Source organism: Choloepus didactylus, chromosome 13, assembly GCF_015220235.1.
Source record: "Choloepus didactylus isolate mChoDid1 chromosome 13, mChoDid1.pri, whole genome shotgun sequence".
In the NCBI taxonomy this organism is placed as follows: Eukaryota; Metazoa; Chordata; class Mammalia; order Pilosa; family Megalonychidae; genus Choloepus; species Choloepus didactylus.
In genome coordinates this window covers 72,092,256-72,164,344 of record NC_051319.1, presented here as the reverse complement: position 1 = coordinate 72,164,344, position 72,089 = coordinate 72,092,256, and the positions used below count along the sequence as shown (strand labels likewise).

General features: G+C 37.9%; 1 pseudogene; it reads right to left on the bottom strand.

Moving 5' to 3' along the window:
* Positions 1–37,828: 37,828 nt before the first annotated feature.
* Positions 37,829–56,021, bottom strand: LOC119507751 (annotated as a pseudogene).
* Between the last annotated feature and the right edge of the window lie 16,068 nt (positions 56,022–72,089).

The following is a 72,089-nucleotide window of genomic DNA, read 5'->3' as shown; positions in this document are numbered from 1 at the left end:
GAGAAAGTTCCGTGACCACTAGAGAAGAACGTGTATCCTGGTGATTTGGGATGTGATGTTCTATATATGTCTGTAAAATCAAATTCATTCATCAGATTGTTTATGTTTTCAATTTCCTTATTGATCTTCTGTCTTGTTGATCTATCTATAGGAGAGAGTGATGTGTTGAAGTCTCCCACAATTATTGTGGAAACATCCATTGCATCCTTTAGTTTTGCCAGTGTTTGTCTCATGTATTTTGTGGCACCATGATTGGGTGCATAAACATTTATGATCGTTATTTCTTCTTGTTGAATTGCCCCTTTTATTAGTATGTGGTGGCCTTCTTTGTCTCTCCCACCATCCTTGCATTTAAAGCCTACTTTATCTGAGTTTAATATTGCTACTCCTGCTTTCTTTTGGCTGTAGCTTGCATGAAATATTTTTTCCATCCTTTCAGTTTCAATTTATTTGTGTCCTGTGTCTAAGATGAGTCTCTTATATGCAACATATTGATGGTTTGTATTTTTTGATCCATTCTGCCAATGTATATCTTTTAATTGGGGAATTTAATCCATTTACATTCAATGTTATCACTGTGAAGGCATTTCTTGAATCAGCCATCCTATCCTTTGGTTTATGTTTGTCAGATATATTTTTCCCCTCTCTCTCTTAATGTCCTTTATTGAACCAATATTGAATCTCTTTAGTACTGAGACTTTCTCCATCTCTCTCTCCTTTCTTTGTTTCTCTGTCTGTATGGCTCTCTTTAGTATCTGAAGTAGGGCAGGATTTTATTAGCAAAATCTTTCAGCATTTGTTTGTGAAAAATTTAAGGTCTCCCTCAAATTTGAAGGAGAGCTTTGCTGGATAAAGTATTCTTGGTTGGAAATTTTTCTCTCTCAGAATTTTAAATATGTCACGCCACTGCCTTCTTGCCTCCCTGGTGGCCACTGAGTAGTCACTACTTAGTCATATGTTGTTTCTTTTGTATATGGTGAATTGCTTTTCTCTTGCTGCTTTCAGAACTTGCTCCTTCTCTTCAGTATTTAAGAGTCTGATCAGAATATGTCTTGGAGTGGGTTTATTTGGATTTATTCTATTTGGAGTTCACTGGGCATTTATGTTTGTGTATTTATAATATGTGGAAGGTTTGGGATTTTTTTCCCCAACAATTTCTTTGAATACACTTTCTAGACCTTTACCCTTCTCTTCCCCTTCTGGGACACCCAGAGTCTTATATTTGGATGTTTTATTTTATCTATCATATCCCTGAGGTCCATTTTGATTTTTTTGATTTTTTCCCCATTCTTTCTTTTGTTCTTTCATTTTTTGTTCTGTGTTCCTCAAGGTCGCTGATTCATTGTTCAGCTTCCACTATTCTTGTACTGTGAGTATCCAGAATCTTTTTAATTTGGTCAACAGTTTCTTTTATTTCCATAAGATTATCTTTTTTTTTAATTTACTCTTGCCATTTCTTCTTTATGCTCTTCTAGGGTCTTCTTCCTGTCCTTTTCATCCTGTGCCATTCTCTCATTGTTTGTCTTTAGTTCTTTGATTAATTGCTCCAAGTACTGTGTCTCTGATCTTTTGATTTGGGTGTTTGGGTTTTGGTTATCCATATCGTCTGGTTTTTTCAAATGCTTTAAAATTTTCTGTTGTTTTTGGGATCCTGGCATTTGCTTTAATTGATAGGGTTTTTTTTTTTTTAGCATATGAAGGATTATTCAGACACCAATCTCTAATTTGTCAGCTCTACAGCTTGGTGGCATACACTTTCTCTAACTAACCAGCAGATAGCATCCGCATCTCCTATTCCCCTCAAGTTAGTTCTCACCAACATTGTCTTTGTGGTGTGTGGGGGTCTGGTTCTTGTGGGGTCCAATTGGTGAACCAAATTTGGGTGTGTAGTTGGTGCTGTCCGCCCTGAATGAGGGTCATGTGTCTGAGCAGTTAGGGAGGGAGGGCAGCTTTAATAATCAAACCTCCCAGGTGTTCCTGGAGATTTAAGGCTGTTACAAGAGTCTAAATCTTCATTTCAGTCTCACCACAGACTGTCTCTGCCACTGACCCACAAGTCCTTGGTATTGGTGTATCATCCCTGGGATTTCCAAGTGGGTCCCTCTTCCCAGCCATGCCCTTCTAGGGCCTCTGCTGAGGGAAGGTTGTGCTATGTCACAAGTGCGTGCCATCCTTCTAGGGAAGTTCTGGGCCACCAGGCCGTGTAGGTGCATTCCCAGCCTGCTGTAAGAGTGGCTGTATGGGGCATGCCAATTTCCCCCTTTTCTCACAGCTCTGCCTCCCCAGCTCTGGGACAATTAGCTGTGGGTGTGCAAAAGGCTATTGTTCATGCCCGACACTGTGGCATGTGCACATGCTGCTGGAAACACTCCCCTTCACACTGGGTTTCTTGGCATGGCTCTGGGTGTGGCCCTGGTGCCATGCAGGAGCATTCCTGGGCTGCCGGGAAGATGGCTGCAAGGGACATGGTTTTTTTTCCCCTTTTGGCTCACCTCTGCCTTCCTTGCTCTGAGACAGTTAGCAGCGGGTGCAGAAAAGGCTATCTTCCATGCCAGACATTGAGGCTTTCGCACAGCCTGTTCCTGCCGCAGTTCACTGTGTGGTTCTCGCTGCCATATCTGCAGCTGCTTTCGTTTTTTTTTTTAAAAAGAATTAGTCCACCTCCAAATGCCAACCCTCAGTTTCCCCACACTGCAGTGTGGCTGCCATATATTTAGCAGCTTACTCAGTCAATTCAGAATGCAGACTCCTGGTTTCACCAAGTGCACATTCCCTGTGGATTTAGCAGACCTTGTCCAGCTGGTGCCTCACTGGAACTGGTGTTCTGGGTCACTTTCTGGCTTTTATCTAGTATTTTTCACCAAGGTGTTTTTTGTCCTGTCTCTCCTAGCCTCCATCTTAGTTTCTCCCCCAATGTCTTCTTTATATCCTTCCTCTCTTTTGCCATTTCTTCCCTCAATTCATTGATTTCATTTTTTAATTGATTTAGGAGATTTGTTTGATTAATATTAGTTTTTTTCAATTCGGTGTGTCTCAGTTGAAGTGTAAGTTTGTTCCTTTGACTGGACCATATCTTTATTTTTCCTAGTGTTATTGGTAATTTTTTGTTGTCCATGCATCTGGTCTCCTGGATTACCCCAATCAGATTTTCCCAGACCAGACAGGCCAAGGTCTCAGGAGGCAGCTGTTTTCAGTATCAGGTTTACCTGAGAGTGAGACCCAGCAGATTGTCAGACTTTTCTGTGAATTCTCTATACTCTGTGCTTTTCCTATCATGCCTAGCAGGTGGTGCTTGTCATGCAGATCCTCACCAGCATAAAGCAGTTAGTGTATTTAATTCTCAGTAGACCCTGACCCAACCAAGGACCGAGGGTGTCAGAAGCCAAGCTTAGGCTGTTTCTGGTTTTTTTTTTTTTTTTTTTTTTTTCCTCCAGGCCCTGGAGAGTTGAGTTCTCTGAGTGAGGGCCACCATTTGAGCTGTGGCCCACCACCCCCCCTTTTCTTAGGGAAGATACATCCTCTAGGGAGTTGTCTCCTACACTTGAGTTTTTCCTTTCACTCTTTGACTATCTTAACTCCACCCTTGCCTGGGTCAGTGCTGACAATTGAAACTGCCTGAAGCTTTCTCTAATGAGCTACTTAAAATGAGAGATTAAAAAAAAAAAAAAAAAGCAAGATGTCCCCTTTTCAGAGCCAGTTCCCTGCCTTCCAGATCATCAGGCAAGAACGGCATTGGTACCCTGTTCTTTGTGCCCCTTTTCTTGGGACACAATCCTTTTCCAGTATTCTGAGTTCAGTGGACTCCAAAAGTCTCTGTTTTAATTTATTTATGTTTTTTTTTTTTCTATCTGCCCTGCTTCGTCTTTGTCAGGATAAACCTCCATGTTCCTTTCCTGCCTGCTCTGGGTTTATCTGTGCTCATAGCATGTATTCAGTCATCCACACTTGTTAAAGCCACAATTGGAGCTTGGTTGAGTTACATTCCCTTGCTCCCAGTAGGGACTGCTTTTTTTCACACAGGGACATTTTGCAACTCAGCTTGCTGTGCCAGTGGGGTAGGGGTGCCAGTTCCATAGTTTGAGGGGCTTTACTTGCAGTTCTATGCTGTGATCTCAGCCATTCTATCTGTTCCAGGCTGGTGTACAATGTTGTCTGGTCATGGATGTCCCCCCATTAGTTGTTCCAGACTATTTTCTAGTTGTTCCTGGCTATTTATTAGTTGCTCTAGGGGACTAACTAAATTCCACACCTCCCTATGCAGCCATCTTGCCCTGCCTCTCTGCTTTTTCACTGGAGAGTTTAATACATTTACACTTAGAGTAACTACTGATAAGGTGTCTTTCTTGTACCATTTTCCTATTTTGTCTTTGTCAGTCTTATAGATTCTTTGTCCCTCAATTCTTTTGTTAATGCATCCTTTCAAATATAGTGGATTTTTTTTTTTCACAATGTACCATTTTGAGTGCCTTCTCATTTCTTTCTGAATATATTTTTCATATTTTTTTGTGGTCACATGGGGTTAATATTTACCATCCTAAATCTTAACAATCATATTTGATTTGATATCAACTTCACTTCAATAGCATACACATACACTCTTTCTATACTCTTCAATCCCCCTACCTTTTTGAATTTATTACAAATTATATGTATGTACATTGTGTGTCAAATACCACAGATTCATTGTTAATTTTTATGCATTTGCGTTTTAGCACTTGTAAGAAGTAAGAAATGGAGTTATATACCAAAAAAATATACCACAATAGTCATTTATCATTACCCATATTACTTTTATCAGAGGTTTTTATTTTTTATACCACTTTGATCCATTGTCTAGAATTCTTTTCTTTCAATCTGAAGAAATTCATTTAGCTTTGCTTTTAGGACAGATCTAGTAGTGATTAATTCCCTCAGCATTTGTTTATTTGGAAATGTCTTAATCTCTCCCTCAGTTTTGAAAGAAGTTCTTGCCAGATATAAAATTCTTGGCTGACAATTTTTTTTTTCCAGCAGTTTAAATATTTTGTATTACTGCCTCCTTAACTTCATGGTTTCTGATGAGAAATCTGAACTTAATCTTATTCAGATTCCCTGAAACACAGCTCATTGCTTTTGTCTTGCAGCTTTCAGAACTCTCTCCTTGTCCTTGGCATGAACAACTTGATTACTGTATGTCTGAGTGTTGTTCTCTTTGAGTTTATCCTGTTTTGGGTTTTTTGGGCTTCTTGATTATGTGCATATTCATGTGTTTTGTTAAATTTGGGAAGTTTTCTGCCATTATTTCTTTGAATATTCCTTCTTCACCTTTTTTTCTTCTCCTTCTGAGACTCTCATAAAGTGGATATTGGTGTGCTTGATGGTGCTGCAAAGCTCTCTGAAGCTCTGTTCACTCTTTTTAATTCTTGTATCTTTCTACTCCTTTGACAGAATCATTTGAATTGTCTTGAGTTCACTGATTCTTTCTTCTGCCAGCTCCATTCTGCTTTGAAACCCTCTAGAAAGTTTTTCTTTCCATTTATTTTGATCTTCCACTCCAATATTTCTGTTTGGTTTCTGTTGAGAATCTCAAAGAGATTACCATATTGTTCATTCATTGTTTTCTTCAGATCCTTTGGTTTTTTTTTTTTTTTCCTGTGTTTTCTTCTATCTCCTTGAGCATATTGAGGATCATTTTTTAAAGGCCTTTATCTAGTAAATCCAAACTCTTGTCCTCTTTGTTGATGGTTTCTGGATTTTTATCTTGTCCCTTTGAATGGGCCATTGTTTCCTATTTCTTCATTTGTCTTATAATCTTTTGTTACACACTGTATATTTTAATATTTTAAAGTGTTAACTCTGGGATTTAGTCCTTGAGCTGTCTGTTCCTTAAGCTAGTAATATGATAGATTTTCTTGCATGCTAGGAGCTAACCACAACAAACAAAGCATAGTGAAAACACCTTGCACAGTCTTTGCAAATTGGTTCTGTTTTGGCTGGCAGTCTCTTTCAGCCAGAAGATCAGCCTGAGCCAAATGTGGAGAGAAGGGTCCTTTCTGAGCCTGTATGGAGCTGTGGAGCCTGCTTATATTCCTGGGCATGTGCTTGTTAGTGGCCTTAGGATTTCCCTCATTTACAGTTTACAGGAGTACAAGTGTCCCTCTTCCCTATTTGAAATAACTTTCACCCCCTCCTGGATGCTCTCTTGTATGACCTAATGCAGGTAGTCCTTTGCCCCAGGCTACTTTGGCCCAATTGTTTCTGACACTGCTTTAGCTGTCTGCAAGCTGCTTCTTTACCTTCAGGACATATTCTGGGAGGGCAAGCCCAAGACAAGTTTCCTTGTTCAGGCTTTCAGACTTCCACACAATAGATTGGCACTGACACACATGCACCCCAGTATGGGCAGAGGGGTTACTCTGCTTCCTCTGGAACAGGGTCAGGGAGTTCAGGCTGGCTCCACCCCATGTAGCAGAAGGGGTTACAGTGGAGCCAGTAGCAGTGAAGGAGTTTCTCCTATGGCTTCTGAAGCTGCATTTTCCTGACTGGGTGGTTACCCAGTTACTGTAGGCTTTTAACTGTTTTCCATAGTTTTGAGGACATATACTGCCTTTAAGATTCCTCTGCCATTTTTACCTGAGGGGGCTGGAACAACCACCACCCTCCGAACCAGCCCCCAGTGATCTGAAGTAGCTGATCAAAAACAGTGATCAGTAAACAGACCACACTCCTAGAGTTTGGTGGATTAGGTATTTATATCCCACCCTGGCAACAACAAGCTATAATAGGAGCCCAGGCTGCAGTCCCTCCTGTTGAGATTGGGGGAGGGGGAACTGTGGCCACTGCAGGGAGAGTGAAATTCACTAGTATTTACCCCACTTTACCAGCCTCTTCTTCAAGCTCTTACTTGGATAATGTTCTGCTAGACTCTGCCATTTCAAAATAGTCGAGTCAGACAGTGCCTGCCAGTTCAATAGTTGTTTTGGTGGAGGGACTGCTTCCTGGAGCTTTCTACTCTGCCATCTTCCCACAATGCCCCCTGATTCTAATCTTAACTAATAGATGTTTCTGGAAGTTTTGGGGCTAAGTGAATGCAATTTAAATTCTTGATAGTTACAGACAAATTTCCCTCATAGAAGTCTCAGTTCCTGCTTTACCAACAGGTATGTACAAATGCCTTTTCCCCACAATATATTATCAGATAAAATATTATCCATTAAATATTTTCCTGCCTACTAGGCTATTAATGCATTCTCCTTTATAGTTTGCTTTTTTCTTTTGTTCTTATCTTGCCCTTTATTTCTCTTCTTATTTTTCTCTCTAGGTTCCCTGATTTTATCTCTGCCTTTTTTGTGACTTCTCTTGCACCTCTTCCAAGTCTCCCTTAATCCAACCCTTTTCTTCATCTTCTCTTTTCTCAAAGGGCAGATCAGATTAATCAGAATATTATTTTTCCTCTCATGAAGACACTTTATCTCAGATATGCTTGGATTATTCCCAGGAGTCTTACAATCTGAAAAGAGTGCAGCTACTTAATAATTGTGTTCTTGCTGAGCTATGAACCACCACTATTGCAGCATATATGTATATATCCTCTGTGTTTCCACAAATTATTTAAATTGCTTTTGGAAAGTACACACAAAAAGATACAATATTAGTTGTCTAGAGCTTGTCATCACTAATTTGGGCATGACAGGACTTGGTGAGACTTAGAAAATCATGCTACATTTTAAAGGGAACATTACATATATCTATTTTCTCTGTTGATCATTGTGAGCATTTCATTGTCTGGTATACAGAAGGAGATTTTTGAGTCTTTCTTTTCCTCTGCTCTTCCTAATAGCAAGTCTCCATGTGACATTGTTGGCTTCTACCTTTCCCAATAATCTGAAACTGTTATGCCCACGGCTTTATTTTAAGGGACAGACCATATACATTTTCTTACCCATTGTTCACTTTCATTTGTCCATATAACCCTTGGTCACAGTGGGTTTCTCCTCTGAGGCAGCTGTCATGTACTTTCTCTGGTCTTTGAGGTGAGTTGGTTCAAGAGCTTGCTAAAAATGGATCATGTAAGGATGACCCAATTTTTAAAAGTCTGAATGGCATGCACACACACATTGCACATCCATACACACATAGAAATGTGGTCAAATGGATGGGTAAAGGCAGGAACAGAGGTGACTGGTGAGAGGGCACTGGCCATGGCAGGGGAAGTAGATACAACCACAGGGGAAGCAGCCATGCTATAAGCTGCCTCCAGGTATACCCAGGTGGGAGGCTGAGTAGTGGAACTGGATAGAGCATCAGACTTTCTGGAACACTGAAAACATTTCAGTCCTCCAAGAGTCCAGCTATGTACCTTTTGTATGCTTTCTCTGTGTTTCATCTTCTTTCATTACAATTAAACCTCACCTCATGAGGTACATTGGCATGTCTTTCTCATTGTAATCTGAGAGAGATTATGCTTTTCATGGAACATATTTCTGGTGTCTTTATTGGTACTGACTCTAGTGGTCCATCAGCAAATGGTTTCATACTTCTTGGATCATGAGCAATAATATGGCATCCCTCAAATCCGTGGTACTCCTAAAGGGTCTAAAGGAGATGAGCAAGCAAAAATTAGGACAATAAGCTGCATGAAGGCTGGGAGTTACTCTTTATTGTATCACTGGTCTTAATTCATGCAATTACTCCAGCAGTTCTCCTTTCTCTCTCCTACATAGTTTTTAATTTTCTCTTTATGGCTCATTTTCATCAGATAATAAACATTTTATTCCTCCCATATGAAGAAAACTCTTTCCTGGACCCCGCTTTCTCTGTTAATGACCTCCGCATTTCTCTGTTTCTCTTGGCAAGTTGAAAGGACTGTCAATTTTATTGTTTTTTCCAATTCTTCTGTTCTCCCTTAAACTCATTCCAGGCCCCACCACTCCACTGAAACTGCTCTTGATAAGGTCATCAATAACTTCCTCTTTGCTAACTCCAAATGGTTAGTTTTCAATCTTCATCTTTTTTGACTTATCAGCACATGGCATTGTTGATCACAGCCTCCTCTGTGATACATGTTGTTCACCTGGCTTCTGCAAATTTTCTGCTTTCTCCTCTTCTTCCCAATATTTTATTTTTGGTAAAGTTGAGTTCTTGGTTCTTTTTTCTCCCAGAGAGGATGGAGTTGTTGCATTGCAAGGATGCCACAAACAATTCAGGCCCCACTAGATAATTTTTTAATCCAAACAGTACATAATACATTAGAAAGTGAGTCTTCCCATCCCAAACCTTCAGTCCTGCTCTCCTTAATCTTAACCTAGTATCTTGGGTGTTCTGTCAGAAATTAACCATGAATTGAAGGATACATAAACATAGATATCTTTTTTAACAAAATGTCCTTTAATGAATGTGTAATAGGACTAATAGTATCCATTCCTTTGTATGGGTCTATCATAACTTATGTAACCAGTGGACTTCTAGGTTGTTTCCATTTTTATTACTGCAATGTTGTCATGATTGGACTTATATAGACAGTTTATACATGTGTGTGAACATATCTGTAGGAACATTTCTATGGGTAAAATTGCTGGCTTAAACAGAATATATATTTACAGTTGATAGTAACAAATCAACTCCTAAGATGTCTGTACCAAGTTACACTCCAACCATATATGGGTGACTATTTTTTCTTACGTCTATGAAAAGTATATCCTTTTAAATCTTTGCCAATCATATAGTTTAACAAAGATAGCTTATTTTAACTTGCTTGCCTTTAATAATGAATGATACATTTGTATGTGTATGTGTGTGTTTGTGTGTATGTAAGGATTCATTTATGTCCTTTCCTCATGATAAAATTGGGTTATTGGTGTATTCCTTATTTTGGATTTGTAAGGCACACATTATTTATTGTGGACATTTATCTTTTGACTGTCATATAGATTTCAGATTTCTCAGCATGTCATTTGTCATTTCACTTTGATTACTTAAAATTTTTTTTGACCATTGTACCAGTTTGAATGTATTATGTCCCCCCAAACCCCATTATCTTTGATGTAATCTTGTGTGGGCAGACCTATCAGTGCTAATTAGATTGTAATTCTTTGAGTGTTTCCATGGAGATGCGACCCACCCAACTGTGGGTGATGACTCTGATTGGATAATTTCCATGGAGGTGTTGGCCTACCCATTCAAGGTGGGTCTGAATTAAATTACTGGAGCACTATATAAGATCAGAGAGAGGTAGCAAACTGCTACAGCCAAGAGGGACACTCTGAAGAACACCCAGAAGCTGAGAGAGGAACTACAGTTTGAAGATGGCTGTTGAAAGTGGACTCTTGCTCTGGAGAAGCTGAGAGAGAACAGGTATCGCAAGCACAACTAGGAGTGGCATTTTTGAGGAACTGCAGCCTAGAGAGGAACATCCTGGGAGAAAGCCATTTTGAGACCAGAACTTTGGAGCAGACGCCAGCCACGTGCCTTCCCAGCTAACAGAGGTTTTCTGGACACCATTGGCCATCATCCAGTGAAGGTACCCGATTGCTGATGTGCTACGTTGGACACTTTATGGCCTTAAGACTGTAACTGTGTAACCAAATAAACCCCCTTTTATAAAAGCCAATCCATCTCTGTTGTTTTGCATTCCAGCAGCATTAGCAAACTAGAACAACCATTAAAAACTTTAATTTTTTGCATAGTAAAATTTATCATTCTTTTCCTTTTGGTTTTTGTGCTTTGCTTAGAAAAAGTCTTCCCCAATGTAAAAATAAATTTTAATGGTTTTCCATATTTTCTTCTGGTACTTTTAAATCTCATTTTTAAGTATTTGATTCATCTGGAATTTGAGTGGCAAGGGTCCAGCTTTACTTCAGTATTTTTTTGGTACATGGCTACCTGGACAACCACTTAAAAAAACAAATCCATTTCCTCCATTAGTTTAAAATGCTGTCTTGGTATCATATACTAAATTGCTTTCTATACTTGAATCTATTAATTTGTAGAGCATACTTCCAATTTTGTAAAGTAAACTTGCATGGAAAAGAAAAGACCAAGAGAAAAATACATCAACATGCTTATATTGACTAAATTAAGTAGAGCTTAAATAGTGAGCCTAATTGAGCTGGCCTATGTGGTTCTCCAAAAGTTTTAAACTTTAATTTCTGAGGAAGATTCTGAAACCAGTAAAAAATTAATATCAGATGATGCCTCAATCCTTGGGACTCCTGGCTGAAAGTAAAACAGAAATGCTTCAAATTTGCTGATGTTAGTTTTGTAAATTCTCTACGTGCTGTCACTTCTAACAGGTCAGTGTGTGATGCTGATTCAGCTCACTACAATCCCGGGCAACATTCAAGTCAGCTGGAAGGCAGTCACTTTCCCTAGTTAAATCTTGTGTTGTTTGAAATGTTAGTGTTTTACTCAAATATTCACACTAACCTCCAAGGCAAATTATAACCTACCAAATATTACAGACCCCACACGTTCCTATAATTGTAAAAATTAATGGTTTCATATATAGAGGGAGAACCCCCACCGTGGCCAAGCAATGCAAATTGGTTCTTTCTTCCCGCCTGTTCTAACACCGAGTCCTTGGGGAGGCGGCAGCGATTAGTGCTGGTGAGCATTGGTAATGCTGATCCCTCTGACAGCCTCCAATTTAAAGAAGTAACTGGGTACTTTTATTCAGTTTTCTGGGTACCATTAAAGGTTCATAGCTCTTTAAATAGCTAAATGACACCATTCTTAGGAATACAGTTGAGAGTGAACCTCCCTACTTCCCAATCTGAAGAACCAAACCGCAAAGGAAACCATAACAGAAGTGAGATCTTATGGCAGATTTTACACAGAGGCTTCCTTACAGAATTGAGGTTAGGCAATATTCTTGTTGATTTTTACTGGGCTGCTAGGGTTTTCAGGGTAACTCAAATTTTCCATCCAGTTAGTAATCTCTGTTTCCACTAGCAGATATACCAGGACCAAAAGCAAATCACAAGCCAATGTTGTCTCCCTGTTAGCTTCTTGGCTAGGATACAGGATGATTAGCTGGATTACTTTTTTTTTTAAACAATAACAATATGATTTTAGCTCATAAAGACACATATGTAAGAAAAAAGACAAACACCTAAGTGCAAAGAGTGATTATAATAATATTAGCATCATAGGATTACAAGTTTTTCCTTTTTTTAATTTAGATTTTGAATTCCATTTTTAAACTTTTAATTCTAGTAACATATATACAATTCAGAACTTCCCATTTAACTTCCAAGTGTACAATTCAGTACTATTAATTACATTCACAATATTGTGCTACAATCACCAATATCCATTATCCCAACTTTTTATCACCTCATACAGAAACTCTGCACTCAATAAACAATAATTTCTTCTTCCTCCCCATCCCTGGCTCCTAGTAACCTGTAATCTACTATCTGTCTCTATGAAATTTGCTTCTTCTAGGTATTTCATATAAGTGAGCTCATACAATATGTATCCTTTTGTGTCTGGCTTATTTTACTCAACATGTTGTCTTCAAGGTTCATATGTTGTAGAATATATCAGACCTTCATTCCCTTTTATGGCTGAATAATATTCCATTGTATAGATATACTATGATTTTTTTTATCCATTCATCTGTTGATGGACACTTGGCTTGCTTCCACCTTTGGCTATTGTGAATAATGCTGCTATAAACCATGGTGTACAAATATCTGTTCAAGTTCCTGCTTTCAGTTCTTTTAGATATATACCAAGGAGTGGAATTTCTGGGTCATATGGTAACTCTATGTTTAACTTTCTGAGGAACCACCAAACTGATTTCACAGTGTCCACACCACTTTACAGTGCCACTAGCAATGTATAAGGGTAATTGGATCCCTTTTCACACACAAAACAACCCCGACTCTGGGAAGGTGGCTTTGTCTGGCAGATCCCGGTTGCTTTTTGTGCCAGGTTTCATGGAGCTGGACGCTAGTTTCACACCAATAGTTTTCAGTTGGAAACCTGGTATTTCCTTGTGATTTTGTTAAGGGCAGTATCTTCACTTGCCTTCTTATTGTAAATATCATGAGGAGTGTACATAACTTTTTGCCTCATCAAATGCATTAGGTTCTCCTGTAGGGCCAGCATTTTCAAGTGATAATCTGTCAGTAACTACTGGAGGTATTTGGTGAATCTCTTTGTAATGACCGAGTTGCTATCTTTCAAATTCTCTGCATGTTGGATGGAGAAGTGTCATGTTTTATATAAATATTTCCAAATGTCTTACCCCAAATTCTTATCTTTCATGGTTTTGGAGAAAAGTAATTAGATGGAGCAGAAGATGCTGTGTATTAAACTGCTGCAAAGTGTGGTGGCTTAAAACAAAGTGTGGTGATCTCATGGTTCTGAATATTGATTATGCTCATCTAGGAAATTCTCACTTGCAGTCTTTTATGCAGTTGCAGTCAGAAGGCAACTGGGGCTGAAGTTATCTGAAGGCTCAACTGGGTTGGATATTCAAGATGGCTTCCTCACTTACCTATCCAGCACCTGGGCTGGGCTGGCTAGAAAAGCTAGGCACTGACCATGCAAACCTCTGCCTGGCAAAAATTACAAAATCAGTACACAGTTTAATCCATCTTTAGGAAATTCCTTCTTGACTATTTGTGATTTCTACTACTCTGCCCCAGTTTTGTGCTCTTAATGCCAAAACCTACCCTATAAGGTCTGGGATGCCTTTTAAACAGGATGAGAGAAGCATTCTATAAATGCAGTGCACAATGTCTTTTCTGGTTTAGGTTAGCATGCACAAATTTTTACAAATACTGCAACCTCATTAAGCCTCTAGTACAATGTTTTTTTAGTGATTAGAAGTTTGTATTTCTGTTTAATAAAGAAGTAACAAAATTTTCTCAAGGGCTTCCAGATGGTCCTACCCATTTAAATTTAAATTTCCAAAATAAAAATTGTATACTAATTTTTCCTTTGGTGTATGTTGGAAATTAGACTGTAGCTGTGATGGACTTAATTTCTTCATATTCAGTTTTTTCCCTAATTGGTCTCAATTTTTGCTTGCAAGAAACCATATGTGTATAAATTACTTGTTTTCTCTACATCTTGAGATCTAGGTTATTTGTATTCTTTGAGATTCATTTAATTTGCTTTTGAAGTATTACTGAAAAGCACCCTCAGGTTCTTGTTGTAGTTTTTTCTTTATGGCATAAAGAGAACTGCTACCTGGAGGAGTTTAAAAATTAGACCAAAATATGCTATATTATAATGCAGTATAAGCTTAGTGTTACGACTGGCTTTGAATCATCTGGCAGGAAGGATTTTTATATGAATTAAGCTGTATGTTTTACTTTTGTGTTGATCACGTCACCTTTGCTGCCATTTGGATTGATATGATATCCAGCATTTCTAATTTCAACACCTGGAAGTTTAAAGCACTTAACTAGAAAGAAAAATGATGCTGCATCTGCTTCTACAAGTTTTGTCAGGTGGGGGAGCACATGTAATAAGAAATGTTTACCTAAGAAAGAAAGAAAACTTCCAAGGACTTATTCCTAAACTAGGCTCTAATAATGACTTTCTTTACTAGTTCATACGTGAGATTTGTCCCAGATTTGAGCACATGGGTTACAAAATTAAAAATTTTAAATAATTAGTCAGTGAATTAAATACTTGAAAGTTTCCAAGGAAACAGAAATCTATAATCATGTCTAATGAATTCCCAAGATATGACAAATGATTTTTTTTTTTTTTTTTTTTTTGCATGTGGTTGTGTTAGGATAGCAAATCTTCAAATAAAGTTGTGGAAATTTGAAGTTAATTAATTTTCTTTTAAAATAAGTGACTTTTAAAAAAGTAATTTAGCAGGGTTTTTTGTTCTTAAAGGCCTATGTTGTATCAAAGACTTGCTAGCTGTTCTATTCTGGGACTAAAATTTCCTTTGTCACTATATCAGTCCAAATATGATTTAATAGGTAAAGTGGTAATATTATAAAGACTATCTCTAAAAGATAAGGCAGTAGTAGAGCAATGGTTTTGAACATAGAATCTGGACAGAGGAATCTGGATCTGGAAGGAATTTGAGTCCTTCACTTAGTAAATATTTGGGCTTTAGCCAGTTACTTAATCTCTCTAGGCTTCAGTTGTCTCATCTGCAATGTGTGGATTATGAGTTCTTATGCACATTAAATGAGATATGCATGAGTACCAGATATCTTCACTTGCCCCTCCAGATCCAATGTCTACCCTTCTCTCTGCTGTCCTCCCCAGGAGGCTCCCCTGCATGAACTGACTAGAGGCTCCCTTGCCCTGTTTGTTTTGGTTAATAGGGAGCCAGACAGGGAATCAAAGGTAAGGTGGGGAGTGAGGTTGGGGATTTATTCTGAGGATCTTGCCCTACAGCATTGCCTGGGGCTATCTCTGATTTTCCTGGAAGATTTCTGTAAGACACTTTCCTCGTAAGTTCTGGGAAACTGCTTCCTCCCCTCTTCCCTTCTAGCCTAAGGATAGGTAACAGCTTTGCTGTCACTGGCCGCAGGGTACAGCACTATCCCTACACCCTGCCATGTCTTTGCAAATAGTGCCTTTATTAATCTTTCCTGGGATGATCCCAATTTGACTGTGAAATCTGTTTTCTTCTGGGGTCCTGATTGATGTTGTATGTGCTTCACATAGTGCCTTGCACATAGTAAATGCTCAACAAGATATTTATCATTAAAAAGACTCAAAGGGATATAAATCAATCTTATAAAATATGCACAGTCAGTATGTTGAACAGCACAATGCTTGGATCATGATCAAAATATGGCTTTATTCTTATTCAGCACTGTGCACTTAAGCTTCATTTAGTGGCGATATCTTCCTCTGTTCCTGGAGGAAAATTCCAGCAGTCCCAGGATTTCTCTGTTCCCTCTTAAGTGATAATCATACAGTCACTTTAGGACACAGACACATTCAGAATTCACAAGTGAGAATGTTCTGGCCATGTAATAATAAAGAGCTGAACTTGCTTAACTCTTCTCCTGTTTCCAGGTTGTACCTACTTCCAGCCAGTGCCTGCTGCAGGGATGGGGTTAGGTCCTTCTACCTCTGGGCTCATCCTATTTCACCTCCTCCCTCTCTCATTAACTGCTGTTTTGGAACTGCCAGAGTGTAAAGGTGGGAGGGAGGAGAGGTGTGGGGGAGAGAACTGCTCAGCTGGCGTCTTTACCCTCTCTGGATATATTGGATGGTTAGAGCTGGTGCCATGGGTAGGCATGGAGCTGGATGAAGCTGACTTTACTCTTGTGGCTTCTTCTTGAACTCTTCAGAGGTTTCCTGCTGGGCCTTGATCCAGGTAGATTGCATCTTGGACATTCACCACACACCACCAGCCTCTTCCTGCTAGCGTCTTCTCACCTCTCCAGATAGCCCTATTAACCAGGATGCAAGGTGACCTTGCACCCAAATCCTCTCCTCCTGACACACACCTGATGCATGTGGAGCACAGAAGCATCCATTGGTTCAGTCGTAACTCAGCAGCCTACTCTTGGCTTCTCTATGCAAGTGGTTAGTCAGTTTCTAGATCTCCAGGCAGTAAGCAGACTCAGTCCCCAGCCCACCTGAGCTTTCTCAGGCCACGTCAGGCACTCACCTTGGGTTTCCAATTGCAAGGGGCCCATTTCAAGGCTCTCCACACACTAGGCTTGCGAATAGAAGGCAGCACACCCCAACCTGTACTCAAAGTATTGGGGATGAGGAGAGGAGATTAACACCCCAGTACCTGCTCTCACCAAAGAAACCTTGTCACCAAATCCTCAAACCCTACAGCTTCTCTGGTCTGTTTTATATCCTTATCTGGACTGGCAGATCCAAGAGTCAGACACAGGTTCTGGTAGGGCTCTTCCTTGGTAAAATCTGCACAAGGTGGGTATGTGGTATATGATATCTATCATAACTCATTGTAGACTCACATGTTTTAAGACATCAGACAAAGTTGCTTACTGTTTTTTTTTTTTTTTTTTTTTTTTTTAAGAACAAAACATTGATAATTGGATAGAAGAAGAGAGTTTTCTGACAGGTAGCTTGATGGTATTTATAGTATCCTTCCTCTGCCTATGTTTAGGCCTTTTTACTATGGGTTCTGAACAAGGATAGAGAGCTAGAACAAGGGTAGGGGTGGGGAGAGAAAATGTGGCAAGCATCTCTAGTGAACAGTATTAACATTTAGTGCCAGACGTTGTGAGGGAGTCAAACACGGGGAGGCATCCCACACTTCAGAACTTATAATGCAAAGGGAAGGATGAGACACTTATGAAGCAGAAAGGAATCAACATCACGAACAGTAAGATAAAGTGCCATAGGAACTCAGAGGAAAGAAAACATTCATTTAGTCTGGAGAATATGGGGTCAAAGCACACTGTTGGGGGAGTCTAAGTCATAGAAGATAAAATGAAGCAGATGACAAGTTCTTGATGCAAAACCTGACTCTTTTTGTAGGATCAGTATTTATTATAGCTGATAAAAGAGCCTCCCCTCAAACTTCTTCAAGCTATGAAGTACTATCTCTAGATTTTTTTCTTTCCAAGGCTTAACAGGGATAGGGTAAAGGACCTGCTTTTCCTAATAGCTTAATATGGCAAGCATCGGTGATACATTTTGGACTGGTAAAAAATTGTGCTTAGGACCACAGTCTTGATGATTTCCAAGTCTGTTCGTCATTCTTGGATGTCATAGTGGCAGCAGGGTTGTTGTGGGGAATGAGGGGCTAAGACACAGGGACAGCAGCTTACAACTTTTGCCATTCTTTGAAGGTGCTGCTCAAATATTTCAGGGAAGTTAATGCTTTTACAGAGAAATTGAAGGCTGCTTCTGTTAAAAATTAAAGTGAAGAGGTCTGACTCATCTCTGTCCTATAAGGAAAGGGCACTTTTTTGCCCAAAAATTTATTATGGAAATTTTCAAACATATACAAAGTAGAGAGAATAAAATAATGAATCCTCATATAGCCCTCACCCTGAGAAGGGAACTCCCTAACATTTGAAATAACTACCATTTATCCTGCCTTTTTAATCTGCAAAATACATATTATAAATGACAAACTTAATGACACAGGAAGAGCGATTTACTATTTAGTATTCTGGCATAGATATCCATTTTAATTTCAAAGGTTAATTTATGATACAATTACTTGTACAAAATTTCTTTCGATATTCAATTTGAAGGCCTGAGGTCTTTGATAAATCTGATATCACATGGCTAATTTCATTCTTCTCATTAGGTATATAAAAGTTTCAAAGCATATGGAATTAAATATATCATTTTCAATTTTTACAGTACTTTGTTGAATTGTTATTATATCGCAGGCTTGATTTCATCCAAGGACAAACATTTTATTAGCAATCTAATATCTTAGCCCTTCTCAAATATCCAGCAGTTACCCAGATTCCTTCATTCCTTTTTCTTCTTCCCTCTGGGCTTTTCACTTCACAGAAGCTCGTTCATCAAGGAGGAACTTTGTCAAGATGAGGAATTTAATTCAAAACAATTTATTTTGTCACTTTATCATCCCTGGGCAAATACTTGAAAGGACTAGAAGTTAAATCTCCAAAACTCAGTAATTTATGATGGTTTTATTTCTTGTCTAATATGGGAATTTGGAGTTGTCCATGGGAATTTATCTCTGTTAGCCCAGATGACCCCATCATTCTTTGTTAGGAGGCAACACCAGGAGCCTGGAGGACAAAAGGTGTTGGGATTTCCAGGGTGCAGTCCATTTACTGCAGGATCTAGTGGACAGACGGAGAATGAGAATGGAGGAATAACTCCCCCTTTCCACCTCTCCCAGGTAAGGAACTGGAGGTTCAAGTAGGGAAGTCAAGGCTGAAGGTTGGTAATATAACCTTGGCTAGCAAGATAGACAAGACCACGATAGTGGACTCAGGCTGCACTGGAAGCCACTCTGCATAAGCAGATTACTTCCAGATGTCATGGGTTGGTGAGCAGAGGCTACCCTGTGTAGGATTTTTCAGAAGGTGGGCAGGGCTGAGGCTGATTTTATGTTTCCTAGCAAACAGGGTCTGAGTAGGCAGATGCATTCAAGTTCTCTAATTTTAGGCATCTCAGTGTGATGGGACATATTTTGGACATATTTTGGGCAGCTCCAGAAACCCTCTATCAGGTTCTCTGATCAGGTAGAAAACATCTATATATGAAATAGCTGTAAATAAAATGTACAGTTCACTTAACCATAGTGCAGCAAGCTAAATCCTTGATCTTTGGAAAATTCTACTGGTGTCTGAAAAGCAGTCAATTGGTAGGGTCATCATTCAATTCCAGAGATCTTTAGTAATAAGATTTTATTTGGATGGTGCTACCTGTAGAGTAATGCCATTCAAATCCTCATTTCAATATATAAACAACTGCAGGAGAAGCAAGAGCTGACAGCAACAATTTATATGTTCTTAGGAGTGCCAAGTGTTTTTTCTTTTTTAATTTTTCTTCCTTTTAGAGCTAGAGAGTGAGAGAAAAAAATCCCTTTTAACAAGGATAGCTTCATGATATATGGTCATGGTCATTTGGGAGACCAAAGAAATCCTTGTTTTCAGAAGAGGTCTAGTCTCAGGACCCAGAGCCACATGTGATCACTGTGTGATTCTCACAGATCAGCCAAATTCCCCTTAAGCAGAGATAAAACATGGCCAGAAGTTGGGAGCCATACTGGAGAAGTCATCTGTCTTTTGGTTGTTGGGTATGAATAATTCTACTATTGCAAAATTGGTTGAGAGGAGTCCATTATTTTTCAAGCACTTCATTTTTCATGGGTTTTCATAAGGGTACAATGTAGAAATTCATACGTAAGCTCTTGCTTCCTCTACTGGAGAGAGGAAGAATCATGACTGACTGTTGAAATGGCTGGATCCTGCCAGACATCATCTCTTTCAGAGGAGATATCAGGTATGGGGATAAGTGAGACTCTCTTTCTCCTTTCCCGGGTTCAATTTTTTTTAATACATAATATTTTTAAGGCCTGATGGAAATGACAAAGTCCTCTCTTTCCTGAAGCAGTTTTATAGTGAAAGGCATTCCCCCCTCCCCTCACCCTGCAATATTTTATAAGTATGGGCTTGGGAGAGAGAAAGAGAAACATGTAGGGCAGGCATAGAAAGAAAAGCACATGAATCATTGTCCAGAATGTGTCACCTATTATTATTTTCAAATTCAAGCCCTGTCCTTGGAGACATTCTCTTGTTTCACTGAGATTCCTAGAAATGTGTGGAAAAGAAGGGTTGTGGAGTTTAAAAATGGAGCCTCTTATTTCACTTTTCATGTCCTGTTGCAGAGCACACTCAGCTTTTCTGGAACCTCAGGGTAGTATATGAGCAGATATCCTGAGTCTAAGACATGCCCCCACTGCCATTGTGGGGAATGATTCCTATGCACTCGGATGACACAGAAAGTACAGGCTCATTGCATCACACCAATCACCAAAATAAACCCCACAGCCCATTGCCTGGATCTCCTATTCTAGAATCATTCAAGGCTGGAGCAGGAAAAGACCTTTTATATGCCCAGAGAAGGGAATTGATCTGTTCAGAGGTCCATGGTTAGTTATCATGTGTTCTGGTTTGCTAATGCTGACATTTTGCAAAACACCAGCAATGGATTGGCTTTTATAAAGCGGATTTATTTGGCTACAAAGTTACAGTCTTAAGGCTATAAAGTGTCCAAGGTAAGGCGTCAACAATAGGGCACCTTCACTGGAGAAAGGCCATTGGCATTTGGAAAACCTCTGTTAGCTGGGAAGGCACGTGGCTGGCGTCTGCTTGCTCCCAGGTTGCCTTTCAAAATGGCATGCTCCAAAATGTCAGCACTGTCTTCCAACAACCATCTTCAAAATGTCTCTCTAAGCTGCAGTAGCACTGAGTTCCCTCTGTTTGAGCTCCTATAGGGCTCAGCTAAACTAATCAAGGCTCACGCTGAATGGGCGGGGCCACACCTCCATGGAAATAATCTAATCAGAGTTATCACCCAGTTGGGTGGGTCACATCTCCATGGAAACAACCTAATCCAAAGATTCCAACCTAATCAACACTATTACATCTGCCCCCACAAGATTGCATTAAAACACACAGCATTTTGGGGGACATAATACATCCAAACCAGCACATCATGGTAGCTGAGAATGGTTGGAACTACTGCCCAGATCTCCTGACCCTTCCTTAGTGCTAATTTCCTCACTCTGTATCCATAAGTCTTTCTAGTTGTCACAGTTTTATTTGCTCTTTTTACCTCAGACCCTGGTTTTCCTACATCAAGGAACTGATTCCTGCCTTTGCAGAAACCCTACCCTGATCTGCAATCCTATTAAAGCTTCCTCGCAGTCTCCTGACCTTGTGCTACACACAAGGACTTCCTTAAAGAGCTCTGGATTCCAGATCAATTTCTAGCCATGTGTTATTTGAAACTCCTCATCAATGTGCTTGATTCCCAAGTAATTGCTTTATTTGGCCTTTATCCACCTGGGGAAGGGCAAGGAAGGGCCACTTATCCTTCTCTGTATGCTACTAGGAATATTCTGTTCAAGTGTTTTCTTCCCAGGAGTGGGGAGTCTTGGAGGGAAATCCACTCCTTTCTCTATCTCCTTACCCATTTTTCATCAGGAAGGAGGAGTGAGGGAGCTAATTGGCCAGCCGGTTTTACTAGTGAGTCAGATCCATATGCCTCGTGATTGGGAAACTGGTTCCACCTTGTCTTTCTTTGACCTCTGGCATGGTTTGACCTCTCTTTACTTCTGATCTCCATACATACTTCAATTCAACTCTCAAGTGCTGTGTTCTCCAATCCTGCACGGCAGGATGCTGTCCTTGCAGCTGACTGAATAATGGACTTGCGTGCTCTACAGTCCTGCTCTCCCCACAGCCTGGGCCTGGATTTAGAAAGGGTCAGAGGCGTCACTGTGTCCTGAGACTTATACCTTATTCTTCTTCAGAGTTGACCTGCATTTTGAGGGTTATTAGGTGCTGGTATGGCCATTCATAAAGCTGATACTGTGGTTCATTTTTCTGCCCTTTTTCTGGATGACTTCTCTATTGGTTAGTACTTCTGTGGGGAAGAGTAAGCTTTAGTCCCCCAAAGGGCAAACATCTGCAAGGTTGATGTCCTCGTACCTAGTTTATCCGGGTCATTGGAGGATGACCTGCTTGTCTCCTGTACTCTTTTTTGTTTTCTGTTTTTAACTCTGCTTTCTCTATTCAACTGACATTATGTTTAATTAAAATACCTTTTGGAAACAGTTGATTTAACAAGAGTAAGGTACTAATATTTATTTAATACTTTTACATATCCATCACCACACTAGCCATTGTGTTTGTATTATCTAATTTACTACCCATAACAGCCTCGTTTTGGGGATATTAATGTACCCATTCTACAGAAAAGAAAACTTAGGCAGAAAGAGGGAGAAGCTCACAAAAGGTCACTGAGTGTCATTCAAGGTCATTCCCATTCATTTGGTACTTACTATGTGCCAGACACGAACCTACGTGCTTTAGGGACAGTATTTTATTTAATATTTGCCATGGTCTTGTCAGGGGGATCTTATTATAGCCTTAGAGAAATCAAACAATTTGCTAAAGAGCATAGAGGGATGGAGTTAGAATTTGAAATCACATCTCTCTGAATGCTCTAAAATACAAAGTTCTTTCTAACATTTCATGCTGTTTTCCCTTTATAACTACTCATTTTTCAAGTAGGGTTTTTTTTTTTTTAAAAAATCTTCATTTTATTGAGATATATTCACATACCACGCAGTCATACAAAACAAATCGTACATTCAGTTGTTCACAGTACCATTACATAGTTGTACATTCATCACCTAAATGAATCCCTGACACCTTCATTAGCACCCACACAAAAATAACAAGAATAATAATTAAAGTGAAAAAGAGCAATTAAAGTGAAAAAGAACACTGGGTACCTTTGTCTGTTTGTTTGTTTCCTTCCCCTATTTTTCTATCAAGTAGGGTTTTGACCCATCAGGGGGATGATTTTTATTGCTTCAGGCTGCTTGGTATTGACAGAAGCAATTAGAGTTCAGTTTTTCTCTCTGCCTTCCCATCAACTCCTGTCTCATTTCTGGGAAGGGTGAGAGAGAATTTAGAATATTTATTGGTATGCAATGTAATTTTTTTTTTAAGTTCTAAGCATTTTTTAAAAATTCTATTTTATTGAGATATATTCACATACCATACAATCATCCAAAGTGTACAATCAGTTGTAAGAGACTGAGGTGTTTGGGTTATCATGAAGATGATATTTGGTCCCTGAAGAGGGTTCCCAAGATGGCCAAGTGAAATGTGAGAAACATAACTTGAACTTCAGTATTTCCACAGTGAAATGCAAAATAGATTTGTCTTGTAAAAAGTAAAAATGAAGGTAAGAGCAGCATAGCTAGATTAGGGGCAATTTACTTTGCTTATTGGTTGGGAATAAAAGCAAACCTTTTCTGTAAGGAGCCAGAAAGTAAGTATTTTAGGTTTTGCGGGCTATACAGTCTCTGTTGCAATACTCAATTTTGCTATCAAATTGTGGAGTGGTGATAGCAGGGTTGGTTCTTACATCTCCTAACAAGCCCTTTAAGGATGTGTCTGGGATGTGTCTGTTGGTGGCTTGTGGTTGCTATTGGGGCCTTAGTGACAATTCTGAAACAATAAAGTATCACTCAACTTCATGTTGTCATCACATGATTTTACAATTCCTAAGAAGTCTAAAGCTTAATCATATATTTAGAAATGACTAAATTAAAAAAAATTGAGCCAATTCTTAAGAGTTAGATAAAATGGATGGCATCTTTGTGCATGACATTAATACAATAGATTATAAATCCTTCCAGAACAGAAACTACTTTCTGGAAGTGAGGAAAGTGAGGTTCATTAGCTTTGCTCTAATTCACATTCACAGGAAACCTCCACAAGCCTTACAGGTGTTTCCTACTTCCCACAAGTAGAACCAGGCTTGCCATACTTCCTATGAACCAGAAACCAAAAACCAAAATTAAAACAAAGCCCTCCATAACAGAGCCTCTATTGAAAAACAGTAGTAGAGTTAACCATAGGATTTTCTAAAAGAAGCTTTCACAACTCCTGTGATATCTTAGCTATATTGTGGGTACTATGTCAGTCATTGATTCCCTGGCCATATTCTGTCTTTAAGGATGTGCTTCACCAACAGCCTCTGTGAGCGCCCCCCACCCCCACTTCATTCCACATAACTCCATCCAGTTGCCTTCCCCAGTGACAGCTGTTCAGACCAAGGGTGGACATCTGACCTAAGCTTGGTCAGCCAGATGTTTTCCAAGGAACTTGAAAATTGGAAATGGAGAGATTGTCAGATATTGATGGGTGTAAAATCTGAGCCTGGGAATCTATTTTCTGCTATGAATAAGGTGAAGCAGGTCAGATTGTAGGGTTAACACAGTTTTTTAAGTTCAGTTTTATTGAGATATATTCACATATCATACAATCATCCATGGTGTACAATCAACTGTTCACAGTACCATCATATAGTTGTGTATTCGTCACCCCAATCTATTTTATGAACATTTTCTTTATACCAGAAAAAGTGAAAATAAGAATAAGAAATGAAAGTAAAAAAGAACACCCAAATCACCCCCCCCCCCCCCATTTTTTGTTTAGTTTTTGTCCCTGTTCTTCTACTCATCCATCCATACACTGGATAAAGAGAGTGTGATCCACAAGGCTTTCAAATCACACTGTCACCCCTTGTAAACTACATTGCTATACAATCGTCTTCAAGAGTCAAGGCTACTGGGTTGGAGTTTGATAGTTTCAGGTTTTACTTCTATCTATTCCAATGCATTAAAACCTAAGAGGTGTTATCTATATAGTGCATAAGAATGCCTACCAGAGTGACCTCTTGACTCCATTTGGAATCTCTCAGCCACTGAAACTTTATTTCATTTCGCATCCCCCTTTTGGTCAAGAGGATGTTCTCAATCCCATGATGTTTGGTCTAGATTCATCCTTGGGAGTCATATCCTGCATTGCCAGGGAGATTTACAACCCTGGAAGTCAGGTCCCATGTTGTGGGGAGGGCAGTGAGTTCACCCACTGAGTTGGCTTAGCTAGAGGGAGAGGGCCACATCTGAGAGCAACAAAGAGGTACTAGGGGAGAGGAAGACCTAAGATGGCGGCTAGGTGAGACAGAGCAAAAATCACCTCCATGGAAAACACTAGATAAAAAACCAGAAAGTGACCCAGAACACCACTTCCAGAGTAGCACCAGCCGGACAAGGTCTGCTAAAGCCACAGGGAATGTGCGTTTGGTGAAACCAGGAGTCTGCATTCTGAAATGAGTGAGTGAGTCAGCTGAGTCTCTTGGCCATGCTGCAGTGTGGGGAAATGGTGGGTTGGCATTTTAAAGAAAAAAAAAGAAGCCCAGAACAGCTGCAGATAAGACAGGAGTGTTCTGGACTAACGCCTCAGTGTCTGGGGTGGAGGATACCCCTTCCCACACTCACTGCTGATTGTCTCAGGTCCAGGGGAGCAAAGGGGAGCCAAAAGGAGAGAAACAAACAAACAAACAAAAAAAAACGCACGACTTGCAGCTGTCTCCCCAGCGGGCAGGGCTACTCCTGCCCGGGGCTGAACACACAGCACAGAGCCGAGCCAAGAAACCCAGCCTGACAGGGAGTCTTTCCCACAGCACCGCTCACACGACACAATATCGGTGATGGACAGTGGCCTTGAATACACCCACGGCTGATTGTCCTGGAGCTGGAGAGCAGAGCTGTGCGGAAAGGGGGAAGTTAACGTGTCCCATTCAACCATCTTTGAAGTGGGCTGGGAATGCCCCTACACAGCCCGGGGGCCCAGTGCTTCCCTGGAGGCCGGCGCTCACTTGTGACATGGCACGGCCCTCCCCCCCTCAGCAGAGGTCCTGGAAAAGCACAGCAGGGAGGGAGAAACCACTCGGAAATCCCAGGGAACCTACGCCAATACCAAGGACTTTTGGGTCAGTGGCAGAGAACAGCCTTAAATCTCCGGGAACACCTGGGAGGTGTTTGATTATTAAACCTGCCCTTCCTCCCTAACCGCTCAGGCACACGCCCCTCATTGAGGGCAGACAGCACCGACAACACACCCAAATTAAGTGCACCAATTGGACCCCACAAGAATCAGATCCCCACACACCACAAAGTTGGGGAGAACTGACTTGAGGGGAATAAGTGACTCACAGACACCAGCTGCTGGTTAGTTAGAGAAAGGGTATGTCACCAAGCTGCAATTCTAACAAATTAAAGATCAAATAAAGCAAATGCCAAGAGGCCAAAAACAACAGAAAATCTTAAAGCATATGATAAAACCAGATGACATGGAGAACCCGAACCCAAACACTCAAATCCAGAGATCAGAAGACACACAGTACTTGGCCCAATTAATCAAAGAACTACAGACAGGCAATGAGAGCATGGCACGGAATATAAAGGACTTGAAGAAGGGCATGGCACAGAAAATAAAAGACATAAAGAAGACCCTAGAAGGGCATAAAGAAGATATTGCAAGAGTAAATAAAAAAATAGAAGATCTTATGGAAATTAAAGAAACTGTAGGCCAAATTAAAAAGACTCTGGATACTCATAATACAAGATTAGAGGAGGTTGAACAACAACTCAGCCTCCTCAAGGAGCACAGAGCAGAAAATGAAAGAACAAAAGAAAGAATGGGGAAAAAATGGAAAAAATCGAAATGGATCTCAGGGATATGATAGATAAAATAAAACATCCAAATTTAAGAATCATTGGTGTCCCAGAAGGGGAAGAGAAGGGTAAAGGTCTAGAAAGAGTATTCAAAGAAATCGTTGGGGAAAACTTCCCAAACCTTCTACACAATATAAATACACAAAGCATAAATGCCCAGCGAACTCCAAATAGAATAAATCCAAATAAACCCACTCTGAGACATATTCTGATCAGATTGTCAAATACTGAAGACAAAGAGCAAGTTCTGAAGGCAGCAAGAGAAAAGCAATTCACCACATACAAAGGAAACAACATAAGACTAAGTAGTGACTACTCAGCAGCCACCATGGAGGTGAGAAGGCAGTGGCATGACATATTTAAAATTCTGAGGGAGAAAAATTTCCAATCAAGAATACTTTATCCAGCAAAACTCTCCTTCAAATTTGAGGGAGAACTTAAATTTTTCACAGACAAACAAATGCTGAGAGATTTTGCTAATAAAAGACCTGCCCTACTTCAGATACTAAAGGGAGCCCTACCGACAGAGAAACAAAGAAATGGAGAGAGAGATACGGAGAATTCCAACAGACATATCTAGAATATTACATTCCAGGTCACTGGGACACACATTCTTCACTAGTGATGGCAGATCTTTCTCCAGAATGGACTGTATGCGGGGACATAAAAACAAGCCTCAATAAAATAAAAAATAAAAAAATGAATTTGTTCAAAGCACATTCTCTGACCACAATGGAATACAAATAGAAGTCAATAACCATCAGAGACTTGGAGAATTCACAAACACCTGAAGGATAAAAATGAGGGGGAGATGAAAACATTCCCGGATAATCAAAGCTGAGGGACTTCATCACCAGTAGAACAGCCCTAAGCAGGCTGAAAAGAAGGGACACTAAACAATTGACTGAAACCACATGAAGAAATAAAGATTTCCAGTAAAGTTCACATAGTACATATAAATACTAATACTACTGTATTGTTGATTTATAACTCCACTATTTACTTCCTACAGGATCTAAAATACATAAACTGTAATGATAAATCGGTGGTTTTGGACTCAATGTAAAATATGTAATTTTTGACAAGAACTACATAAAGGTGGGGGAATGGAGGAATATAGGAACACAGTTTACGTGTCCTATTGAAGTTAAGTTGGTATCAGAGAAAAACAAGATTGTTATAGATTTAAGATGTTAAATTTAAGCCCCATGGTAAACACAAAGAAAGTATCGGAGAATATGACCAAAGAGATGAAAAGTAGAGTAGGGGTTCCAAGAAGTGGGGGAAGGGGCACTAGGGAGTTAAGAAATGAGTGTAGGGTTTCTGTTTGGGGTGAAGGGAAATTTCTAGTAATGGATGGTAGGAAGGTGATAGCATTGCAACATTCTAAATGTGATAAATCCTACTAATGGAATGCTAGGAAGGGGTGGAATAGTAAGATTTAGGCTATATATATCTTTCCACGATTGAAAAAAAAATAAGACAGTCTAAATAGATGACAATTAAATGCCAAGGATGATCCTGGATGGGATCTGAGAATGGAGGACAGGAGGCTCAAAGGGACACAGATGGGACACAAGAAAAAAAAAAAAAGAAATGTGGAGTGTAGGCTTTGTATCAGTGTTGAATTTCTTGAGCTTCTTAGCTGCGCTTGATGAGATTGCACAGGATAATGTTCTTGTCCATGGGAAAGGTATATGTGAATTATATTGTTTGTTCAAAGATATGTGCAGTTTGCTTTCATATGTTCAGAGGACAGAGCAATAGATAATGGGTATTAGGGAGGGAGGGAGGGAGAGAGGGAGGGAAAGAAAGAGATAGTGGTGTGACAGGATCTTAAAGGTGATGGATCGGGGTATCGGGGGAGGGGATTCGAGGTATGATGGAGTTCTATATATGGGGTTTGTAGTGTTTTTGCAACTGTTCCTGTCAGAGTGAACTTATTTCAAAATAAAATTTATTATTAAAAAAAAAAAAAAGAGGTACTGGGGAGACTCTTAGGCACAATTATAAGCAGGTTTAGCCTCTCCTTTGCAGTAACGAGCTTCATAAGGGCAAGTCCTGACATAGAGGGCTCAGCATACCAAACTGCCAGTCCTCAATGTTTGTGAGAACATCAGCAATGATCCAGGTGAGGAAGCCCAACACTTCTGCATTTTCCCCCAGCTCCTTGGGGGGCCCTGCAACATAATTTATTTTTAAAAAAGCTCCCCCTCCTTAGTAAAATTCTTGTGTAGAAGTAGAATATTTCTAATGAAACACAGAAAATTTTTCAGTGATTGCCTTTGTTGAGGGCAACTAGAGATTTGGGTTTAAGGGTGGGAGTTAGACTTAATTTTCACTCTATTTTATTTTGTGGCTTTTGAATTTCATGCTATATAGATGTATTATATATTTAATAAATTAGTATCTTCTTTTGTGTGGGAAACTAAAAACTATGGATAAGCAAAAAGAAGAAAATATAAATCGCTCAAGATCCAACTATCCAGATATCTCCAGTGTTACCATTTTGTAACAAGTTCTTTAAAACTGAAGTCACTTTCTTAAAAGTTTTAAAACCCACTGACCTAGTTGATCAGAATCCATTTATAGGAAAAAGATATGACAATTGAAAGGAAAATAACACTGGCAACTTTAGCCTCAGGATAAAGGAAATCAATGAGTGTCCCATTTCCTTATTTTTCATTAAGGAAAATGAATAAAAGCAGATTGAATTGTTTGGATTGATTATATAAATGGATTTTCTAAAATTAGTTTAGAAAAGGTTTTTGAATTTATTGTGATTATTCCCTCTATAATACATATCTATAAAATATATCTCTATCATCTCTCTCCCTATTGTTTATTTAAATAGAATGCATAACAAAAAATAAGTTAACACTTTGTATTTTCATATTTAGTTGATATAGAATTGAAATATCAACACTAGTATTAAAAATCTGACAAAAATATTTTATTTAGGAGACCTAATTATTTAATGTTCTCTAAATTCCATGAGAGAAGGGTCTGATTGTACCCTGATTGTATGTCAGACTGTGCACTTGGTTCAAGGTTAAAATGGGAATGAGACACAGTTCCACCTCAGTGGAACCTTAACAAATGCATGTTTGCTGACTTCAAAGGAATAGTGGGCCTGTAAAACTATAAGAAATTTAATATACCTTCTTTTAAAAAAAATGACTTTAAAATGTAGCCACAGAAGGTAAGATTGTGGCTTTGGGACCCAGGTAAACATTAAAAAATAATTGTTGAATGTGTAAAATATGGCAAATATTGTGGTAGGTGATAGGATATAACTTTGGAGGTTAGAATAAAAACCAGAAAAAATTAAAAAATGGAAATTTAAGAGTATGATAGGCAAAATTTAAATATTGGGTATATTAAAACTTATAAAAGGAAACAACAAAATGTTCTCAATCAACCTGGAATTGTCATTTGCAGTGTTATTACAAAGGAATGAAAAAGATGCTTCAGAAGTTAGTTATTTTACTTCTCTTTTCACTGTGTTTCTTCAGCTTTGGTGTCCACAACACTTCACTGAGGATTAAGTAATCTCATGCAAACAGGGACTCATTTCAGTTCCCAGAACTATCATCAAACATGTGGGAGGATGGCTGAGCTGGCTAATGTGGACAGAACAGAAAGGCAGGCAAGGACCTTTTACTGGAAATCCTGGCAGTTCTTACACAGAATCTGGCATTGTGCCAGTGTACTCTATCACAATCAGATTGTTAATATTTAAAGTTGGAGTGTAGTTTTATAAACCCTGTGAAGATATCCAGCCAGTACATGAAAGAGGAAACAGGCAAAGGAAGGCCTAATCTTAGCTGCGTGGAGTGGATGAAGGGATAAAAAAATAATGTGGTATTAGATGGGTAGGGCATGGTTTTGGGATGGGCATGTGGTAATTGAAGCATTACTACCATTCTTAGGATCACATGTCATAAAAGAAAGTGGGTGTAGGTAATATGGTGGATTACTTTAAGCCATGTTATAGGATTTGGAAGGTCCCCAAAATAAAACATGCCACATTGATTTTCAATGTAGATTATTAATTGTACAGATTATTGAATACTTTTTTCATTTTATTGGATGAAATTATCTCTTTTTTGGGTATCAGCAATCACTTATTAAAAAAAGGATAAAATACATTTTAAAAAGGCATTTCTTTCCAAACATTATTATAACTGCTGGGTCATATCTGGCACATTTTGAAATGTGGTACTTATTTGAAATACAATCCAGTAAGTGGATATAAAGCTTATGCAAGCAGGAGGTGCCGTATTAGTGCCAATATAAAAGATCTTTCTCCAGTAAAGTGGTTGGAATTTCTTTGGGTAACCAGATCAAACTTTCTGTGTATAGGCTCTCAGAGGAGCTACAATGATGCCGGCAAAGATTTCAGTTTGAGAGCAGAAGAGATTGAAACATCCATCTAGCCTACAATAGTCATTATCAGACTTATTTTTTGTAGATGTGTTATTTCCTCATAATTTTATATTTACGATATTTTACAAACCTAATATTCTACATGGGGGTATATTAAAATTCCATTCAATAAGATTATCTCTAAAATTGCCATCACAAATTCTTTTATTTTGGAATTCAGGACTGATATAAATCATATATAAAGTTTAATGAAATAAAACACTTGACGGTTTCACAAAGCTTTGTAAATTGTGTGGAGACTTTCTGGGGTTTTGCCAAACCAGATTTGGGAATTAATGGAGTAGATAAAGCAAAAGATCTAATTACAGAATGCTTTTCTTGAATGATTTACTGTTTTCTGTGGCCTCCTGTTTTTCTATTGTTTCTTTGATAAGATTATCCAAAGCACTCCATAAAATCAGGATGTTTGCTTTCTGGAACCATTAGCAAGAATCTCATTAAGGCTATACTCAAGATGTGTAATTTCAAAGGACCAGAAAGGCTTTTGTCTTTTCTCTCCAACCTTATCTTCCACCTACCCTGTCTGGACCAAAAGAGCACCTCCAACGTCTTCTGCAATCCCAGGACCTCTGAATTCCTTGAGGTTGCAGAAAGGATTGATCTGCATTTTATTGTGTAGTGATTGTGAGAACAAGCTCTGGATAGACTGCCTTGTTTCAAGTTTCAACTCCACTACCTATTAGCTCTGCAATCTTGGTCAAGTTACTCAACCTTTCAGTGTCTCAGTTTCCACATTTTAAAATGAGGGGTGATAATACAATCTCATGGCACTGCTGTGAGAGTCATGTGAGGTGATAAAAGTACTCAGCACAGTGCCTGCATATAGTAAACACTCTATAGATTAAATGTCATCATCATCATCATCATCTTTGTCTTCATGAAATTAACACTGCTCGTGCTCAAAAATGTAAATTGAAGAATGAATGCATGAATAAAGGACATTAACGACCATGCATAAATATAATTACATTTGAATTTTTACTGCCCATCATTTTATGGTAACCCAGACTCCCACAACACTCTCAGGCACTAAGAATCATGCATTGATAATGAAATGGCTCAATATAAAAAAATAGGCATTCTTCAGAATTAATAAAAAAATCTACCCAAGCCATTGTCCTTCTAATGTCCATCCTCAGCTCTGGTGTGAAGGAGGCAACCATATACTCACAGGGGATTCACCAGGCAGGTAGCAGAATCAGTTCAAACTCTGGATCTTCCTCCCAGTAGCTCTGTTAACTCTGGCAAATTGACTTTCTTTGTGTTAGTTTTCCATATATAAAATGGGCTAATAATTGTTCCCAGTTTGTAGTATTGTTTTGAGGATTAAATAAGTCAATCTGCGTTAAACGCTAGACAATGGCCAGGAGCATAGTAAATGCTCATTAAATGTTAGCTGTTATTACAATCCACAAGGCTCAGATTGCGCTGGTGCCTCCTTACCTGGTCACCGTCTGGTCTTGTCTACATTCTTTTTTCTTAGTCATATCATTTTAGAGTTTAAATACTTCAGCCACAGACTTTGTAGAGTATAGGACATGGTCTATACATGGTTTAAAGAGAACATTATCAGGACTTGAACTGCACTGTCCGCACATCCCCCCAAAGCAAACAAGCAACACACAACCAAAACCCAAACTGTGAGCACTTAATACAGGAGATCAGCATGGAGTTGCCGTTCTCACTCTGTTCTGTGGGTTTTATTCTCTAGGAAGCACAAATGGAACAGCCCTTTCTCAGGTTGTGCTCTGCCATTTGGGCCTTCTTTTCCTCTTCAAAGTTGTTTTAAATATTCATTTTAAACTGATTTCATCTCTGTGATGTTTAGGCTTTGTGGTGTTCAAGAGAGTGTGATTTACCACAGAGTTCACAGTTTTTTTGTTTTTTTTTTAGGGGAATGGCCCTGGTTTTGGCAGTAAGAATGGCATCTTTAAATAGCTCATTTTTTTTTAAGAGCCCGCAATTTGTCCCTACCTAGTCAAGGTTGTACTTATTTAGACTATGTTTACCATGTAATAACTGTTCAAAAAGGATAATGTCAGGTTCAGTTTAATTGATGTAAAGAACAATTTATCCAGATAACTTGTGGAATATAGGGAATCTAGAGAATAGGAACAGGTTTCTGTAAATGGTTTTATTGTTTGTTTGTCTGTCTGAAAATAACTGCATCGGATTGATACAAAGTTCAGTTTGTTGTTTTAAATGCCTGAAAAACCTGAGCTGTGATACAATTACAGCACTTAATTAAGATTAATTCCTAAATCAGATAAAGAACACTAACAACTGAGTGGCTCTTGACCCCTATTATGGCAGAAAGAAACAGGACACCAGAGGAATGGTAAATTCTTAATGTTGGCTAAACAAAGCCACAGTATTACATGATATATACCTATGTGCAGGTGGGAGGGGATGCTTATGGTTAGAATATGCTGTGTAGACAGAGAAATCTACTAGATATAAAGAAGCTGTAGGTAAAATGAAAGTTTGCAAAGACTAATTTTGCAATAACAGATGAAAAATTGTGACACCTTTGACCTAAGAGAATTCAACTTTCAGAAAGTTTTTTTTTTTAATTAGAATTTTTAACATGCATTCATCTCCTTCATGTGAACATCTTTTAAGTGGATATAAGACTTTAATCATTGGTTAATAAAGCTACCTACATGTTTCTTTGCTAAGTTGAACTCTCCCTTCCTGGGATGCCTCTGTCTCTATTCTAATTAGTCAAACATTACCATTCTGCAGTGTTTTAGGCAGTGACAGATAGGTTAATGTTCCTTAAATATCCATGCTCTCCTCTGTATCCTGGTGCCAGAGTCACATGATCCATTCTCACCAGTGGGAAGTGAGCAGGAATGATGTATCACTTCTGATTCAAGGCAGGTAGGAGTTATATGCCTGCTCATTCAGGCCTCTGGGAAAAGACTCCAGGAAGGTAGACCTGAAGGATGGAAGCATGTGAGGTCCCTGAGCCACTGTTGAAGGAGAGCAGCAGGCAGAGCTGCACTGCCTGCCTGTGCATGATATGAGCAAGAAATAAACCTTCACTGGGCTGAGTTGCTTAGATTTTAGTATTTATTTGTTAGGGAGCAGAGTTTAGTGTTAATTGGGTGATATACAGGCCTACTTTACATTACTAGGGAGGGGGTAAAATTAAATGGCCTGTTTTGAAAATAAATTATTTGATACTTTGTTATTCATTTGTTAATTCTTTTCTGATCTTGAAATTCCACTCCTGGTGCTGTGTTTGAAAGGTATATACAGGGATGTATATACTATTTTAACTCACCAAACTCATCAAAACTGTATTTACTGTATGATTCCAATTTTGTTTTGATATAAACCACTATATATCTATACCAATATTTACACATGCAAATATACATTGTAAAAGTTGGAAAGAAATACATAGAGTTGTTCATTTGTTATGGGGCAGAAGATGGTAGTAGAAACTACAGGAATTATTCTTTATTGAAAATGTTCTATATTTTTCAAATTCTGTTAAAAATATTAGTTTTATAATTAGGAAATAAAACAACAAATGTGATAAAAGAAAAATTTTAAAAGATAAATTAAAATCTACTCCAAAGAGGATATGCATCATTAGTCAACATCATTAGCCATAAGGACATACAAATTATAACCACAATGCACACCAACACATACCTATTAAAATGGCTAAAATAAAAAAATATTGCCAATACTAAGTGCTGATTTTGTGGAGCGACTGGAACTTTCATATATTACTGGTGGACATGCAACTCTGGGAAACAGTTTGGCAGTTTCTTATAAAGTTAATCAGTAACTTACCATAAGACTCAGCAATCCCACACTACAGAAATGAATACTTCTGTTCACATAAAGACATGTACATGAAATGTTTATGGCAAATGTATTAATCATAGCCCAAACCTGAAAATGATCCAGTGGGCTTCTGCAGGTGAATGGATTATTGTGGTTTATGCATAGAATGGAATACTACTCAGCAGTAAAAAGGAATGAAATATTGATACGTGCAATAACATGGATGAATCAAAGGCATTATGCTTTTGGAAGTAGAAGAAGCCAGTCTCAAATTATTCATATTGAATAATTCCATTTATATTACACTCTTGAAAAGACAAAACTGTAGTGATGGAGAACATATCAGTGTTGCCAAAGGTTAGGGGTGGGAGGAGGTAGCATGGGAAGATTTTTTGGGAGGATGAAACTGTTCATTATCCAAATCTAAACAGGAGTTAAAATGTGTAGAACTGTACACCAAAAAGGTCAGTTTTACTACATGTTAATTAACAAATTAAATAAAAAATAAAACAAAGAAAGAAACAAACAAAAAATGCCCATCCTTCAAGCTTCACTGTTTTCCCCACACCCTACTTTTCAAGCCTTGTCCAGTTTATGTTGTTATCCTTTTTCTTTTTTTTTTTTCAATCTGAAAGGACACTTACTGAGTACACCATTTATCATTTGGTTCTTATCAACAATATAATTCACTTCTTAGATCAATAATAGTACTTAAAATAACAGTATTCACTGCCTACATCATTTATCACTAGGTGTTTATCAGTAATTGCTTTGCACTATTACACTGTCCCTCAGGTGGGCCTGTCTTGTTTCTATGGAAGAAAGGAACTAACATTAATTGTCTCCCTGCTATGTACAGATACTATTTCATCTTATATTCAAAAGCAGGTGAGAAAGTATTAATGTTTGTATTTTTTTCTTTGGATAAGGAAAATAAAGCTTATAAAATTTATAGGCAATGTCCAGAGTTACACAGATAGTAAGAGGCAAAGTTGTCACTTAAGAATAGGGCTGCCTGGCTTCAAAGCCCATGATCTGTCTCTATACCACCAAGCCTCTCCACAGTGATGTGACCATGCTACTGAAACCTAGACCATGTCTCCATGAGTCCTCAAGTACTTCTTGATACTAGAATGAAAAAAAAAAATTCAGTCTGTTCTGTGAGATATGTTAAAGGGACTCGGAATATTCTAGCTTGGTTGCACATGAGACCTCCTTCCAGCCTCTGACTTATACTCTGTCAAGGCCAGGTGTGGAGTGGTGGGATGGTTAAGCTAGTGTGGATACCTGGGAAAATGATGTATGGACTGTACAGGCCAGGGCTAGGCTTGTTTCATGTGACTGTTCTGGAAATCGGAAATCACATAGAATAAAGAATAGAAAAACAACCTGAGAACCGAGCTCTAATGCCCAACGGCTTTAATTGTATGTAATGAATTAAATTCTCCCCTATGCATCTGGAATGTTAGTAGTTAGTTCCATCCTTGGAATAACTAAGAAAATAATCACTCAAATGATTTTTCTGCATTGTGTTGTTCAAACAATGATGTTGAAAGGAAGTTTTAGAGAGACAGAGGGTGAGTACCTCCCTCAGACTTGGGTGCTGGTGAGTGACGGTGGATAGATGTTTCACCTTGCTCTTCCCACTAGATGGTCTTACATGAGTAGAAGAAAGCTCAAGTTAAGTCTTGAGCTTTCAATTCCAGATATACTCCCAGGTTCACCATCCAAGGCTTGAATTCCCTTTCTGTGAGCCCTGGGCAAGTACTTAAGTTCAAAGTTGTCTGCTTTCTTTGCTAGGTGTTTTCTAAGACAAGGATAAAATAAAATAAAACTACCGAGAAAGTTGTGCTTCTATTGATAAACATTCACGAATATAAACTTGGGGTTTTCTCTGAAATCCCTCCTGTTCATTTTGATTCTGCTGCTCAAATATTCCAAAGTTCAGAATAATTGTACTTTCTGATTTGGTCTTTTGTGGACATTGCAATGTCACTGTTAGAGGTTTTTTTTTTTTTCCCCCCTTTGGTGCCATTTCATTCCTATTGCGAATGGCTGATTTATTAACACTTTTTTCTCTTTCCCACAGCATTTGCCCTTTGGGTCTATGGTTTCCCAAATTTCCTTTATATGGAGTCTGTATATTTCATAAGATGTGGTAGTTTGTTTATACTCGTCCCAAAGCCCATTTTTTGGGCCCATATTTTCAATTTAGATCCTTTGTGTTCTTTTTCTGTTCTCATGGCACTGGCGCCACAGTTTAATTTTGTAATTAATTTGCTGCTTATGTTTTTTAGTTCATTAACAAAGATGTTAAATAAATGTACCATTTGTTACAATGTATTCTGTAATTTTTCATTTTCAGAAAATTCTTTTGACTTTTCTTAACATTCTTTCTAATTTAAACTCTTAGAGACTCCTGATCTTCACACCAGTTAGGGGGATGTGCTATGGGAGGTAGCTTCCTATCTGTGCATTTACGGAAAATGGGGAGAAATCCCTGGCTTCAAAATAGTATTCCCTTTAATATTGCTTTCACTTTTTAAAACTGCCTGGAATTCTGTCAACTGGGAGCTGGATATGGGTAGAAATATATCATGGTATAAAATGTTCTTTTCTGATAAATGAAGCAACTACAGAAAGCTTTTATTTGTGCAAAGTAACCAGTGATATTGATGCAAAAACAAAACAAAACAAAACAAAACCATACAAAACAGAACAACCAATACCCCCCCAAAATCTAATAACTCCCCCAATATTACTACTTTAAAATAAACATATCACACTTGATTTTCATTATGATGTAGTTATTCTTCACACTACTAAGACCCAGATTTTATATGTATATAGCAATGCAAACAATTATTGAGCCTCATCTTCTGGACAAGAATGCGAAGTTACAAGCAATTACAATCTGAGGACACTTCATGTTTGCTTCTTTTGCCAGCACCAAGTCAGCCTCATCTGAATCTTTCCATTTCATGAGGACGTTAATTCTCCACTGCAGCCTATGGCACCAATTATGCGTTCAGGTACAAGGCTTCTTACAAAGCCTCTTGGTTTGCCGGCAGCACCTCTTTTCTTCTTTGATTTGCTGTTATCGGATTCACTGTCAGATAAAGATTTTCTTTTTGTACCAGCTTTTTGAGAATTAAGAAATGCTTCACTTAACTCTGGGCAATCTAATTTTTCTTCAAGCTCCCAAGTATTGTTAGCATCTGTAAATCCCTTCCACTTCAGGAAATGCTCCATCTTCCCATTCACTGAACGTTGATCCAGTATTTTTTTCCATCACAAATTCTTCAGTCTTTGCCTCTTTAACTTTTGTACTCTTTCCATTCTGTTTCTTTCCTTTTTTTGCAGTATAGTTTTTTTTAAATCTGCATTATATTGAGATATATTCACATACCACGCAGTCATACAAAACAAATCATACATTTGATTGCTCACAGTACCATTACATAGTTGTACATTCATCACCTAAATCAATCCCTGACACCTTCATTAGCACACACACAAAAACAACAAAAATAATAATTAAAGTGAAAAAGAGCAATTCAAGTAAAAAAGAACACTGGGTACCTTTGTCTGTTTGTTTGTTTGTTTCCCCTATTTTTCTACTCATCCATCCATAAACTAGACAAAGGGGAGTGTGGTCCTTATGGATTTCCCAATCCCATTGTCACCCCTCATAAGCTACATTTTTATACAATTGTCTTCGAGATTCATGGGTTCTGGGTTGTAGTTTGATAGTTTCAAGTATCTACCACCAGCTACCTCAAATCTTTAGAACCTAAAAAGGGTTGTCTAAATTGTGCGTATGAGTGCCCACCAGAGTGACCTCTCGGCTCCTTTTGGAATCTCTCTGCCACTGAAGCTTATTTCATTTCCTTTCACATCCCTCTTTGGGTCAAGAAGATGTTCTCCATCCCACGATGCCGGGTCTACATTCCTCCCCAGGAATCATATTCCACATTGCCAGGGAGATTCACTCCCCTGGGTGTCTGATCCCACGTAGAGGGGAGGGCAGTGATTTCACCTTTCAACTTGGCTTAGCTAGAGAGAGAGGGCCACATCTGAGCAACAAAGAGGCATTCGGGAGGAGGCTCTTAGGCACAATTATAGGGAGGCCTAGCCTCTCCTTTGCAGCAACAGTCTTCCCAAGGGTAAATCCTGTGGTAGAGGGCTCAGCCCATCAAACCACCAGTCCCCTATGTCTATGGTCATGTTAGCAACCATCGAGGTGGGGTAGGCCAATACCCCTGCATTCTCCACAGGCTCCTCAAGGGGGCTCTACATATTTTTTTCCTTTTTTTTTTTTTTTAACTTTTTTTTTTAAATCAACTGTATAAAAAAAAAAATAAAAAAAATAATTAAAAAAACCCTATACAATAAAAGAACATTTCAAAGAGACCATAACAAGGGAGTAAGAAAAAGACAACTAACCTAAGATAACTGCTTTACTTCCAACATGTTCCTACTCTACCCCAAGAAAGTAATCTAATATAGCAACATTTCTGTGAACTTGTTCCTACTATACCCATCAGAAATTAACAGACCATAGTCATTTTTGGGCATTCCCAGAACATTAAATAGCTTATCTGTTCTTCTTGGATTATTGTTCCCCTTTCCTTAATTGCTCTCTATTGCTAGTTCCCCTACATTCTACATTATAAACCATTTGTTTTACATTTTTCAAAGTTCACATTAGTGGTAGCATATAATATTTGTCTTTTTGTGCCTGGCTTATTTCGCGCAACATTATGTCTTCAAGGTTCATCCATGTTGTCATATGTTTCACGAGATCGTTCCTTCTTATTGCCGTGTAGTATTCCATCGTGTATATACCACATTTTATTTATCCACTCATCTGTTGAAGGACATTTGGGTTGTTTCCATCTCTTGGCAATTGTGAATAATGCTGCTATGAACATTGGCGTGCAGATATCTGTTCGTGTCACTGCTTTCTGATCTTCCGGGTATATACCGAGAAGTGCAATCGCTGGGTTGAACGGTAACTCTATATCTAGTTTTCTAAGGAACTGCCAGACTGACTTCCAGAGTGGCTGAACCATTATACAGTCCCACCAACAATGAATGAGAGTTCCAATTTCTCCACATCCCCTCCAGCATTTGTAGTTTCCTGTTTGCTTAATGGCAGCTGTTCTAATCGGTGTGAGATGGTATCTCATTGTGGTCTTAATTTGCATCTCTCTAATAGCTAGTGAAGCTGAACATTTTTTCATGTGTTTCTTGGCCATTTGTATTTCCTCTTCAGAGAACTGTCTTTTCATATCTTTTGCCCATTTTATAATTGGGCTGTCTGTAGTATTGTCATTTGAGTTGTAGGATTTCTTCATATATGCAAGATATCAGTCTTTTGTCAGATACATAGTTTCCAAAAATTGTTTCCCATTGAGTTGGCTGCCTCTTTACCTTTTTGATAAATTCCTTTGAGGTACAGAAACTTCTAAGCTTGAGGAGTTCCCATTTATCTATTTTCTCTTTTGTTGCTTGTGCTTTGGGTGTAAAGTCTAGGAAGTGGCTGCCTAATACAAGGTCTTGAAGATGTTTTCCTACATTATCTTCTAGTTTTATGGTACTTTCTTTTATATTGGGACCTTTGGTCCATTTTGAGTTAATTTTTTTGTAGGATGTGAGGTAGGGGTCCTCTTTCATTCTTTTAGATATGGATATCCAACTCTCCCAGCCCCATTTGTTGAAAAGACCATTATGACCCAGTTCAGTGACTTTGGGGGCCTTATCAAAGATCAGTCGGCCATAGATCTGGGGGTCTATCTCCGAATTCTCAGTTTGATTCCATTAATCTATATGTGTATCTTTGTGCCAGTACCATGCTGTTTTGACAACTGTGGCTTTATAATAAGCTTCAAAGTCAGGGAGTGTAAGTCCTCCCACTTGGTTTTTCTTTTTTAGAGTGTCTTTAGCAATTCGAGGCATCTTCCCTTTCCAAATAAATTTGATAACTAGCTTTTTCAAGTCTGCAAAGTAGGTTGTTGGAATTTTGATTGGGATTGCATTGAATCTATAGATGAGTTTGGGTAGAATTGACATCTTAATGACGTTTAGCCTTCCTATCCATGAATGTGGAATATTTTTCCATCTTTTAAGGTCCCCTTCTATTTCTTTTAGTAGAATTATGTAGTTTTCTTTGTATCGGTCTTTTACATCTTTGGTTAAGTTTATTCCTAGGTACTTGATTTTTTTAGTTGCTATTGAAAATGGTATCTTTTTCTTGAGTGTCTCTTCAGTTTGTTCATTTCTAGCATATAGAAACATTACTGACTTATGTGCATTAATCTTGTATCCCGCTACTTTGCTAAATTTATTAGCTCTAGTAGCTGTATCGCCGATTTCTCAGGGTTTTCGATATAAGATCATATCACCTGCAAACAATGACAGTTTTACTTCTTCTTTTCCAATTTGGATGCCTTTTATTTCTTTGTCTTGCCGGATTGCCCTGGCTAGCACTTCCAGCTCAATGTTGAATAACAGTGGTGATAGCGGGCATCCTTGTCTTGTTCCTGATCTTAGAGGGAAGGCTTTCAGTCTCTCACCATTGAGTACTATGCTGGCTGTGGGTTTTTCATATATGCTCTTTATCATATTGAGGAAGTTTCCTTCAATTCCTACCTTTTGAAGTGTTTTTTATCAAAAACGGATGTTGGATTTTGTCAAATGCTTTTTCAGCATCTATTGAGATGATCATTTGATTTTTCCTTTTTGAATTGTTAACGTGTTGTAATATATTGATTGATTTTCTTATGTTGAACCATCCTTGCATGCCTGGAATGAAACCCAGTTGGTCACGGTGTATGATTTTTTTAATGTGTCTTTGGATTCAATTTGCAAGTATTTTGTTGAGGATTTTGCATCTATATTCATTAGGGAGATTGGCCAGTAGTTTTCCTTTTTTGTAGCATCTTTGCCTGGTTTTGGTATTAGATTGATGTTAGCTTCATAAAATGAGTTAGGTAGTTTTCCATTTTCTTCAATGTTTTGAAAGAGTTTAAGTAAGATTGGTATCAGTTCTTTCTGGAAAGTTTGGTAGAATTCCCCTGTGAAGCCATCTGGCCCTGGGCATTTATTTGTGGGAAGATTTTTGATGACTGATTGGATCTCTGTGCTTGTGATGGATTGGCTGAGGTCTTCTATTTCTTCTCTGGTCAGTCTAGGTTGTTCATATGTTTCCAGGAAATTGTCCATTTCCTCTACATTATCCAGTTTGTTGCCATACAGTTGTTCATAGTATCCTCTTACAATTTTTTTAATTTCTTCAGGATCTGCAGTTATGTCACTTTTTTCATTCATTGTTTTGTTTATACGGGTCTTCTCTCTTTTTGATTTTGTCAGTCTAGCTAAGGGCTTGTCAATCTTGTTGATCTTCTCAACTAACTTTTGGTGTTATTTATCCTCTCTATTGTTTTTTTGTTCTCTATGTCATTTATTTCTGCTTTAATCCTTGTTATTTCTTTTCTTCTACTTGGTTTAGGATCGGTTTGCTGTTCATTTTCTAGCTTCTTCAGTTGATCCATTAGTTCTTTGATTTTGGCTCTTTCTTCCTTTTTAATATATGCGTTTAGTGCTATAAATTCCCCCCTCAGTACTGCTTTTGCTGTATCCCATAGGTTTTGGTATGTTGTGTTCTCATTTTCATTCGTCTCTATATATTTAGCAATTTCTCTTGCTATTTCTTCTTTAACCCACTGATTGTTTAGGAGTGTGTTATTTAACCTCCAGGTATTTGTGAATTTTCTAAGTCTCTTAGGGTTATTGGCTTCTAATTGTATTCCATTGTGGTCAGAGAATGTGCTTTGAATAATTTCCATCTTTTTTAATTTATTGAGCCTTGCTTTATGTCCCAGCATATGATCTATTCTGGAGAAAGTTCCATGAGCTCTAGAGAAGTATGTGTATCCTGGTGATTTGGGATGTAATGTTCTATATATGTCTGTTAAATCTAATTCATTTATCAGATTGTTTAGGTTTTCAATTTCCTTATTGGTCTTCTGACTGGTTGATCTATCTATAGGAGAGAGTGATGTGTTGAAGTCTCCCACAATTATTGTGGAAACATCAATTGCTTCCTTTAGTTTTGCCAGTGTTTCTCTCATGTATTTTGTGGCACCTTGATTGGGTGCATAGACATTTATGATTGTTATTTCTTCTTGTTGAATTGCCCCTTTTATTAGTATGTAGTGGCCTTCTTTGTCTCTCAAAACATCCCTGCATTTAAAGTCTATTTTGTCTGAGATTAATAGTGCTACACCTGCTTTCTTTTGGCTGTAGCTTCCATGAAATATTTTTTTCCATCCTTTCACTTTCAATTTCTTTGTGTCCCTATGTCTAAGATGAGTCTCTTGTATGCAATATATTGATGGTTCTTTTTTTTAATCCATTCTGCAAATCTATACCTTTTAATTGTGGAGTTTAATCCATTTACATTCAACATTATAACTGTGAAGGCATCTCTCGAATCAGCCATCTTATCCTTTGGTTTATGTTTGTCATATATATTTTTCCCCTCTCTCTATTAATATCCTTTAATGTACCCATACCGAATCTCTTTAGTACTGAACCTTTCTCCAGGTCTCTCTCTCCTTTCTTTGTTTCTCTGTCTGTAGGGCTCCCTTTAGTATCTCCAGTAGGGCAGGTCTCTTATTAGCAAATTCTCTCAGCATTTGTTTGTCTGTGAAAAATTTAAGCTGTCCCTCAAATTTGAAGGAGAGCTTTGCTGGATAAAGTATTCTTGGTTGAAAATTTTTCTCCCTCAGAATTTTAAATATATCATGCCACTGCCTTCTCGTCTCCATGGTGGCTGCTGAGTAGTCACTATTTAGTGTTATGCTGTTTCCTTTGTTTGTGGTGAATTGCTTTTCTCTTGCTGCTTTCAGAACTTGCTCCTTCTCTTCCATGTTTGACAGTGTTATCAGAATATGTCTCAGGGTGGGTTTATTTGGATTTATTCTATTTGGAGTTTGCTGGGCATTTATGATTTGTGTATTTATGGTGTTTAGAAGATTTGGGAAGTTTTCCCCAACAATTTCTTTGAATAGTCTTCCTAGACCTTTACCCTTTTTTTCCCCTTCTGGAACACCAATGAGTCTTATATTCAGAGTTTTTATATTATCTATCATATCCCTGAGGTCTGTTTCAAGTTTTTCAATTTTTTTCCCCATTCTTTCTTTTGTTCTTTCATTTTCCATTCTGTCATCTTCCAGGTCACTGATTCATTGTTCAGCTTCCTCTAGTCTTGTACTATGAATATCCAGAATCTTTTTAATTTGGTCAACAGTTTCTTTAATTTACATATGATCATCTATTTTTTTTATTTAGTCTTGCAATGTCTTCTTTATGCTCTTCTAGGGTCTTCTTGATATCCTTTGTATCCCATACTATGGTCTCATTGTTCGTCTTTAGTTCTTTGAGTAGTTGCTCTAGGTGCTGTGTCTGTTCTGATCTTTTGATTTGGGTGCTTGGGCTTGGGTTATCCATATCGTCTGGTTTTTTCATATGCTTTATAATTTTCTGTTGTTTTTGGCCTCTTGGCATTTGCTTAACTTGATCGGGTTCTTTTAGGATTTGTAGACCAATTGAAGTCCTTATCTCTAATTTATCAGATCTACAGCTTCGTGGAGTACACTGTCTCTAACTAACCAGCAGGTGGCGTCCATGAGCCACCTGTTCTCCACAAGCCAGTTCTCCCCTGCTTTGCCTTTGTGGTGAGTGGGGGAGTGAGTCTTGTGGGGTCCAATTGGTGTACCAAGCTTGCATGTGTAGTTGGTGTTGCCTGCCCTGTAAATGGGGCATGTGTCTGGGTGGTCAGGGAGGGGGGGTGGCTCTAACAATCAAATCTCCCTGGTGTTCTGGAGTTTTAAAGCTGCTGCAATAGTCTAATCCTTCAGTTCAGTCCTGCCACAGTTTGTCTCTGCCACTGACCCACAAGTTCTTGGTATTGGCGTATAGCTCCTGAGACTTGTGAGTGGGTCCCTCTTCCAGGCCGTGCACCCCCTGGTCCTCTGTTGAGAGATGACTGTGCTATGTCACAGGTGAATGCCGTCCCCCCAGGGCGGTTCTGGGCTTCTGGGCTGTGTAGGGAGGCTCCCAGTCTGCTGAAATGATGGCTGAATGGGGCTTTGTTAATTCACACTGCTCCACCTTCCCAATTCTGGGACAACCAGCTGAAGATGCAGGGAAGGCTAATGTCCACGCCCAGTTTTGTGGTGTGTGCCTGTTATTTGAAGCACTTCTGTCACACTGGGTTGTCTGGGGCAGCTCTGGGCTATGGGGCTGGTGATGGGCAGGAGTGTTTCCTGTCCACCAGGATGATGGCTGTGAGCAGACACCCCCCTTTTCTTGGGAAGTTGTGGTGTTTAGTGAATTTTCTCAGCCACTGGATTATTGCTTTTTGTCTCAGAGCTCTCTTAGTTCCGCTCTTGTTTTGACTTGCCCAAATTGCAAGTCTTTGAGGCTTTCTGTATTGGGCTTCTTAGAGTAATTGTTTTAGAAAAAGAAAAAAAGATTAAAAAAAAAAAAAAAGGGCCCTCTTCACAGATCTAATGGGTTATTGAAATGCTAAGAGACAAAACAATTAGGGCCATTAAGGAAAGATCCAGGGGGCAGAGAGATCAGTTTTTCTTCGGGATTTGCATATGAGCCTCAGGGCCTGAACTCTGCCTTTCCCCTTTCTATGTTGACCAGAACTCCAAAAACCCTCCGCTTTTATTTTGGAGTTTTTCTTGTTTTTTTTTGCTATGCCTGTCTCCTCTCTGCTGGGCTGGCTGCTCTCAGATTCTCTGGTGTCTGGTCTCAGTCTATCCATGGTTGGAGTTTGGATCAGTAGAATGAGTTTCCGATAAGAGCTGCCACTGCAGTTCTCCCTTCTCCTTCCCAGTGCTGACGGCCCCTCCTCCCATAGGACTGAGCCTGGGAGGGAGGGGCGTGGGTCCCCTGGCCACAAAAACTTACAGATTTCGCTGATCTCAGCAGTTTGTCGCGTTCATGAGTGTTTTATGAAGTATGCCCAAAGTCAAATTGCTCTGTGGTGTCCAGTCCACGCAGTTCCTGGCTTTCTACCTGCTTTCCTGGAGGAATAACTAAAACACACAGCTCACCAATCCGCCATCTTGCCCTGCCTCTGCAATATAGTTTTATTGGAGACTATTTTTTATTACAGACTTGAAGAGCTCTGAGCTGCTTCAGGTCCGGGATCTGTAGCATCTTCAGCCCTATGTGCCTCCAACTTGAGCCACATCTGAGCCTGGAGCTTTACTTTTAAAAGGTCAGAAACAGAAGACAAGAGAAATAACTGTGGATTTATAAAAAATCCCAGGAAAAAATCAGAATCCCTGATAAGACTTTTTTTCACAAAATTGCAAACCAGGAAAAAATGTCCACTAAGGGAGATAGTAAGACACCTTGCCTGTCTTGGCCTTGGATCCCAAGGAGGGAGAACTTCCATGAGAATTTGTAACTGTAAGCTGACCCTCACATTGGTTTGAGGAGACAGAGTTCACCTTACACATGACTCAGAAAAATCCCAAGTCAACTTGGGTTGGGTTTAACTTGGTTATGCAAACACAAATCCTCTGTAGAGGAAAATACACTCAATTTAGGTTTCAAAGAAATCTAACAGGTAAAGTCTTAAGCATGAGCTCTCTCTTCTTTCCTCTGTCTCTCTGACACACACACACACACACGCACAGACACACAAATTATCTTGGGTAATCCTAACCTTTTATTTTCCAGATGGATTTTGGGTCAATTTGCCACATTTCATGCAAAAGAATTTAAAAAACAGATCATTTGTATCACAGCTTTTAATTAGCAAATTTGGGCCCTGGTGGCCTGGCTCTGAGGGTGGCTGCTGTTTCAACCTGCTCTGGACAGGGGCTATGGTGGTGGAAGATGCAGCACTTCCTCAGGGCTGGGGGTGGGGCAGGGCAGTTAGCTGAAGGGCTACATTTGCTGGGCAGGTGAGGAAAGCTCAGGTTTGGGAGTGCTTGGAGAAGCTTTTGGCGCCCTTTCTGATCCCCTCACCAGGGCACTTTGGAGCTGGTCTGCATCCCCTTCCTGGGTTCCTGGCCCTGTTTTGGCTGGGAAAGACTGATTTGAGAAAGGCCGCTCCTTTGTGCCCTCTTCAAGGATATGCCCTCCAGGCGAAGAGCAGCTTGAGACCACAAAAGGAGTGTAAAAAACTACAGAAGCCACAGTCTGGGACAAAGGCCTGCCAGCTTCAAAACCTGAGAGAGGGAGGTCTGCCTTCAGGGAAACAGAGGGAACAACCAAGCTCCTATAAATAGGGAACTCCAACACAAACCAATGAGCAAATGCCCTGGACAAGACAGAGGCCCAGAAAGACAGGGAAAACCCTGCACACTGCACTTGCCTTGGGCAGACCTTCCTGATAGGAGGGCTGAAGATCAACAGAATCTCTGTCTTATCACCAGCTGGTTACAAAAATCAAGAAACAGACTTCCAAGGGAATAAATGCCAAAGTTAACATTTAAAAATATTAAAATGTACAGTGTGCAACAAGAGTGTAAGACAAACAAAAGATACAAGACATGATGGCCCGTTCAAATGAAGAGGAAAAAAATCCAGAAAACACCAATGAAGAAGGTGAGAATATGGACTTACGAAACAAAGCATTTTAAAAATTGATCATAAAAATGCTAAGAGGATGAAGGAAAACACAGAGATAGAAATAAAGAATAACAGGAAAACAATTAATAAGCAATATGAGAATATTAGTAAACAGATAGAAATTTTAGGAAGGAGCCAAATGAAATTACTGGAGTTGAAGCCCACAATAACTGAAATGAAAAATGCCCAGGACAATTTCAAGAGCAGATTGGAGCTGGCAGAAGAAAGAATCAGTGAACTTGAAGACAAGACACTTGAAATGAGTCAGGCTGAGGAGCAGAAAGAAAAAAGAAATACTAAAAGTGAAAATTGCCTAAGACACCTCTGGGACACCATTAAGCACACCAATATATAAAATATGAGATTTCCAGAAGGAGAAGAAAGAGAGAAAGTGGCAGAAGGAATATTCAAAGAAATAATAACAGAGAATTTCCTAAACTTAGCAAAAGATGTGAATATGTTTATCCAAGAAGCTCAGGGAACACCAAACAGGATAAACATGAAGAAAAATACACCCGGTCATATATTGATCACACTATCAAATGCAGAGGACAAGGGAAGAGGTCTAAAAGCTACATAGAAGCAACCTGATAGTCCCAATTAGATTGAGTGTTGATTTCTTATCAGAAACCGTGGAGACAAGAAGGCAGTGGGTTGAAATACTTAAAGTGCTGAAAGAAAACAACTCTCAGCCAAGAATTTTATATCTGATGAGCCTTTCTTTCAAAAATGAGGGAAAGATTAAGACATTCTCACATGAAAAAAAAGTAGTAATCAAAAGAGAGAGTTCATCACCACTAGACTTGCCCAAAAGCAATACTGAAGGGAGTTATTCAGCCTGAAAGGAAAGGACACAAGACAGTGGTTTAAAGTGGCCTAAGGAAATAAATACTGGTGGTAAAGGGAACCATTTGGGTAATTATAAATGCCAGTGTTATTGTAGTGTATTGCTTCATATGTAACTTCACTTTTTACCTCCTACAGGTGCTAAAATGCAAGTACATAAGAAGTAATAATAAATCTATGTTTTGGACATAACAATATTCAAAGGTGTGAGTGGTAACAATTACAGAAAATGATGAGGGGACAGAGGGTTATAGGAAAAGTATATGTGCATGCTATTAAAGGTAAGTTGGTATCAAACCAGATATGATTGTCATATATGTAAGGTGTTAAATTTTAACCCCATGGTAACCATGGAAAATATATCCAGATAGAAATGAGATAGTATTCAATATGGTACAACACACAAAATCAAATAAATATAAAAGCACCATTAATGGAAGTCAGGGACAAAAAAGATATAAGACATATAAAGGCTAAATAACAAAATTGCAGAAGAAAGTCCTATATTATTAGTAGTGTCTTTAATTGTCAATGGATTAAACTCCCCAGTCAAAAGGCAGAGATAGGCAGAATGCATAAAAAAGCATGGCCCATCTATATGCTGTTTGCCAGAGACTCACTTTAAATTCAAAGATACAAGTAGGTTGAGGGTGAAAGGATGTAACAATTTTACCATTCAGGTAGTAACCAAAAGAGACCTGGGGCAGCTATGATAGTTTTGGATAAAATTATGAAGGGCAAAGATTGTCATTATATACTGATAAAAAAGAAAATTCAACAAGAAGATGTAACAATTATAAATATATATGCACCTAACAGCAGAGCCTCAAAATATATGAAGCAAATACTGACAGACTTGAAGGGAGAAATTGAGTTCTACATTAATAAAAGGAGACTTTAATACTCCACTCTCAATAATGGATAGAACATCAGTCAGAAGATCAGTAAAGAAATACAATACTTGAATGATACTCTAAGCCAACTAGATAGAACACTTCACCCAACAAAAACCAACACACATTCTTCTTAAGTGCACAGGATCATTCTCCAAGATAGATCATATATTAGGTCACAAAACAAGTCTCAATAAATTAAAAAAATTTAAATCTTATGATATATGTTCTCCAACCACAATGGAATGAAGCTAGAAATCAATAACAGAGGAAGAAATGGAAAATTCACAAATATGAGGAAATTAATCAACACCCTTTAACAACAATGGGTTAAAGATGAAATCAGAAATGAAATTAGGAAATATCTTGAGGCAAATGAAAATGAGAATACAACAAACAAAACCTTACTGGATGCTGTGAAGGCAGTGCTGAAAGAAATTTAGAGCTCTAAATGCTTACATTAAAAAAAGAAGAAAGGCTTCAAATCAGACACCTAATCTAAAAACTGGAAGAACTAGCAAAAGAAGAGCAAACTAAACCCAAAGTGAACAGAAGGAAGGAAATAACAAAGATTAGAGTGGAGATAAATGAAGTAAAGAGGAAAGCAAAACAAAAAAAACAATATCAACAAAATCAAAAGTTGGTTCTTTGAAAAGATCAATAAAATTGACAAACCTTTAGCTAGATTGACAAGGAAAAAAAGAGAAAGGGTACTGTTCTAGTTTGCTAATGCTGCTGGAATGCAAAATACTAGAAATGGATTGGTTTTTATAAAGGAGGTTTATTTGGTTATACAGTTACAGTCTTAAGGCCATAAAGTGTCCAAGGTAACACATCAGCAATCAGGTACCTTCACTGGAGAATGGCCAATGGTGTCCAGAAAACCTCTGTTAGCTGGGAAGGCATGTGGCTGGCGTCTGCTCCAAAGTTCTGGTTTCAAAATGGCTCTCTCCCAGGACGTTCCTCTCTAGGATGCAGCTCCTCAAAAATGTCACTCTTAGTTGCACTTGGGATATTTGTCCTCTCTCAGCTTCTCCGGAGCAAGAGTCTGCTTTCAATGGCCATCTTCAAAATGTCTGTCATCTGCAGCTCCTGTGCTTTCTTCAAAGTGTCCCTCTTGGCTGTAGCAGTGTGCTCCTTCTGTCTGATCCTGTATAGTGCTCCAGTAATTTAATTCAGACCCATCCAGTGGGTGCGCCAACACCTCCATGGAAATTATCCAACCAGAGTCATCACCCACAATTGGGTGGGGTGCATCTCCATGGAAACACTCAAAGAATTACAATCCAATTAACACCAATAGGTCTGCCCACACAAGATTACATCAAAGATAATGGCATTTGGGGGGACATAATACATTCAAACTGGCACAGGTACAAATAACAAAAATCAGAAATGATAGGAGGACATTGCTATTAACCTCACTGAAATAAAAAGGACTATAAGAGGATACTATAAATAATGGTATGCCAATAAATAAACAACCTGGATGAAACAGACAAATTCGTTGAAACACAAAAACTATGCACACTGACTCAAGAAGAAAAAGAAGATTTCAACAAACCAATTACTAGTAAAGAGATTGAAACCATAATCAAAAGCCCCCCAGTCAAGAAAAACCCAGGACCAGATGGATTTAAAGTGGAATTTTACCAAACATTCCAAGAAGACTTAACTCAAATTCTGCTCAAAGTCTTCCAAAAAATTAAAGAGGTGGGAACACTAGTTCATTCTACAACCCCCTTATACTAAAACCAGTAAAGAGACCACAAGAAAAGAAAATTACAGACCAATATTTCTTATCTATATAGATGCAAAAATCTTCAACAACAACAACAAAACTAGGAAACCAAATCCAACAGCACATTAAAAGAATTATTCACCATGATTAAGTGGTATCCATCTGGTATGCAAGGGTGGTTCAACAAAAGAAAATTAATTAATGTGCCACCACAATAATGAAATGAAGAGGAAAAAACCACCTGATCATCTTAGTTGATGCAAAAATGGCATTTGACAAAATCTGGTACTCATCCTTGATAAAAACATTGAGAACACTAGTAATAAGAGAGCAACTTCCTCAACACAATAAAGGGCATATACGAAAAACCCACAGCTAACATTCTACTTAAAGGTGAAAGACTTGAAAGCTTTCCCTCTAAGATAAGGAACAAGACAAGGATGTTACCACTGTTATTCAACATTGCATTGGAAGTTCTAGCCAGAGCAACTAGGCAAGAAAAAGAAATAAAAAATATCAAAATTGGAAAGTTTGAAGTGAAACTTCCCTATCAGAAATCTACAGCAAAGCTCTTGGTGCTAATAAATGAATTTGGGAAAGTGGTGGGGTACAGTGGCAATTTTATACACAAGTGATGAATGATCAGAAAAATAAATCAAGAGAAAAATTTCATTTACAATAGCAACTAAAGAATCACATACCTTGAGATAAATCTAACCAAATATGTAAAGCATTTGTACACAGAAAACTACAAAACATTGCTAAAAGAAATCAAGGAAGACCAAAATAAATGAAAGCATATTCTGTGTTCATGGATGGGAAGATTACATGTTGTTAAGGTGTCAATTTTCCTCAAAGTGATAGATAGATTCAATGCAATCCCAATCAAAATTCCATGAACTTCTTTGCAGAAATGGAAAAGCCAATCATCAAATTCATATGGAAGGGTAAGGGGCTCCTAATAGCTAAAACCATCTTGAAAAAGAGGAATGAAGTTGGAAGACTCACACTTCACTATCTTAAAAGTTATTACAAAGCCACAGTAATTAAACAGCATGGTACTGGCATGAGGATAGACATATAGACCAATGAAGTCAAACTGACAGCTCAGAAGTCAACTCTCACATTTATGGTCAACTGATTTTTGGCAAGGTGGCAAAGATTGCTCGATTGGGAAATAATAATCTCTTTAACAAATGGTGCTGGAAAACTGGATCTCCATTTGTAAAAAAGAGAGGGAGTACCCTTAACTCACACCATATACAAAAATCAACTCAAAATGGATCAAAGACTTAAACATCAGAGCTGGAACTGTTGAACTCCTAGAAGAAAACATAGGAAAACATCTTCAGGACCTCTTGTTAGGCAATAGTTTCTTAGACTTTACACACAAACCACAAGCAACAAAAACAAAAATATATAAATGGGACCTCATCAAATTTAAAACTTTTGCACATCAAAGGATGTTATCATAAAAGTAAAAAGACAGCCTACATAATGGGAGAAAATAATTGGAAACCACATATCTGATAAAGGTTTAATATCCAGAATATATAAAGAAATACTTAACAACCAAAAGATAACCCAATTTAAAAATAGGCAAGAAACTTGAATAGATATGTCTCCATAGAAGATATACAAATAGCCAGAAAGCACATGAAAAGATGTGCAACATCATTAGCCATCAGGGAAATGCAAATAAATGCCACAGTGAGGTACCATTTCATACACATTAGAATGGCTGCTATTTAAAAAAAAAAGAGGAATAACAAGTTTTGGAGAAGATGCAGAGACATAGGAACACTCATCCATTGCTTGTGGCAATGTAAAATGGTGCAGCCTCTGTGGAAGACAATTTGGTGCTACCTGGAAAGCTAAGTATAGAACTACCATATGACCTGGCAATCCCACTACTAGGTGTATGTTCTTTGAAATTTCAATTTCAAAGAATTGAAAGCAGGGACTCAAACAGATATTAGCACACTGAAATTCATAGGGGCATTATTCACAGTTGCCAAAGAATAGAAACAACCCAAGTGTCCATGAACTGATGAATGGAGAATAAAATGTGGTATATACCCACAATGGAATATTATTCAGCTGTAAAAAGTAATGAAGTTCTGATCCATGTGACAATACGGAAGACCTGAAGACATCATGTTGAGTGAAACAAGTCAGGCACAGGAAGACAAATACTGCATGATCTCACTTCCCACTGATTTGAAACAATTAGAATAAGCAAACTCATAGGGTCAGAATCTAGAATATAGGTTACCGGAGGACCTGGTAGAGATATGGAATGGGAAGTTAAGGCTTAAAATTTGGAATGATGCAAATGTTTAGGTAATGGATGGTGGTGATGGTAGCACAACATTGTGAATGCAAGTAAAAGCACTGAAATATATATATATCTGAATATGATTAAAAGGGGAAATGTTAGATTGTATATATGGTGACAGAATAATAGTAATAATAAAGAACCACGGTATGTGTGTTAGTTAGGATTCTCTAGGGAAACAGAAGCAATGAGAGATATCTATAAATATAAGATTTACAAAAGCATCTCACACAACTGTGGGGATGCACGAGTCCAAATTCCATAGGGGAGGCAGCCAACTGGCAACTCCAATAAAGATGTTCAATGAACTCCTCAGGAAACGAATTGGCAACTTCAATGAACTCCTCACAAAACACTTCACTGGTCAGCTGAAGAAGAAATGAAGGTCCTCTATCTGTCTCACTTAAAAGTCTTCAACTGATTGGATTAAATCCAGCTGACTGCATTCCCTCATTGTGGAAGACACGCCCTTTGTTGAGTCATCAGTCACAGCTGAAGCCAATTGACTGATGATTTAATAAACCAGCATGTTGGTTTATTAACCAGCCACAAATGTCCTCATAGCAATGGTTAGGCCAGTGCTTGCTTGACCAGACAGCTGGGTACCATCACCTGGCCAAGTTGACACATGAACCTAACCATCACAGTATGATACTACACAATTAGGGAACTCTAACTTAAACTAAGGACTTAAATTAATAGTACAATTTAGAAAATTGCTATCACCAATTGCAACAAAACTTCCACATCAGCGTAGGGTGTTTGTGGTGGGGTGGTATATGGCAATACTATATTTTATGCATGCTTGTTCTGCAAACCCACAACTTCTCTAATGAAAAAAAATAGATCATTTGAAGAGATTTAATATCTTTACAATTCTAAGTAGTTTCACATTCTTGAATGTGATACAGCAGTTCATTTATTCAAGTCTTTTATGATCTTAAAAATATTTCAAATTTTTCTCCATAAAAGTACTGCACATCATTTGTTAGATATATTCCTCAGCATTTTAAAGGTTTTGCTCTGTGGTAGGCAGAATAATGGTCTCTCCAAGATGTCCACATCCTAATCCCTAGAATCTGTGAATATGTTCGGTTACATGATAAAGGGGAATTCGGTTGCAAATGGAATTAATGAAAGCAGTTTAGTGTGATTCAATACGAGAAGGATGTAATCTAAAGGGATGTATACTGCCTGTAGGAGCTGGAAAAGTCAGGGGAATGGTTTTTTCCCCTAGAGCTTCCAAGAAAGTAACTCTGCTCTGCCAGCACCTTGATTATAGCGCAACATGACTCATTTCAGAAATCTGACCTAACTTGTATTGTTTTTGTTTGTGGTAATTTGTTACAGCAGCAATAAGGAGCTAGTGAATGTTCCCATTAGGAAAGACATCTTTATTTCTCTTATATATTCAACTTTTCTATTTGATTATTCCTAGTGTGCAAGAAATGCATTATTTTCTATATGTCTTAGTGTATCTGTAGTTGCATCTGCCGCTTAACATATAATTTTTGGGAGGTTGGTAAAATACAGAAATAATGACATGAAATAAAGAAAACTGAGAAATCAATTAAATAGAAAACAAAGAAACAACGAACAGACTCAGAAAAACAAAGGCTGATCTTTGAAAAGATGAATAAAATAGACGAACTTCTAGCAAAGTGGTCAAGAGAATAAGAGAAAGCCTACTCCCATCCCAGCTAAAAACACATACCTCATTTCATATAAAAAACTAATTCAAGAGGGCTTAATATTATAAGTATAAATAAATATATGCATAGTACATAATATGTACATATATATGCACATATAAATATACATATACAGTCAAAAAGGGAAATGTCAATAAACTGACTACATAATAATTTAAATATATTGTACTACAAAAGACATTTAAAATATCATCAGAAGTTAAATTGGTAAGAAACATTTGCAATCCATATTAAAGACAAGAGATTAATCTTAATACATGAAGAGTTTTTATGCATTTGTAAACCATGCAAATTTGCCACAAAGTATTTCTTATTCCTTAAAAGTTGCTTGTTCTCCTTTCTTTGATCATGGATTTTTCTATTTCTTCCATAAATTTGTCAATTAAAAAATTATTTCAAGGCTCTAGTATTAAACTGTAAAAACTTATAACAATTGCTGTACTTGGCCACAAAGGAAATGCCAACCCATTTCAAGGAATCAATATTTTAAGATCTATATTCCATAACTAAAATTCAATAATAATGTGAAATCACTAAGAATACAATACATACAAACATTTTGGGAAGCTAATAAGTATTTCTAATTAATTATTGTTTGAAATAAGAAACAATGGCTGTAATTAAAGAATATTTAGAATTGAAGGACAATGGAATCACCACTACATATCAAAATTTGTGCAATGCACAGGCCTTGTCTTGTAGCTCCTAATGTCTTCAGTACTCTCACCTTACTGCCCCCAAATTGTGATCCACCTGGAAGCCCTTGCTGCTGATCTCTATGCCCTCTCACGTCCTTCTTTCTGCTCAGATTTGCTTCCTTATACCTCTTCTCTTTCATCTTCACTGTTTCATTAGACATTTTCAATGGTCACCCCTCCCACAACTTCTCTAATAATAAAAAAAAAAAAAGTCATTCCCCCACCCCCCAAATTTTTGTGCAATGCATTTAGGCTTTAAGTAGATTTAAGTACTATTTATGTACATTTTTTTGAATAAACTTTAAATTGCTCTAACAAAGAGACCCAATGTGTTGTCATTTAAAGCAGCTAGATTACTTCCTTCTCTCAAAGCAGGGCAGAGTTGAGTGGCCAGAGCTGGCAGGGCAGCTCAGGTCATCGTCTCCCAGAGTGAGAAAGGGAAAAAGGATAGTACAAGAAAGGTGGCTTTATCTTTAAAGGGTTGAGATATTAGTTGCATATATCACTTACTGACACAAAGTTGGACACAAGGCCACATCACATGCAAAAGGAGGCTGGGAAATGTGATTCCAGCTGGACAATCATTAGAATTCAAGAGGTTCTATTATAAGAGAGAAGAGAGAAAGAATGAATTCCCTGAGATAGTGGTTTCTACCTCCTGAGGCTAGTTTGAACTTGATACCAAGGGAGAAAAAGGCAATTTTTTTTTTTTTTTAGTTTAATGAAATTTTAGTTTAATGAAAATAACTTCATAAATTAGAAAAGGAAAAACTAAACTGAAAGAAAGAAACCCAAGGGGAGAAAATAATGCAGGTATAAGCAAAAATGAATGAAAAAATGAGAAAAGAAAAAATAGTTAAAAAAAAAAAGAATCAAAACCAAAGTAGTTCTTTGACAAAATTAAGGAAATTGACAATCCTCTGGCAGAATCAATACAGGAAAAAGGGGACATGACCAAAATAAATTAAAAGTGAAGAAGAGGTCATTTTTACAGGTACAGTAGGTATGAAAACCATGAGATGACAATGATCGATTTTGTGCTGATAATTTTCAACAATTAGATGAAATAAATAAATATTTGTACAGAATTAACCCAATGAGAAACAGAAAAAAATTAAATAAATTGAAATGGTAGTCAGAAAGTCTCATCATGATAAAGGCACAAGGCTGAAACAATTTATAGGTGAATCTTACTAAACCTCTAAGGAATAGATAATTGTTTACTTATATAAACTATTCCAAAGAATAGAACATGATTGTAAACCACCTATAAAGTCCTTTTATGAGGCAGAAGAAACTTCATGTTAAATCCAGGCAAGGACAATGCAAGAAAAGAAAGTTACATGCCAAGTCTCATTTGTGAACATAGATAGATGTGAAAAACAATATAGAAATAAGAGGAATGATGACCAGAGAGAGGGAAGAGAGAAATATTTTTGAGGCAAGAGTGGAAGACAGCGACAAAGTTGGGAGAATACTTAGGAAATGAGGATGAAAAGAACAGAATGAAAAAGCCATATCCTTTTTGTTTTGTTTCATCTTTTAATCTTTTAATTTTGAGATAATTGTAGATTCACATGTAAAACAAAGAGAGATTCCTTGTACTCTACCCAGTTTCCCTTGCAAAACCATAGTATAATATCAGAAGTGACATTTATAGAGTCAAGTGACATGTATAGGGTCAAGATACAGAACACTGCCATCCTCTCAAGGATCCCTCATGTTATCCTTTTAAGAGCTCCAGTTACTTTGCTTTCACTTTCAATTGCTTCTTAATCTCTGAAACCACTAATCTGGTCTCTATATGTATAATTTTGTCATTTCAAGAATGTTATATAAATGGAATCATACAGTATGCAACTTTTTTGGAATTTTTTTTTGTTTATTTTCATTGAGCATAATTTCTCTGGGAATTCATCTATGTATAAATAAGCCATTCCTTTTTATTGCTGAGTAGTATTCCACGGTATGAATGTATCCAGTCTGTTTAATCATTCACTTGCTGAAGTCCATCTGTTTTTTTTTTTTTTTTTTCCAGTTTTTGGCTATTATGACTAAGAGCTGATGTAAACATTCATGTATGGTTTTTCTGTGGAAACACACACTTCCATTTTTCTGGAATAAATGCCCAGAAGTACAATTGCTGGATCATATGGTAGCTGCTTGCTTAGTTTTTAAGAAATTGCCAAACTGTTTTCCAGAGTAGCGGCACAATTTTGCATTTCCTCTTGCAATGTATAAGTGATTCAGTTTCTCTACATCTTCACCAGTATTCAATGTTGTCACTTTTAATTGTAGTGATTCTGATAGGTGTGTGGTTGTTGGCAGCCCAGGGGTCGGCACCCACCCTCTCCCTTAGGGAAAAGAGTGGAGCCTTGAACACGCAACTGCCCATGTGACCAGAGCACAGATGTTGAAGGTCATTAAACCTAATTGCTGTTGGTAATCAACTTTTGCAAGACTCAGCTGAGGTTTCTCAGGAGGCGCTGCTGAAATCAACTTTCATGAGACTCAGCTGAGGCTTCTTTGTAACCAAATCTCCTGAGGCTCTGCTGAGCTATATAAGACACTCCTCTTCCTCTTGTTTTTGCAGTTCATTGGCTTCCTTTCCCAACCGGTCACCATTGGGAAAAATCCTCCTGCAAGTAAGTCCCTGTTAAAATTCATAGAGAACTTTTGCTTGGAACATTCTTTGGTCTTGGCATGAGTCAGGCCAGAGCAGTAGTAATATCTCATTGTGATTTTATTTTTCATTTTCCTAATGGGTACTCAAATTAAACATCTTTTCTTGTGCTTATTTGTCATCTGTATATCCTCGTTGGTGAAATGTCTCTTCGTGTCTTTTGCCTATTTTCTAACTGGGTTGTTTATTTTTATACTGTTGAGTTTTGAGGGTTTATTATAAATTTTAGTTACTTGCCCTTTGCTGGATATGTGATTAGCAAATATTTTTTCCTAGTCTGTAGATTGTTCTTTCATCCTCTTAACAGGGTCTTTAAAAGAGCAAAAATTTTTAAATTTTGTTAAGTCTAATATATCAGTTTTTCCTGTCATGGATTATGCTTTTGACATCAAGTCTAAGAACTTTTTGCCTAGTCCTGGATCTCAAAGATTTTCTCCCATGTTTTTTTCTAAAAGTTTTGTAATTTTACATTTTGCATTTAAGTCTACAATCCATTTTGAGTTAATTTTTGTATAATTTTTGTGAGTCTTAGATTAAGGAAACACTTTTGCCGATGGTTATCCAATTGCTCCAGCACCATTTGTTGTAAAGGCTATTTTTCCTCCATTGAATTGCTTTTGCACCTTTGTAAAAAATCAATTGGACATATTTGTGTGGATCTGTTTTGGGGTTCTCTATTTTCTTTCATTGATCTAGTTGTCTGTCTCTCCACCAACACCACATTGTCTTGATTACTGTAGCTATCCAATAAATCTTGAATTCAGGTAGACTGTTTCTTCCTTTTATTCTTCTTTTCAAAATTCATTTTAGCTATTCTAGCTCTTTTGCCTTTCTATATATCTTTTAAACTATTCTTGCTCATATCTACAAAAAATTATGCCAGGCTTTTGATAAGAATTGCATTAACCTGTATATCAATGACATTTTTGCTCTAAGTATCTCCATTCATTAAACATAGTTTGTCTTTAAGTTTATTTAGATCTTTGACTTTTTTTTCATCAGTGTTGTATAGCGTTCAGCATAACAGTTTTGTAATGTTTTGTTAGGTTTACATCTAAGTATTTAACTTTTTGAGTGATTGTAAATGGTATTATATTTTTAATTTTGCAGTCCATGTGTTCACTATTGCTAATCTATAAAGATACAATTGATTTTTGTACATTTATCTTGTATACTATTGCATTGCTGAACTCATTTATTAGTTTGAGGAGTGATTTGTAGATTCTTTAGGGTTTTCTATGCAGACAGTCATCCCATCTGCAATAAGGATGGTTTTATTTCTTCCTTTCTGAACTGTAAGTCTTGCTTTTTTTTTTTTTTTTTTTTTTTTTGGTTCGGGCAGGGGTAGATTATCCCTGTTGAACCCATGGCCCTGCTTTTAGTTTATATTTTTCCCTAAGTTCTCCATTGGAGATCCCGCCTTTGGGGTCCTTTGGGACACCCTGCTCTAGAAGAAAGTTGTGAAAAACCCATTAAATCGCATCTCCCAGAGGAAGCTGTGAGGTGAGAACTAGCTTGCTGCCCCATTCAGGGACCCTCTTTCTAATCCTCCCCCTAATCTCAAAATCAGTCTGAGTGGCCTGAGTGCAGGAATGCCTGGCTCCAGAACAGATGTAAGAAACCATGGTCCAGGGGAGAGTTCACTGGGTGATGAAGGCCCCAACCTCATTGATCTCAGCATGGAACTAGCTGGACAGCACCTTGACGTCTGATCTGTGTGTCTTTTGTTTTCATTTCTTGCCTTATTGTACTGGCGAGATCTTTCAACACTATGTTGAATCAGAGTGGTAAAAGCAGATATCCTTGCATCCAGTCTTTAACCATTAAATATAATGTTAATTGTAGGTTTTTTTTAAATGGATGCTCTTTATCAGGTTTATGAAGTAGCCCTCTATTCCTATATTTCTGAGAGTTTTTACTATGAACGATTGTTGAATTTTGTCAAATGCTTTTCCTGCTTCATTTGATGTGATCATGTAACTTTCCTTTTATAACCTGTTAATATGGTGAATTACGTTGATTGATTTTTGGATATTGAACCAGTATTGCATCCTGGGAATAAACCCCATTTGGTCATGGTGTATAATTTGCTTTATATATTCCTGAATTCTATTTTCTTAATATTTTCCTAAGGATTTTTGTATCTATATTCATGAGGGATGTGGTCTGTAATTTCCCTTTTTTGTACCATCTTTGTCTGGTTTTGTGTCAGAGTAATGTTAATTTCATAAAATGAAGTGTGAAATGTTCACTTCTTTTCTATTTTCTGGAAGAGTTTGTGTAGCACTGGTTTTAATTCTTTAAATTTTTGGTAGAATTCTCCAGTGTAACCATCTGGATTTTTTGGGAAGTTTTAAAATTATGAATTCAACATCTTTAATAGTTATAAGATCATTCAAATTATCTTTTTCTTACTGGGTGAGTTCTGGTAGTTTGTGTTTTTCAAGGAATGACATTGATTACATATGTGTTTTGTTTAGTTTCCAAGTGTTTGGAGATTTTCCTATCTTTTTGTTATTGATTTCTAGTTATATTCTTTTGCTGTCATAGAATACACTCTATATGTTTTCAATTCTTTTATATTTGTTGAGGTTGTAGGTCCAGAATGTGATCTATCTTGGTATATATTCCATGGGCACTTGGAAGAATGCATATTCTGTTTTCGTTTGTAGTGTTCTGTAAATGTCAGATAGATTCCACTGGTTGTTGGTATTGCTGAGTTTTTTTACATCCTTGTTGATTTTCTGTCTAGCTCTTCTATCATCTGTTGATAGAGGAGTGTCCTTAAATATAATCATGGGCTAAGCATTTTAGGGGTATTATCCTAAGGAAGCATGTTTAGAATGGTGTTAGATGGCAGTGAACAGAAACTATAGAAATTTTACTTTCAATACCATATAGCCATCTTTAACATTGTTGGCCTTTAAATTGGTTTTAAAGTATCAGGGACCCTGCCCATTTAAGTGGATTTCTAGAGCTTTCCTTTCTCTATAGATACTGTTTCTCTTATGGCTCTGAGATTCTTACATGTAATTTAATCGAGTAGTTTCAAGAGAACCACCTGAGAAACTTCTAATAGTCTTTGACTCTATCTCTGGATATTCAGATTAAGTGGGCTTAGAATAGTGTCCAATAATTATATATTTTTTTAAACACTTCTGAGATTATTCTGAGATGCAGCAAGATTTCAGAATCACTTGTTTAGTTCCCTGTTGTAACCTGCTACATCCTAACTTCTGTTTGTATTTAATTTGCTTAAGATACTTCAATAATGCTTCCTGAGAGTTAACTAGGGAACAATTGAGGTGGTTTTCCAACTTTTTGTAAACTAGGATGTGGTTTTGTAGAAGGAATGCATTACTTTGTTGTGAGTATTACTGGAAATCAACAAGGTTGAGAGAAATTAGGAAGAAGTAAGAAGTGGTGACTCTCCTTCCATAGGGGGTAAAGTGACCCACAGAGAAGAGGGAACCATCTATTGGGGACTCTATGATCCTCAGCACCAATTCTTGTTGTGCTGTAAAGAGGAATATAAAAGTGTTCTGGCTAGAAGCCCTGGCTAATTTAGGATGGCACATTCTGTGGCAAGACCTGGCACTGGATGATTCACAAAGATTTGCTCTATCCCTTTCTAGTTACATCAAGAATGTCTGAGAGAGCTGGGGAACTCTTGGAGGTAAGGCAAAGACTGGGATCTCATAGGCCTATTAGCAGAAAGTAGTTGAACAATAGAATCAGTATAATTAAGAACATACAGATCATATCAGAGGAAGGAAGTGTTATGAGAATGACTCCTCAAAGTCCCCTGGGAGAGGCTGATGAGGAAAGGCACAAACCTCATGGGTCATTACATGTCAGGGTCGGGATGGGAGATAGGACTTTTTCAAAATTCAGTTTTATTGAGATATATTCACATATCCTATAGTCATCCACAGTGTAGAATAAATTGTTTGCAATACCATCATATAGTTGAGCCTTCATTACCACAATCAATTTTTGAACATTCTCATTACTCCAAAAAAATAAAAATAGAATAAAAATACAAGTAAAAAAGAATACCTAAAACATCCCATCCCATCCTTCTAGCTATTCCAATACACTAAAAACTAAAAAGGGATATCTATATAATGCTAAAGAATAACCTCCAGAATGACCTCTCAACTCCATTTGAAATCTCTCAGCCACTGAAACTTTATTTTGTTTCATTTCACTTCCCTCTTTTGGTCGAGAAGGCTTTCTCAAGCCCATGATGCCAGGTCCAGGCTCATCCCCAGAAGTCATGTCCCACATTGCAAGGGAGATTTACACCCCTGGGAATCATGTCCCACATAGTGGGGAGGGCAGTGAATTTACCTGTAGAATTGGCTTAGAGAGAGAGGCCACATCTGAGCAATGAAAGAGGTTCTCTGGGGGTGACTCAGGCATAATTATACATAGACTTAGCCTCTCTTTTGCAGTAACAAGCTTTATAAAAGCAAGCCCAAGATTGAGGGCTTGACCTTCTAAATTGGTAGTCCATAATGCTTATGATAACATCAATAATTCCCCAGGTGGGGAAGTTTAATATTTCCACATTTTCCCCCCAGTCCCTCAGGGGGGCTTTACAAATACATTTTTATTCTCTGCCCAAATTATTCTAGGACTCAGAGACTTTTAACATCTCTGTGATCCTCAAGAGTGTATGATCACGGGAATATATTGTAAAACCAACATTGTTCAAAGCTCCTGTGTGCTGCTGTGGTATAACGGATTTCTGGGAGACGATATTTCCTAGGTGTCAGGGGAGAGTTTTAGCCAAGAGCAAGGTGATAAGTCCACAAGAGAAAATTTAGATATGTCATTGGTATACAGTTACAGTGATAAAATGAGACTTGAACAGAAATTAAAAATCAAAATTGTTGGGGATAAACCTGAACTATATTTTAATAACTTTTTTCCCAAATATCCAAAATTGCCCTGATAAGTTCCAATTTGAATGTTTCTTTAATAGTTAAGCAATTTCTATTAGTCCGGGGGTGAAGAATAGCTGCTTTTCATTATGGCAATTCTTTGAGTATTCATGACTGTCTCATTCAAGATAGTTTGGGAAACAATTACATTCATGTATCAAAATATGGAGAATTAAGATATGTCCTTCAGCAGAGGAAATTGGATTATTTTAAGGCTTTTCAGTGTTACTTACCTCATCTGAAAATTGTTAGGAGCCATTAAACTTGTTCTTAGCCTTTCTTGAGAGATCTGAATCCCTGGAGTGGCATGCTTGGCTTTTTAAGCAGCCAGAATAGATGGATGAAATTTAACAGTGGTTCCAACTTCTGACATTTTCATTGAAAAATGAATGCTAAATTCTATAATGGTCTTTTTGGAGACCCTCAGAGTGGCACTCCAATTTTGATGTATTATAAGAAGGCAACAAAGTTTGCTTGAAAGAGAATATCCTTGGATAAGTCACATTGAGATTTATAAATGAGGTCAATAATATCTGGTCATTCCTCCTATAAAGAGTGAAGAATAGGGGCGAATGCTGAGTAATGCAGCCCTAGAACAGCTCGGCAATGTATCTTGGATATAGCCTTGAAAGTAATGCTTTGTATACACGGCAAACATATCCCTATTTTTTTTTAGATAACTACATCACTAATATTCTGTCAACATTCATTTCTTTTCCTTGACTTAAATGTGACAACTGTAACTACTCTTTACAAGGTTTCCACAGGAGCCATAGGTTTTTGGAGAGATTCTTGTTCACCGTCTGTACAGAGAATAACATTCTTATCTTTGTGATTTAATTCTGAAAAGTGAATTAATAGAAAAAAACCTGTAAATGTTATTCCTCAATGATCTTTTAAAAATTGGTCAATCCTAAGCACTTTATGAGCCGTTTTCAATTTTCTGAGCATTATTGTAGATCCAAGTAATATGTATTTAGTTAGAATTAAAGCGAACACTAACAGTAAGATTAATACTAATAATGAATGACTGGGATATTATAAAGCAGGTTTTGATAGGGAGCCTAAGTAAAAAAAAGGCATCATAATGGTTGAGAACATGATTATGGAGTAATAAAAAAAACTGACAAATTATATTTGATGGTAAATATTGAGCTCTTGCTTTAGTGTGTTAATTTCTGTGCTGGCAAACTAGTGGGAGACTTTTTCAAGTTCATTTGCTTCCTAATAAAAGGCAATCCTCCTCATATGAGCACAGGTCTCTCTTTATTGAGAATCTGAATCTTTCTTTTGTGTCTTCCATCATGCTTCAACTCCTCTCTTTTTCTGCAGCACCATTCTCACTATCCTCTTTTGGTTTGAGTACTGTAGTCATGTCTAGACACAAAGCAAAGGAGACTGAATCAAAAGCAGGGCTGGAGAAATATCTGTATCACTGACATACCGTGCCAAGGATAGAAATTCGGGAAACCAATTTCTATCCTTGATAGAAATAGGAGGCACTTAGGTCAACACCTGAGGAGACAATGACCTAAACAGAGCTCTAAAGTTTATAATCATAGAGAGAGAGAGAGATTGAGAGAGCATGTGAATGAATGTGAGTGGCACATTGAGCAGAATTAGATTAGGAAGGCAAGAGTGTTGGTGTGTAATTACATCTTGAAGTTTTAGCAATACAAAAGCTATAGAAATAAAAATCCATTTGGAATAGTAGGCTACAACAACAACAGCAGCAGCAGCAATAATGATAGCTAACATTTTGGGAAAGATAATTTATTGACTTTTACCCTTTGTTTTCTCTCAGGCATGGCTAAGGTTATACTTCCTGCCTTTCTAATGGGATGGATGTTAGAGAAGAATTTAGTTGGTGCAAAGAAGAAAATGAATGTTATTACTGGCACAGCTGAGCTGGTGGACCGATTTCATTCTTGCTGCAATTTACTGAATTTGCCTGGTGTGGGGAAAAGTGCTCTTTGGAAGAGTCAGTCTGCTATGGCCCTGAGCATTCCTGCGTGCTCTTGCTGGGGATGGCAGAATGCAATGTCCTAACTGCTCTTTACTCAGGCCATTCCTCAGTGTTGTTTGTAGCAAGTAACACTGAGGGATGAACTAACTTCTTCCCCCAGACAGAAAAACAGGCTTGCTTCTGCTTTCTGTAAAAGCAGTGAATACCTCAAGCTTAGTGATCCTCTCCTCTCCTGTAACACAACCTAAAGATCACTAAGAGAGAAGAGTAAGGAGAGAGGGAAGAAGGGAGGGAGAGAGAGGAAGGGAAGGAGAGAGAAACAGAGATAGAGAGAAAGAGAGAGGGAATGTATGCATAGTAATCCAGAACTAAAATTCTGGAGAAGGGAAAGCTGAATACTGCTGTACTGCCATGTGATTGGGATATAGGAGCCTCCTGTTTTGCCAGGGGATGTTTGAACAGATGCAGCGGTCCTGGAGAGCCATCTGGCAGGACTTGGTCAATTTAAGTGTATGTCTCCCCTATGATTCAGTAATTTTGCTTGAGTAATTTAACTCTTTTTAAAAATAAGAATTCATATTACTAAGTTACTTGGTCACTGTTATTCCAGATATCCATGGGAGGTCCATCACAGTGTTGTTTGTGATGGCAGGAAACCCAAGGTAATTTGGGTATCTATTTTTGGGGATGAATAGGTCAAATGTGAAGGAGGTACATCATGGGGTCCAATGTTGCACTTAAGATATGTACATGGTGATATGAATGAATCATAAAGCTGTAATACTGAAAGAAAAAAGTAAGAGATAATGAGATCTATAACACAGTACCATTTGTGTACACTAAAAATACATGCACGTGAAACAACTTGCATTTTATAAGAACCCATATATAAGAAAATATACGTATTAAATACATGAGGAAGGATGTCCATGGAGGCATGGATGGAAGAAAAAAATATATTAATAAAACAAGAAAGGATTCTTGCATGGGTCAATAATGATAATGGGCTACGAATTGAGGAGTATTTTGATAACCTTCTATAGACAAGGTTAAATCTATGTATCTATATATGTATGTATCTTATGTCTATATCTATCAATTGATTCATCTCTCTATCTATCTATCTATCTATCTATCTATCTATCTATCTTATATAATCTCTCTCTATATATTATGGTTCCTGTAACAAAAGTGATTTTGACACTGAAGTGACTTATCAGAGCTTGTGATGATTCTAAGTTACAAATACCAAGAACTCTAAAAGGTGGGGTTATCAAGTTCATTTGATGATTTGTCTTTTGATTGTGGAAGGAGAGATGAATGTCTTGGAGTATAACAGGGCATGGGAAAAGGTGAGGGTGCAATTACAAACTTTGTTCTTGTAATTTAGCAAGTATGAATGTCTTAACCTCAAGGAAGTTTAGAACATGTGAATACAAACACTTTCCTTTGTTTTTTTTTTTTTTGGTTGTTTTTTTTAAAGTGTGGTTTTACAGAGTACAGAGAATGGAAGCTGTTTTATGAAAAGCAGGCTTATCAAATTAGAGGAAGAAATCCACCCTGTGGGTTCCTGTGATGCAACGGGATAGAGAGAGTCAGGAATCCCTTGGAAGAAAAACCACAACCACCTCAATAAAAATCTGTTTCCAACACCAGCCTTGGAACCTGTGTACAGGAGCTTCTCCTCAGGTTTGTAACCATGTCTGTCAAAGTGTGTTTTTCCTCCTTTCATAATTTGGACAGGTTGAGGACTCATACTGAAAGTATAGGCCAAATCGCAGCTTGTTTACACTCCGGGGATTTTAACAGGTGTTTTTTCCATCTACTCATGAAACGTATCCCTGGCATTGGTGATGTGCTCGAGGCGTCCAGGGGTGGCCGGGTGGCCGCAGTGGGGAACAAAGCAGACCTGATTGCTGCCCTCTAAGGACTTGATTCAGTAGCTTACAAATGTTCATGGAGCCTGTGATGTGTGTTGATGTGAGAGACAACTCCAAGTTTGCCCCGTTCAGTTATCAGATATAATTTCCTGATTTTTCAAGGACATGCTCTTTGATTACTTTACATTAATATAAAGAGACACTGCTAATTTTCTTTATAAGAAAATTTCTTATTTGGGTGTGAGCCTAGAATAAAAGCCATTTAATTGTATATTTTAACTTTTAAAAATAATTTGTACTTTATTTTGAATACATTTATGGTTTAAGCTAGTGATTTATTTCTTCCTCTAAAGCCAGGAAGGAACTTCTCATGCTCTGTGGAGCAGTGAGAGAGCTAAGATACTTCCTGACATAGGAAAGGGGAGAAGAATTGAAGCCATGGTCTGCTGCCTGGAGGAAGGAGGAAGAAAAAGCAGATTTTGAGGAATAGTTGGCTTGAAAATTTTGTATTTACTGGAAAATTCTCTGCTGGGGTTGAAAATTAACCCGTGAACATTTTGATTTTATCTGAAGAATGTTCGTCACCTTTTTCCTTTGGAGGAGTTAAAAATATTAAGCAGCTACTTAAGGCTGTAGTTAGTGGTAGGGGAGTGAGAGTGATATTCAGATTACCATTGCCTAACTTTCCTGTTGCATTTTTAAAAATTTATTTTTATTTTACTTTATTATTATTAATTTTGTCAAGAAAAAAAGAAAAGTATTGGAGATGAAGATATAGTAGAACTGGGGAAATTAAATACTTCTTAGATGAGGGATTTTCTTATCTGATGTTTTAATTGGAAAGCAATGGGATTTTAGTGTGTGAATTAGGTTAATCTGCAAACTTTAAATCTTTTCAGGTGACTATGGGCTTTATTACTTTGGAGGTTGTGAAATTATCCAGAAAGCAAAATTGGAAGTGCCAGCATTGTGCACTTTAATTAATACAAGAATAAGGTTTGCATAGCATCAGATATTTGCACAAAATATTTAAAAAACCATTAAAAATCAGATACTTGCACAAAATATGTAAAAAACTGAGGTCAGATTCTTCTTCTCCTCACTCCTCTGTTAAGAATCACCTTGTCACTTTAACCACTGTGTGTTTCAGTTTCTTCATCTCTAAACAGGGATGATAATAACAACTACTTCATGGGGTTGTTAGGAGTATTAAATGAGTTAATGTTGGCAAAGCACTTAGAATGTGGCCTGCCACATGTTAAGCATTCTATAACCATTAAACAATTAATCCAAAATATCCATTGCTTTATGTGCATTCTCTGTTTACTTGAAAAGCTTTGAGATTTTAGCAAAACTAGTGTGAATTACTTGAACAGAATTAGGTGGAGGGGGTGTATGTGTAACATAGGAACTCAAGTCTTGTTTTATAATATGACACAGGCAACGTTACAAAGGTTATGTGGGCTCTTTTGTTGTTCAAATGTAATATTTGGCTCTTGACATTAATTTGTGTTTTCTGAAGGTTCTTGCTGGTTTTAGATGATTTGGGATAGTGCTATAATGAAATGATTGATCTCTATTTATATATCCAAATGCTTCTGAGAAATTAAAGTTAGATTAACAATTTTATCATGAGGCATCCAGTGTCCTAGAGATAAATCTTTTGTCTCTTGTTTGGCCTATTTGCAAAAGCAAATTCAGTTACAAGACCTCTGTGACATTCACACTGTGTATGAACTGCTCCTCCTTCCCCCCACACTTTATTATGACAAATTCAAACACCAGAAAAGTTTTACTGAAAGAATTGTACAGTGATTAGCTATATATGGCTCTGAATCCTGTTTCACGTTTGGTTCACATTCTACAAAATTTCCAGGCATTAAATTAGTGTCAAACTTACTCAGAGCTTACTTTATGAAATGTTCTTTCTTTGGATTGATTTGCATATTGAAGTTTAGAGATAGGGCCCTGACAATGTAAATTGTTTTTAAAAATGGAATGTGTCTCTTGTTTATAAAATTATTTAATTTTCCTTTTCATGTGTGTGAAATTCTAGTTACAAACTTGAATTGTGTTGTTAAACAATTCATGGATCTTAATTAGATTCATGAAAGATATTCTTAAAATATTTGAGTACCAAAAAAAGTTTTCAGTCATGATACCGAACAAATGTGGACACACTTTGCCTGGTGCACATAACAACCATCTATGACACTGGAGCTACTCTGAGAGGGAACAGAGAAAGAATTTATTGCTACGTGCAAAACAGGAGATCAGATGGCCTATTGGCCTCAAAATCTGTCTCCCTGAGTCTAAGGAGTTCAGGGTTCTTATAGATTCAAACAAGGGGAGATGGAATCATTACCATTCCATTATCAAGTATAATCAGGACTTAGGCTAGGCTAGAATGACATTACAAAAGTATAAACAGGGCTGTGACTAGTTGAGTTTCAGTAATTGCAGGTTATTAACTATTGACTATTCTACAGTATAAAAAGAAAAAAATCTATATAATGGTCCAGTAATCATAATCATTAGTTAATTCTTAGTTTCTTGGTTACAGTCGTTCAATGTCATAAAATGCTTCAGTTAGGGTGAAGTAGCCTACAGAAACACTGGCATATTATATCACATAATGCGAAAGGATCTAAGAACCGCCCTGATAGAAGATTAGTGTGCCAAGGTTTTGTCAGTGTTAATAAGAAAACGATGACATTGGCAAAAAGTAAAACTTCAGATTTTGGGACATGTTTCTGGTACTGAGGGGGCTACACCTTTGATTTTATTTTCTGGGCCAGTGTTTCCCAAACCAGATGCTGAATCCCCAGTGAGGCTGTGAAGATATTGCAAAGTGTTCTTGGTGATCAGAGTGAAAGAGATCCAACGGTGGCAGGTAGCAGTGAGGGACTGCGGGCAATTATATAAGTGAACCAGATGCCCTTTCTCTTCTGTTCCCTCTCAGAGTAGCTCCAAATCAACACACTTTCTTCTAGTCTTTCAGGTGTGCTGCCTTGCTGAAAGAGAGATGGGCACTGGTAACTTTTAAAAAAATTTTTCCTTTCCTTGATAATTATAGCTAATGCTTTTTGAGCAATTATTTTGTGCCATAAGACAATGTGCTAAATGCTTAACATGGATTATTTCATCTAAACCTCAGCATAACTGTGTGAAATAGATTCTGTTTTTTCTCTCTCTCTATTTCGTGAATAGAGAAGCTGAGGCTTGGGTGTTTTAGTGATTGCCTAAGGTCATTCAGCTAAAAAGAGATGCTACAGACTTTGAATACAGAATGCAGAACCCATTCTTTCCCTTGCTTTTCTCTTTGGGTTTTGATCATAAGATTTTACCAGATGAAACAGCTTGAGAATCATTCCTCCGTCATTGTCAAACAGGCTGAGGATGAGAAGCAAGTGTTCTTAGTGGGGCATCTCAGACATAATATTTTAAAAAGGTTTCTCAAATGCTAAGAAACAAAAATCCTTCCTACAGAGATTAAGAAATGCCTCCATAGAGCCCTCAACTGTGATTAAAAATTACTTTGACTAACAAGAGAAATTCCTATTAAAAAATGTTGCAGATGTAAAGGTGGCATAGAAGTTGACAAAAGTTTAAGAACCTTGTTAGTCAATCATCTGTGCCGGTTTGCATCTATGATGTCCCCCAGAAAAGCCATGTACTTTAATGCAATCTTGTGGGGCAGACTTAATCTTTTGATTAGGGTAGGACTTTTTGATTAGGTTGTTTCCATGGAGATATGACTCACTCAACTGTGAATGAGACCTTTTGATTAGATTATTTCATGGAGGTGTGGCCCTGTCCATTCAAGGTGGAAGTCCTTTAAGAGGCTCAGGAAGAGAGACAGGAACTGGAGCTGTTAGAGATGCTTAGAGATGCCTTGGAGATGCTTGGAGATGCTTTAGAGATGCTTGGAGATGCTTGGAGATGCTTTAGAGATGCCTAGAGATGCTTAGAGATGTTTAGAGATGCTTTAGAGATGCTTGGAGATCCTTGGAGATGCAGAGAGAACGATTTTTGGAGATGCTAAGCTAAGAGATGAAGGCCAAAGTTTGCCCTGGAGAAGCTAAGAGAGGACTCCCAGATGCTTAGAAAGAAATGCCCTGGAAGAAAGAAGCAAGGATGCACAGGAGCTGAGAGAGAGGAAACAAGACAGAAGCCTAGAGACATTTTGGAGAAAGCCATTTTGGAACACAACCCAGGAGCAAAATACCAGCCACGTGTTGTTCTTCAGTGAAGGTATCCTCTTGTTGATGCCTTAGTTTGGACACTTTTATGGCCTTAGAACTCTAAATTTGTAACCTAATAAATTTCCTTTATAAAAGCTGATCCATTTCTGCTGTTTTGTCTAATGGCAGCTTTAGCAAACCAGAACTTCATCTAACTTCTCAAATTACTTTGAGACAGTTACGTATTTCTGGTGTGGAAGACAATAGTGTGGAAGAAATTCTTCAGTATTCTTTTTGAGAAGTCGATGAACTGTCTCTCTCCTGTCACCTTTTTGCTTCCTTCTGCTGCTCCCACTTCTCATGAAGATACTGTGTAACACTGTAGTCATTGTTGAGAATTAAGAGAGGTGTTTAACAGCTGAATTCTTTTCAATGAGTGACAAACTTAAATAGGGAGGAGACTTCTGGTAATGGTGAGGCAAAGTGGTGGGGCAATTACTTCCACAGATAACAATTTAACAAAAGTCAACTGGACAATATTGAAAAAGACATCAAGTTGAAGATACT